General features: G+C 38.4%; 1 protein-coding gene and 2 pseudogenes across 1 annotated transcript; all 3 read left to right on the forward strand.

Annotated features, from left to right (window-relative positions):
* Positions 1-16,119: 16,119 nt before the first annotated feature.
* Positions 16,120-23,103, forward strand: LOC128577921 (transmembrane protein 242-like; annotated as a pseudogene).
* A 2-nt stretch (positions 23,104-23,105) lies between these two features.
* Positions 23,106-24,221, forward strand: LOC128577265 (L-lactate dehydrogenase A-like 6B). The gene is made up of 2 exons (XM_053579425.1): positions 23,106-23,658; positions 23,923-24,221. The coding sequence occupies exons 1-2, from the start codon at positions 23,106-23,108 to the stop codon at positions 24,219-24,221; spliced, it is 852 nt and encodes a 283-aa protein (XP_053435400.1).
* Positions 24,222-44,934: 20,713 nt separating this feature from the next.
* LOC128577268 (glucosamine 6-phosphate N-acetyltransferase-like) lies at positions 44,935-45,461 on the forward strand (annotated as a pseudogene).
* The last annotated feature ends 26,628 nt before the right edge of the window (positions 45,462-72,089 follow it).

Here is a 72,089-nt window from a genome sequence, read left to right on the forward strand (position 1 = left end):
ATGACTATAATTAACAATAAGTTAAGGTACACTTTAAAACATCTAAAAGAGTGGAGATGGAATGTTCCTAACAGAAATAAATGATATATACCTGAGCGAATGATGCCCCAATCACCTTGATTTGATTAATTCACATTATATGCCTGTATCAAAATATCACATGTACCCATAATAATTAGAGATAAAAGGTAAAAAATGAAAAAAAGAAAAAGCACAGTTTTTTTTTTTTTTTTTGAGACAGTCTTAAATTGTCGCCCTCAGTAGAGTGCCGTGGCATCATAGCTGAAAGTAACCTCCAACTCTTGGGCTCAAGCAATCCTCTTGCCTCAGTTTTTCTATTTTTTAGTAGAGACAGGGTCTCGCTTTTGCTCAGGCTGATCTCGAACTCGTGAGCTCATGCTATCCACCCACCATAGGAAAAACACAGCTTTTGAATTCATTTATTTTCTATTTTAAATTTTACTGGTCTGTGCTCTTTATTATTTCTTTTCTTTTGCTTGATTGGGTTTAACTTGCTAACTTTTTTCTTGTTTCTTGAGGTAAAGACTTAGATTATTTGAGGCCTTTTCTTTTTTTAATAGAAGAATTTAATGCCATACATTTTGATCTAAATACTCCTTTGTAGCTTCCAAATTTTATATATTGTGGTTTTGTCTTTATTCGATTAAAAATATTCCTAATTTCTGCTTTTTCTGCTATAGGCAAACATGGGAGCCAGAGCCAGAGCCATCTGATCAACAGCCTAACTAAAAAGCAGAAGCATCATCTTCGGGATTTTGGCAAGGAGCATCCCTTCTATGACAGGGTTTCTAGAAAGAAAGGAAAACCACAGATTTGTCAAGTGTCAGAGAGTTCAGATACCTCAAATTCTGAAAGTGAAACAGAGAGTGAACATGAACAAGTTTCTGGGTACCATAAACTATTTGCTGCATTAAAGAATGTTTCTGAGGAAGAAAAGGAAGATGAGGAGGAGGAAGAAGGAGAAGAGGAAGGAGACAGTGTTGTAGATAATGCAGAAATTAACTGTGAAGATAATGATGTCAGTGTGGAAGAAGAGAAGGCAGCAGAGTCTACTGAAAGGCAAGAAAATGTGGCTTTATTTGCTGACCCTGAGGGAAAAGATGGGGAAGGGCCACCTGGTAAGTCACAACAAGAATCTACTGAAGAGTTCACAGATGCTAAACATGAGTCACTGTTCAGCCTGGAAACCAATATTCTCGAAGAAGAAAGTGGAGACCACTCTTCTTTGAAAGCACCACAAGATCCATTTCTATAAAATGTGAATAAATAATTGAAAGAAAAAGAAATTCAAGCTTTTGCCACAATTCCTAAAACTACCCACCAGCTAAAATGGGCTGTTCTAGGACAGCTTGTCTTTTCATCCATGTTTCAGAAGTTGGAAACATTTAAACCCCCAAAGGATATTGACTTAAAGTCACTTCATCACCAGAAGCCTCTGGAATCCACTTGGACCAAGACCAACAGCCAGTTCCTATTTGATTCCCAGAAATCAAGTTGTCCCTTCATCCCACTCCAGAAAGAACTCTTCTTAATTATGAATTCTTTTTTTATTAAATCATAATTGTGTACATTGATGCATTTATGGGGTTCAGTATACTAATTTGATATACAATGTGAAATGCTTACATTGAACTAAGTAACACATCCATCACAATTACACTCTTTTCTTAATAGTTTTGAAATGTACCATTGCATAATGCACATTAGGTGAAGTCACCCCATATCACCTCCCTGTTTCGGCCTCCTCCTTCCCCTCCACTTTCTCTCCTCTTCCCTTCTACTTTCTGGACTATAGTTATATTTTACCATTCGTATGAATGGGCAGGTAATTATATATTGATTTCATAGTAGTATTGAGCACATTGGATACTTTTTCTTCCATTCTTTTCTTTTTTTGAGACAGAGACTCACGTTGTTGCCCTGGGTAGAGGAGTGCCGTGGTGTCACAGCTCACAGCAACTTTCAACTCTTGGGCTTAAGCAATTCTCTTGCCTCAGCCTCCCAAGTAGCTGGGACTACAGGCGCCTGCCACAATGCCCAGCTATTTTTATTGTTGCAATTGGCATTGTTGTTTTAGCTTGCCTGGGCCAAGTTCAAAGCTGCCAGCCATGGTGCTTGTGGCTGGTGCCCTACCCACTGAGCTATGGTTGCCACCTTTCTTTTTTTCTTTCTATTCTTGAGATACTTTACTAAGAAGAGTATGTTCCAGCTCCATCCACGTAAACATAAAAGACATGAAGTCTCAAAAAAAAAAAAAAAAAGATGTGAAGTCTCCATCTTTTTATGGCTGCATAGCATTCTATGGTGTACATATACCACAATTTGTTAATCCATTCATAGGTTGATGGGCACTTGGGCTGTTTCTATGTCTTGGCTATTATGAATTGGGTTGCATTAAACATTCTGGTGCAGGCGGCGCCTGTGGCTCAAGGAGTAGGGCGCCAGTCCCATATGCTGGAGGTGGCGGGTTCAAACCCAGCCCTGGCCAAAAGTAAAAAAAAACAAAAAAACAAAAAACATTCTGGTGCAAAAGTCTTTGTTGTAAAATGATTTTTGATCATCTGGGTATATACCTAGTAGAGGAACTGCAGGATGGAACAGTAGGTCTACTTTTAGTTCCTTGACTATTCTCTAAACTTCTTTCCAAAAGGTTGTATTAGCTTGCATTCCTACCAGCAGTGTGGACACGTTCCCTTCTCTCCACATCCATGCCAACATCTGTAGTTTTGGGATTTTATGATGTGGGCTACTCTTATTGGAATTAGATGATATCTCAAAGTGGTTTTGATTTTCATTTCTTTGATGGTTAAAGATGATGAGCACTTTTTCATGTGTCTGTAGGCCATGCACATGTCTTCTTCAGAGAAGCTTCTGTTCAAGGTCTCTTGCCCACAATGAAATGGGATCCCTTGTTCTTTTCTTATTAAATAGTTTGAGTTCTCTGTGGATTCTAGTTATCAGACCTTTGTCGGAAGCATCACCTGCAAAAATCTTCTCCCATTCTGAAGGTTGTCTGTTTGCTTTACTTACTGTGCTCTTGGCTGTGCAAAAGATTTCTAGTTTGATCAGATCCAAGTAATGTATTTTTGGTGTTGGTTCAATTGCGCAGGGTGAGAGGGGTCCTCCTCATACAGTATTCTCCAAGGCCAATTTCTTCAAGCATTTCCCCTGCACTCTTTTCTAGTATTTTTATGGTTTCATGTCTTAAGTTTTAATCTTTTATCCAGTGAGAATCAATTTTTGTTAATGGTGAAAGGTGGAGGTCCAATTTCAGTGTTCTACAGGTTGCCATCCAGTTTACCCAACACCATTTATTAAATAGGGAGTCTTTCCCCCACTGAATGTTTTTGATAGGCTTGTCAAAGATCAAATGATGATAAGTAGCTGGGTTCATCTCTTGATTTTCTATTCTGTTCCATAAATCTACCTCTCTGTTTTTTTGCCAGTACCATGCTGTTTTGATCACTATAGATTTATAGTATAGCCTGAAGTATGGTAATGTGATACCTCCCAATTTGTTTTTATTTCTGAGAAATGTATTGGCTATTTGAGGTTTTTTATGATTCCATATAAAATGAAGCACTATGTTTTTCAAGTTCTTTAAAGTATGACAGTGGTGCTTTAATAGGGATTGCATTAAATCTGTAGATTGCTTTGCGTAATATGGACATTTTAACAATGTTGATTCTTCCCAGCCATGAGCATGTTATGTTTTTCCTTTTGTTAACATCTGCTATTTCTTTTCTCAGAGTTTCATAGTTCTCTTTATAGAGATCTTTCATGTTCTTTGTTAGGTAAATTCCCAGATATTTCATTTCATCTTCTTTGGCACTACTGTAAAAGGAATAGTGTCCTTGACTATATTTTCAGCTTGACTATTGTTGGCATATATAAAAACTACTGATTTGTAAGTATTGATTTTGTATCCTGAGATGCTGCTGTATTCCTTAATCACTTCTAAGAGTTTTGAAGTTGAGTCCCTGGGATTTTCCAGGTATATGATCATATCATCAGTGAAGAGTGAGAGTTTGATCTCCTCTGATCCTATTTGGATACTCTTGATTGCCTTCTCTTGCCTCAATGCAATGGCTAAAACTTCCATTACAATGTGGAATAGCAGTGGAGACAAGGGACATCCTTGCCTAGTTCCTGATTTGAGTGGAAATGTTTTCAATATTACTCCATTCACTCTGACATTGGCTGTGGGTTTGCTGTAGATGGCCTCTATCACTTTAAGAAATGTCCCTTCTATGCCTATTTTTCTTTCTTTCTTTTTTTTTTATTATTAAATCATAGCTGTGTACATTAATGCAATCATGGGGCACCATACATTGGTTTTATAAACAGTGACACATTTTCCTATTTTCTTAAGTGTTCTGATCAAGAAAGGATGCTGAATATTATCAAAAGCTTTTTCTGCGTCAGTTGAATGAATCATATGGCCTCTGTTTTTTATTTTATTTATGTGATGTATTATATTTATAGATTTGCATATGTTGAACCAACCCTAGAATAAAACCAACTTGATCATGGTGTATAATTTTTTTGATGTGCTGTCAAATTCTGTTTGCTAAGATCTTATTGAATATTTTTGTATTGATATTAATTAATGATATTAGTCTATAATTTTCTTTCTTTGTTGGATCCTTTCCTTGTTTGGGGATCAGGGTGATATTTGCTTCATAGAATGTGTTAGGAAGTATTCCTTCTTCTTCCATGCTTTGGAAAAGGTTGTATTATATAGCTACTAGTTCCTCTTGAAAGGTTTGATAGAATTTGGATATAAAGCTATCTAGTCTCGGACTTTTCTTTTTTGGGAGATTTTGTATTGTTGATACTATTTCAGTGATTGATATAGGTCTATTCAAGATTTCTAATTCTTTCTGGTTGAGTCTAGGAAGGTTGTGTGCTTCCAGGTATTGGTCCGCTTCCTTCATATTTTCATATTTCTGGGAATAGAGATTTTTGTAGTAATCATTGAAGATTCTTTTGAATTTATGAGGTGTCAGTCCACACCCAGCAAGCCTCTGCTCACCAGACCCATTGGAGTCAGGGGACCATGCCCCCACCTGCCAGTCTCAGTCTGCACCTGGCAAGCCTCTGTTTGCAGGCTCTATTGGAGTCAGGGGACTACGCCCTGCCCACTGGTCTCAGTTCACACCTGACAAACCTCTGCTCCCTGGGAGAAAGAAAGAAAGAAAGAAAGAAAGAAAGAAAGAAAGAAAGAAAGAAAGAAAGAAAGAAAGAAAGAAAGAAAGAAAGAAAGAAAGAAAGAAAGAAAGAAAGAAAGAAAGAAAGAAAGAAAGAAAGAAAGAAAGAAAGAAAGAAAGAGAAAGAAAGAAAGAAAGAAAGAAAGAAAGAAAATTTTCCCATTAAATAGTACTGGGCACTTTTGTTGTAAATTAAATGACCATGTGTGAGTCTATCGTGAACTCTCTATTCTGTGGTATAAGTCCTCAGATTCTACTCATCATTCCCAAGATTATCCTTTGCATCTCTAGAAAAATTTTAATAGAATCCTGTCAATTTCCAAAAGTAAAACAGCTGGGATTTTGATTGGTATTACCTTGAAGGTATAGGTCAATTTGGGAGGATTAGCATCTTAACAGTATTAAGTTTTCTAGTCTATGAATATAGTATATATTTTCATTTATTTAGGCCTTTTAAAATTTCTCTCAGTAACATTTTGATATTTTGTAGTTTTCAGTGTAGAGATCTTCTATATATTTCATTATACATTGATTAGTAAGCATTAGAGATGGATATTGATGCTATCAAAAATGGTATCTTAGGTGGTTGAGTGTGGTGACTCATACCGGTAATCCTACTACTTTGGATGGCCAAGATAGGTGGATTGCTTGAGCACAGGAGTTCAAGACCAGCCTGAGCAAGAGCAAGGCCCTGTCTCTACTAAAAATAGGAAAAATTTGCTGGGCATTGTGGTGGGTGAATGTAGTCTCAGGTACCTGGGAGACTGAGGCAGGAGAATCACTTGAAACCAGGAGTTTGAAGTTGCTGTGAGGTATGATAACAAAACTGCATTCTAGTCAGGCACTGTAGTCTGGTGATAGAGACTCTGTGTCAAGAAAAAATTGGAATTTTAGGGCTGGGGGAAGTGGCTCATGCCTGTAATCCTAGCACTTTGGGAGGCCAAGGCAGGTGGATTGCCCTGAGCTCACAGGTTTGAGACTGGCCTGAGTACGAGCAAGACCCTGTCTCTAAAAATGGCTGGAAGTTGTGGTGGATGCCTGTAGTCCCAAGCTACTCAGGAGGCTGATGCATAAGAATTGCCTGAGCCCAAGAGTTGGAGGTTGCTGTGAGCTATGATGCCATGACACTCTACCAAGGGCAACAAAGTGAGACTCTGCCTCAAAAATAAATAAATAAATAAATAATGGCCAGTGAAAATACAATACTCCAAGGTGAGTGACACACTCTGAGGTGCAAATTCTTTTGCAAAGAATGCATGGTGTCACAGCTCACAGCAACCTGAAACTCTTGGGCTTAGCAATTCTCTCGCCTCAGCCTCCCAAGTAGCTGGGACTACAGGTGCCTGACACAACACCTGCCTGTTTCTTGGTTGTAGTTGTCATTGCTGTTTTTAGCAGGCCATGGCCAGATTCTAACCCACCATCCCTGGTGTATGTGGCTGGCACCCTAGCCACTGAACTACGGGTGCTGAGCTTTGAGGTGCAAATTCTTTATCTACAATAATAAGAACAGAGTTCAAAGGCTGGAGAAGGGAATTTGCCTAGACTTGGTTTGGGTTTGAGAAGCAATAAAGAAAGGGCTGTAGAGTAAGCAACTTGTCAGTGAGGGAGTCCAGAGAAAAGACTGGTATGGGAAGCCTACAGCTGCTTATATTCACTGGCTGGGAAGATATAGAGACCACAAGAACTCACATACACAACGACTCAAGATCTTAAGTAAAAATTTTTGCTAGCCTGGATTATGACCCTGATCTTCCCACATGTATCTCCTGCAAAGAGATGGTCTAGAGCAGGCAGACTCAAACTGTGGCCCGTGGGCCACATGAAGCGGTGTGAATTGTATTTGTTCCCATTTTGTTTTTTACTTCAAAATAAGATGTGTGCAGTGTGCATAGGAATTTGTTCACAGTTTTTATTTTTAACTATAGTTCGCCAACTGTCTGAGGGACAGTGAATTGGCCCCCTGTTTAAAAAGTTTGAGGATGCCTGGTCTAGAGTAAACTTATTGTAATTAAAGATGTTATCAAGAAAAGTAAAACAAAACACTCTACCACAGATTATATATAAAGACACTACATGAAAATGAGATGAAAGAAACATGGAAAAAAAATAGCAGATAGAGAATTCTCACCAAAGAAATGTAGTCATAAAGCAGATAAAAATTGTGACTAAACATGTCAGCATGAATTTTGTAATATTAATTAAGTAGTCCTCCCACTGAGAATATAAAGCAGGAATGCAAGAGCTCATAGAATAGATGGAAGACAAGAAAAGGAAATGAAATAGGAGCTATTTCAGAGATAAAGAAGGAAATAGACATTTACATTCCACATTTGCCCATGATCATATTGATGTACACAGCTATGATTTAATAAAAAAAAAGAAGGAAATAGAAATAAAAAATAAAACCATTACACAAACAAAGGAAAAACCAGTAGTAGCAAAAGGGAGAACAGACACCACTGAATAAACAGTAAGAAACAGAAAATAAGAAGAGATAAGCAAACAAAATGAAACGGAAATTAAAATTGGTTGCAACATCTTCCTGGTTTACTCATCAATTAATGAGTTAAATGAAATCCTTGACACACATTCATTTTATATTCTTGAGAGTCATGGTTACATCTTAAAATTATTAACTGAGAAGCCTAATGAATATACTTAACAAAACCAGGTAAATTGTGTTACTAGAGAAATGTAACACATAGACTATTTAAACTCATCTTTTCTTGTCTTTCATATTGAAACCCAAATGGCAACAGAACTTTGCTGGACCTGTTTCTTTCATTTTTTCTTTCTTTTTTATTGAATTTATGTTTTGTTTAGTTTCTGATTTGTGTATAGCCAGTAAATTATTCCCCCTCAGTAGAAGTAATGACCAGGAATGAGGTTATATGGTCTGACCATTTGGTGATCTCTGCAATTGGATTAATAGATTATCTAGTCTCTGATGGGCGAGAAACAACAGAGATTTTTTTTGTTGTTGTTGTTGTTCTATTTGTCAATTTTAAGCTTACATTAATCAGTAATTTCATGCCCACAAGGAAGGAGAATAGCACTTTGATATCTGGACTGGTGACTTTCTGTATTTACTCTTGACTTACATCTGAAATTGTAGATCTGAATCTATAACCTTTCTCAATATCTGTGTCTATTTGTCTATAATTTAAAAAAGGCTTGACTTCATATTGTGTGAGTATGAAATGTTTTCTGATCTCTGGAAGGTATTAACAAATTTGATGATAAAGGTGCTCTGTTCTAATTGGTTTATAGACACAAGGACTTACATGTATGTGTTTTTTACATTCCAAGAAAAAGTTCAAATTTCAATACTAAAATGTGATAAACTAGAAATGTTCTTACAATAATCTTTACTAACTCAGAAAAATTTCAATTATCTCAAAACGAAAATAACTCTTTGGAGAATAAGATTAATTTAATAGCTATGTCAGCCAGGCATGGTGGCTCACTCCTGTAATCCCAGAACTCTGGGAGGTTGAGGTGGGTGGATTGCCTGAGTTCACAGGTTCGAGAACAGCATGAGCCAGAGCAAGACCTTGTCTCTAAAAATAGCTGAGCATTGTGGTGGGCGCCGTTAGCCCTAGCTACTCAGGAGGCTGAGAAAGAGAATCTCTTGAGCCCAAGAGTTTGAGGTTGCTGTGAGCTATGACGCCAGAGCACTCTACCAAGGGTGACAAAGTGAAACTCTATTTCAAGAAAAAAATAGCTATGTCTTTTTTGGTGATTTATTTTTGTAAAGTATAAAACAAGGATATATTTTATTTTACTTGGGTCTGTTTTTCTGAAATATATTAAGATTTACTCATCAAATAAGATAATATTACTTATATATACTATTTAAGATTATGAAAAATGTAAGTTTGTATTCAAGTAAAATTGAATCATTATTCTGACAAAATTTTATTTCAGCAGTAAATATATTCTGTAGTATGCTGGGTTTAAGAGAGTTTCCAAGATATTTAACAACTTAAAGCATTGGACTGATATGAAATTGAGTTGGTTAATGGATTACATAATTTTTAAGTAAAATAGAATGCTTAAATATTGCTTACTAAGCATAGTTTTAAGTTTATCTACTGCTGATTCTTACTTTTATATTATACCCAGAGGCAATATTTTAGGTCATGTTAATGGTTATGGTCATTTTCTTCTTTAGGAAAAGATAGGTGTGTACACAGAAAGCTGTGCTACCTGTGTTCACATGGTTCTGCTAATCTGTTGTAAGGCTTGTGGGTGAGAGATTGTTGTCAATTGCATCTCTCACATTTTCTCCTTGAAATGGAAATTATTTTGGGTAAAAGTTACAATTAAAGCAAGTAGTTGACATTATATTGAGATCAATAGTGACAAATAGGCATACAAGATCTAACAATTAAGTTCACAAAGTTGCCACTGTGTGCTTATGTTGGCAGTACTGTACAAACAACTTGGTTAAGGTTTTATAACCTTGGTATATCAGGGTATCACTGTTGTGTCTATGTCCATGTGTAGTAGTGTCTCGTTGAGTGGCGTTCATTATTGTTGTTGCATGTTTTTGTGTGCTGTTGCAAGAATGTTGGAGCTTGAATTAGAGAAACAAACAAACATTAAATTTCTTCTTAAACTTGGTAAAAGTGGAAGTGAAATCAGGGACATGTTAGTCCAACTTTATGGGGATAATGCCATGAAGAAAGTGGCAGTGTACAAATGGATTGTTTTTCTGAGGGGAGAGAAAGCATCACTGATGAAGAGAGGTCAGGGTGGCCAGTAACAAGAAGAAATGATGAAAACATTGCAAAATTAATCAGATTGCGTTTAATAGTTATTGGATGACTGTGAGAAGTGTAGCAGACCAAGTAAACATCAATAGAGAAACAGTTGGGAAAATAGTAATTGGCCAAGAACTAATGCATCATGACAATGCACCAGCTCACAAAGCACTGCCTGTCAGGAGTTTTTAGCCAGCAAACAAATAACTCTTTTGCAACAGGCTCCCTACTTCCATGATCTGGCCTCCAGTGACTTTTTTATTTACCTAAAGATAAAGGAAATGTTGAAAGGAAGATATCTGATGACATTCAAGACATAAAGTGTAATACAATGACAGCTCTGATGGCCCTTCCAGAAAAAGAGTTCCAAAACTGCTTTGAAGAGTGGACTAGGTGCTACATCAGTGCATAGCTTCCTACAGGGAGTACTTCAAAGGTAACCACAGTGATATGCAGCAATGAAGCATGTAGCATTTTTTCTAGGATGAGTTTGCAAACTTAATTGTCAGAACTTGCATGCTCTTACTTTTAAAGGAAAAAGTAGTTTGTTCTTGAGCATTGGTTTACAAATTTCCTGTTCTCCAGACCTCCTGTACTCTGAAAACATTCATGAGAGTTTCCAAAGATGTTTTTCATATGCATGTTCTATTAATATTTACCATATTTGAAATTAAAACAAAATTTAAATGTGTATCAGGGGGTGTCCAAAAATGTATATACATTTTAAGAGATCTTGTTGGAAATAAAATCAATCATTCCCCAAAAGTGTATAAATTGCAGGTAAAATAGGTATACCTGACCAATAATAGTACTTTAAATTCAACTTTGAAAAGCAATGTATAGGTAACATCTTTTAAAATATGTATACATTTTTTGGCACCCTATATTTACTGATAGAATTGATTTGAGATGAATCTATTGCATGTTAGTATGAGCTTTATTTATTTTTTTGAGATAGGGTCTTGTTCTGTTTCCCAGGCTTGAGTGTAGTGCTGTCATCATAGCTCACTGCAACTGCAAACTCCTGGGCTCAAGTGATCATCCTGCCTCAGTCTCCCTAGTAGGTGGGACTGCAGGCAAACACCATTATGCCCAGCTAATTTTTTTTTTTTTTTTTGTAGAGATGGGGTCTTACTTTTGCTCAGGCAGAATCTTTAATAAACAATAATATTTGCTAGGCATGGTGGTTCATGCCTGTAATCCTAGCACTTGGGAAGCTGATGAGGGTGGATTGCTTGAGTTCATGGGTTTGAGACCAGCCTGAGCCAGAGCGAGACCTTGTCTCTAAAAATAGCTGGGCATTGTGGAAGGTGCCTGTAGTCCTAGCTACTTGGGAGGCTGAGGCAAGAGAATTGCTTGAGCCCAAGAGTTTGAGGTTGCTGTGAGCTATGAGCCTATGGCTCTCTACTTAGGGTGACAAAGTGAGACTCCATCTCAAAAAAAAAAAAAATATATATATTTTAAAAAATCAATAAAAAGATTGTTTCACATTTTTACAAAATTTCTTTATGCCTGATATAGAAGTAGCTAGATTCTCCTATCTGCTTCTGCATTTAATCTATTACAATATCACACATCATGTTGCCTTGTGAAAACTACATGTCTTGTTATTATGAAAATTGTTTTGACCTGGCAGATCCCCTGAAAGGTTGTCAGTTTGTTCCAGAACATAAAAGAACATAGTGAAGGACAAACTTGGAAAGTGAATTTTATTTGCCCTGTTTTAAACTTCACTCTAAAATAAAGATATGTAACGTGTTAAAATTGTAGCAAAGTTACGTCAATTTTGATGGGCTTGCTTCTTTAGTTAACTAATGCCTTCACCTATAATATAAAAGTTATTCTGTATTTTCTGTGTAATTTGCCTAGATAGCAGATTGTGTGTTTTACCAGAATAATTTTCTGAGTGTTATGTTATCTTTTTATTCTTTATTTTTGGTTATTTAATGGCAAAGAGCTAAAGCTCTTTAGAATTGTGTTACCTGCTATGTTTATATTAAAATGTTTGTCACTTTGTTTAGATAGGTAATCAAGTATTGTTTCTGAGGTATGCATGATTCCATTTTAATTAAGTGCCCAATTTGCCTTTAAGAACTTTTTTGATTTTACTTTTTGAAAAGTGTACCCCACATATAAAAAAGATAAAAATAAAATTTTCAGGATATCTTTTAAGCTTAAAACTTAGGCTTCAAAGATTTTCAGAAGGACCCCTGGAAAAATGCAAAGATTATTTTTTCTTTGAATAAAGAAAGAAATACTAAAAGTCATTAGATTAGTTTGTTGGGTTACTATTAAGAGTTGCGTGAGAAGAGTTGAAAACCAGAAGAGATGCCTAGACTTTCTTATGTTAAATTTTTATAGATAAAACATTATGAATAAAAAATTTCTAGAAATTTATACTTTATAGGCAGTTTCTGGAGATTTTTCACTATCCTCCATCTCCATATTTCTTTCCATATAGGCTGTATTAGTTTGCAATCACATCAACATTGTAAAAGTGTTTCCTTTTCTCACACCCTTGCCAGCATCTGTAGCTTTGGGATTTTATGATGAGGGCTATTCTCACTGGAGTTAGGTGATGTGTTAAAGTGGTTTTGATTTGCATTTTTCTGATAATTAGAGATGTGGATCATTTTTTAACGTGTTTATTGGCTAGAGGGGTAAATCTTCATGGCCTTGGATTTGGTAATAGAGTTCTTAAGTATAACACCAAAAGGATGAGAAACAAAATAAATGGTAGATAAAATGAACTTCATAGAAATTAAAAACTTTTGTACACCAAAGAAAATTATCAAGAAAGTGAAAGACAACATATAGAGTAGGAGAAAATATTTGCAAATCATATACCTGATAATGGTTTAATATGCTGAGTATTTAAAGAAATATAACTCAGTAACAAAAAAAGAAACAACCCAAATTTTAAAACGAGCAAAAAGACCTGAATAGATAAGTCTATTTCCCCTCAAAGATGATATATAAATGGCCAATAAGCACATGAAAAGATCTTCAACATCATTAGTCATTAGGGAAATGTAAATCAAAACCATGAGGTAATATTCCACATATTAGGGTGACTATAATAATTTTAAAATGGGCTGGGCAGGCTAGCTTATGCTGGTAATCCTAGTACTTTGGGAAGCTGAAGACAGAGGACCTCTTGAGGCCAGGAGTTCAAGACCAGCCTTAGCCAACATAGCAAGACTGTCTCTATAAAAAATTTTAAAAAATAAGCTAGGTGTGGTGGCATGTGCCTGTAGCCCCAGCTACTGGGGAAGATGAGGTGGGAGAATCATTTGGACTCTGGAGTCTGAGGTTTCAGTGAGCTATGATGATCCACTGCACTCTGGATTGGACAACAGAGTGAGACACTGAGAAAGAGAGAGAGAGAGAGAAGAAAGAAAGAACGAAAAAAAGAGAGAACCAGCAAATAACAAACGTTGGCAATGAGATAGAGAAACTGGAATACTGTACACATTTGCTGGTGGGAATGTTGAATGGTGCAGCTACTTTACAAAATAGTTTGGCAATTCCTCAAAACATTAAATGTAGAATTATTATATGACCGAGCAATTCCACTACTAGGAGAACTAAAAGCAGGGACTCAAGCAGATACTTGTACACTAATTTTCATAGTAGCCCCATTCATAATAGCCAAGAGGTGAATGAATAAATAAAATATGGCATGTGAATATCTATACAATAGAATATTATTGAGCCCTAAAATGGAAGGATATTTTGACATATGCTACAATATGCATGAACTTTGAAAACATTATGCTAAGTGAAATAAGGCAGACACAAAAGGAAAAATATTATATGATTTACTTAAAGGAAACATCTAGAATAGGCATATTCATAGATATAGAAAGCACATTTAGAAGTTACCAGGGACTGGGGGAAGGAGGAATGAGGAGTTATTCTTTAATGACTACAGAGTTTCTGTTTGGGGTGTTGGAAAAATTTTGGAAATACATAGTGGTGATGGTTTGTACAACACTGTGGATGTAACTAATGCCATTGAATTGTAATACTTAAAAATGGTTAAAATGGCAAACTTTCTTGTATATATATTTTACTATGGAAACTCTCATGAAATATTTATGTCCTACACCCCAATAGAGAATCTTACCTTCCTTCATTCTTTTTTTTTTTTTCTTTGAGATAGAGTCTCAGTCTATTGCCTTAGGCTAGAGTGCGGTAGCATCTGCCTGGCTCATGGTAACCTCAAACGCCTGGGTTCAAGCAATTCTCCTGCCTTGGCCACTCAAGTAGCTGGGACTACAGGAGCCCACCACAAGGCCCAGCTCATTTCCCCCCCTGTTTTTAGTAGAGACAGAGTCTCACTCTTTGCTCAGTCTAGTCTCAAGCTCCTGAGTTCCCAGAGTGTTAGGAATACAGGCATGAGCCACCACCTTCCTTCATTCTGATACTATTGGTTACCTTACATTAACCACAGCCATTAAATATAGAACTAATGTATAGACTTAAAAAAACCTCTGATGCTTGCATGAAGACCCTGATATAACATATAAGCCAGTGTTACTGTTTTCAAAAAGATGGTCAGTCTCAGTGCTTCTTAGAAAAGGACTATACTTGCTACTTCAAGCTACTGACATGTCAGCATAGACTCTTGGGTTCAGGTTTCTCAATTAACACTGCATAGACAAATTTCAGACCATACCAGTGGACAAAGTCAGGATTTCTAGAAATTTTTGAGTTTAGAGGCATATAGTTTTATGAAAGCAGACTGACTATTAACCCAAGATCCAGCAGAACACTAATTACATGGGACAGAATAAATTGATGAGAGAAATTTTACTGTGGTTATTTGTTTGGAATAGTGTTGATGCTGTTTTAATATTCCACTTTCTGAACCATTCCTCTTTCTTCATAATAGTAACTCAAAACAATTTAATAGATGCTGCTTCTATAAATTAAATTTTTAGAATTTAAATTTTTAGAAGTTACTACCATTTTGAAATGATATGATTCTCACTGACCACCATCCAACCCACTACACTCCTGAATTCAGAAACTCTTACTACATCTCCCTACTTTTGATGGCAATATAGTTACTTGCATTGGTTCTATAAAAATCTATCCTCTTTTCCACCAAGATATAATAGGACAAATTGATTATGTAATCAATGCCTCACCTAGAGTATCATAAATAGAAATTATGCTCAATGTAGTATGATAAGCTACTTTTAAGGGACAAGGTTGACTTTACCTCAACTTTATGGAGCAAATGCTTATAAATCCTCTTAGGGAATCTGACTTAAAGGGTCCCAATCTTAAAAATGGTAGAAGATTCACTTTCTGGCAGGGTAGAAACCTTAGTAAATTTGGAGAACCTTGAGAAGAGATCACTTTCTTCAATTTTTTAAGTTCAACAAGTGAAATCTGATAGATAGAGTTTCTTAGGGTTGGTTACCCAGCTTTGGAATAGCATTAGAAGAGGTTTTTTAAAGAATAATTTGAGATTCTCTGTAAAAATGATATCTAGACAGAAATTAAGTTTGTGAAAAGCTGTTCAACACTATATAGCTCTAGATTTGCAAAATAAATATAAGGAGGCCTATTTGGTTGATCAATACTCTTGTATCCAAGTAAATAGCTGGGCAAATCTAATGAAGCAAGTCTATTTTGCGATAGGGAAGAATATTTCTCTGAGATTATTATGATCACAGAGGAGGGTGGTGGATAGAAGAGTATCCAAGAAAAATTGTGAAAGACTTTAAAACAGGGGGAAAAAGTACTGTGTTCTATCTAGCATACCATTCAGAGTTATCTCTATCTAAATTATCTTTGAGCCATTTTCAACTCAGTAAATTGTAGAAAACTGTTAGTAATGCAAATGATTCTTGTCCATAGAAATGCAAGCAAATTGTGTTCCATGGAGATAAAATTGATTCTTTCTTTATGGATATCAACCATTCTGGAATCTACTTGTACATTTACTTCAGCATTCTTAATTGCCCATGTGTGTTGTTTTCTTCTTTTCTTTCTTTCTTTCTTTCTTTTTTTTTTTTAACATCTTACTGGTTGCTTTGCTGTATAATTCATTAAGAAAATCCTTGGGGTGGAAATTGTGAATCAGCTGTACTGACTCTGGCCACATGGGGTCTCTCCTGAGTCTCCCTCCTGCTAGAGGAGAACTTTACCTGCTGGAGTGCCTTTGTCCAGCATTTGTGCCCCTCCTGGAGATCCAGCCTCCAATACCCCTTCTGCCAACTTGGAGAGGAGCAGGCCTACCTTCAGGTGACCCCATTCTGGGAAGGCCCGGGAGGCTGATGGTGGGCCACAGGGCTCCCCACCCCATTCACAGACAAGGGATGTGGTGTTTTGAATCTGATTCAGCTATGACTTTTGGCAAAACCTGTGGACTTTTGAATCTGTTTGTGGGCAGGGTTAAAATTTTGGCTTGGACAATTTGGCAAGCCACTGACCCTCCACCCCCAATGGCGTCAAGTTTCATATCTGTTTCTACTCACATTTCAGCATAAACCACCTCTTTTTGAATCTGCTTGCGGGCAGGGCCAGTTCTTGGGCTGGAGCATTATGGTCACTAACCAGAAGGTGCCATCAGCCTAGGACTATCTTCCTAGAGGTCCTTCCCCCAGCCCTACTCAACCCAGTTTGAAGAAATTAAGGCCAGTCCTCAGGGACCCTCTAATACTGTAGCCCCAAAAGGAAGCTTTGGGAAGCTGCATGCAGGAAAGGTCACAGGTATAAGTGACTGCTCATTTGAACAGATAGTTGTGAAGGGGAGAGAAGAGCTCCATATCCTGTGGCATCTGAATCTGACTTCAGCCCGCCAATTTTAGTTTCTAAATAGATCTCCTGGGGTCTGCCTAAGGGACCCCAACTAGATCATCTCTCAATAAAAATTTAGGAACAATTTAAATTCCAGCGTTAAAAAATAATAAATATATAAATAAACTGAAAACACACATGGGGAGGAATCAGCAGAAGAAACCTAGCAACATGAAAAATCAAAGCAGATCAACTTGTCCAAGAGATTACAAGGAAGATACAGTAGAAAATATCATCCATAGAGAAATTGCTAATATTGTCAAAAATAGAATTCAGAATGTGGATGGAAAATAAGATGAATGGAATTGAGGAGAATATGGAAAAAGAAATTGAGAAAGAAGTCCAAAAGGTGTCTGAAGAAATCAGTGAAATTAAAGGCAAAATCACCAAGGATCTGGACACAATTAGGAAGGACCTAGCAGAGCTTCAGGAGTTGAAAGAGGCATTCAAGGAAATTTAAAACACAGTACTGAGTCTCAGCAATAGAGTAGAACATGGATAAGAAAGAATCTCAGAAATTGAAGAAAAGACTTTTGAACTAACCCAGTCATTCAAAGAGAAATTAAAGAGAATAAGGAGTGCAGAGCTGTTTGGTTGGTTGCTGGAAGAGCATCTTTTCTTTGCTCAGCAACTGTGGCTCTTCATTGGGCAGCAGAAGCTGTACAGCACTATGAGAAGTAAAAGACTTTGGCATTGGGTAAAAGAAAATGGCTTGAAATAAGCAGACTGCTAGTAATCCACTGGTGGGAAAGCACCCCCTGCAAACAGCTGGCCACCAAAGCTGCCAGGAAAAGTGCCCCCTCTACCAGTGGGGTAAAGAAATCTCATCCGTACGGGCCCGGCACCGTGGCACTCGGAGAGATTCATCATTACCAGAATCGACTGAGCTTCTCATCTATAAGCTGCCTTTCCAGAGGTTGGTGAAGGAGATTGCCCAGGATTTCAAAATCGACTTGAGGTTTCAGAGTGATGCGATCGGTGTACTTCAGGAGGGTAGTGAAGCATACCTGGTGGGTTTTTTTGAAGGTACTAATCTGTGTTCTATCCATGCTAAGAGTCACCACCATGCCCAAAGACATCCAGTTGGCTCGCCAGATACAGGGAGAGAAAGTTTAAGTGAAGGCAGTTTTTATGGTGTTTTGTAGTAAATCTATAAAATACTTTGGTTTCATTTGTGACTTTTTAAATAAGAAATTGTTTATAATATGTTGCATTTGTATGTCAGTCATTCCATCTTTCACTCAGGATGAATGCAAAAAGTGACTGATGTGAGCACTGTTGCTCAAGAGTGACAAATTGATAATATGCAGAAGGGATGGGTGATATTTCTTGTTTCCCATCACACATGTTTCTGTATGTTAATGACTTGTTGGGTAGCTATTAAGGTACTAGAATGGATAAATGTGTACAGGGTCCTTTTGCAATAAAACTGGTGATGACTTGATCCAAGTGTTTAACAATTGGGGCTGTTAAGTTGACCATACATCACTGTGATAGAACGTGGGCTTTTTCAAGGTTGAAGATACAAGTCTTAACCACAGTATAACTTACAGTTTCCTTTAAAAAAGGTAAACCTGGCAGCTATAGAATACACTATGTGCATTTATAATAGCTGTTTTATATATGATAGTGTGAACATTAAAAAATTTTTTAAAACATTTTTATTTTATTAATTTTTAATTTTTTATTAAATCATAGCTGTGTACAATAATGCAATCATGAGGTACAATGTGCTGGTTCCATATACAGTCTGAAATGTTTTCATCAAACTGGTTAACACAGCCTTCATGGCATTTTCTTAATTATTGTGTTCAAACCCTTATATAAACATTTTAAAATTAAATGTTTTACCTTCATAAGTGGTGGGAAGTCTCTCATTAAGGTGTGTGCAATTTAGAGTCTAGCTGGTTTTCTCCTAACTGGACTGCACTTATTTTCATAGTAGTAAAGTGCTATGTGCATTATACCTTGCATAAGTCCTCATTCTACCATGTGTTCAATAACCCTCTAGCTGATGATGCAAAAACTAATTGGGGGATTTTATTTATAAGGGCTCTAGAATAAAATACAAGTTATTCACACCAGCATCATCTGTTACTAATAGTCTGAAGAACTAGTTAGTGCAGCTTTTCATTGTGTCGCGGTTGGTCTCATAACTAGGTTGAGTTTTGCGTCTCTGCATGAGGAGATGATTCTTAAGTTCTTTTCCTTGTAGAGCTGTATTATAACCCTTAGTGTGAACTTGGGGTGGGGGAGAAGCACAAAGCTCTAGCTCAGGGGTCCTCAAATTACAGCCCGCAGGCCACATGAGGCGGTGTGATTGTATTTGTTCCTGTTTTTTTTTTTTTTTTTTTTTTTTGTAGAGACAGAGTTTCACTTTATTGCCCTCAGTAGAGTGCCATGGCGTCACACAGCTCACAGCAACCTCCAACTCCTGGGCTTAGGAGATTCTCCTGCCTCAGCCTCCCGAGTAGCTGGGACTACAGGCGCCCACCACAACGCCCAGCTATTCTTTTGTTGCAGTTTGGCTGGGGCTGGGCCTGAACCCGCCACCCTCGGTATATGGGGCCAGAGCCCTGCTCACTAAGCCACAGGCACCGCCCCCTGTTTTGTTTTTTTTCTTCAAAATAAGATATGTGCAGTGTGCATAGGAATTTGTTCATAGTTTTTTTTTTTTTTAATCTATAGTCCGGCCCTCCAATGGTCTGAGGGACAGTGAACTGGCCCCCTGCTTAAAAAGTTTGAGGACCCCTGCATCTTATTCAACCTCTGCTGGTTAAGATGGTGTTGGGTTAGGTTACATCTGGTTACTATCCTGGGAAAATCATTTACAGAGTTGGCCTTCCAAGTGGTTTTAAAATTTTATCCTTCTATTGAAGTTTTAAGGTCAATTATGTATATTGACTAAATTTACGAATGAACTTGTTTGTCAAAAAAGTAATAAAAAAAATAAAAAATAAAAAAGAGAATAAAGGCAGAGTTTCTCTGAGAAAGTTTTTAGACTACTCCAAAAGATCAAACATTTGAATCATAGAGATTGCTGAAGGAGAACAGAATTCTAATAGCATGAAAGCACTACTTCAAGACATCCTGGTGGAGAACTTCCCAAGCATTTTGAGAGACTCAGAAATCCAGATACTAGATAATTTCAGAACCCCAGCATGTCTCAATTCAAACAAAGCACCTCCTAGACACATTGTAATTAACTTGGCCAAAGTCAAGATGAAAGAGTAAATTCTTCAAACAGCCAGGGGCAAGCAACATTTTATCTACAAGGGAAAAAACATCAGGATGAAGCGGCACCTATAGCTCAGTGGGTAGGGTCCAAGCCACATACACTGGAGCTAGCAGGTTTGAACCTGGCCTGAGCCAGCTAAAATAACAATGACAACTGCAACAAAAAATAGCTGGGTGCTGTGGCAGATGCCTATAGTCCCAGCTACTTGGGAAGCTGAGGTAAGAGAATTGCTTAAGCCCAAGAGTTTGAGGTTGCTGTGAGCTGTGATGCTGTGGCATTCTATCCAGGGCAACAGCTTGAGACTTTGTCTCAAAAAAAAAAAAAAATCAGGATGAAAGTGAACTTTTCAGCTGAAACTTTTCAAGCCAGAAGAGGGTGATCATCGGCCTTTAACCTTGTTAAAGAAAACAACTTTCATCCCAGGATTCTGTATCCTGCTAAACCAAGTTTCTTATTTGGTGGAAAAATAGAATCTTTTACTCACATGCAAACATTGAGGAAATTTGCCACAACACAACCAACTTTGCAGGAAATACTCAGACCTTTTCTTCATAATGACCAGCATAATGGATCACTAGCAAAGTAAAGATGCCCAGAAATTAAATGACAAACTTAGCTTCCACAGTGGTGCAAGGGATAAAAATAAGCAACAAACCTCAACAAAATAAAATAAATAGAACTCTTCCATACTTATCAATTTGCTCTATAAATGTGAATGGCTTGAATTCCCCACTGAAGAGGCACAGGCTGGCTGGCTGTATAAAAAAGCACAAGCCAACTATATTTGTCTTCAGTAAACACATTAAACCTTGAAGAACAAAATAAGACTCAAGGTGAAGGGATTGAAAACAATATTTCAGGCAAATGAAAATCAGAAGGAGGAATCACAATCTTATTTGCAAATACAAGTAGATTTAAAACAATAAAAATAAAGACAAAAATGGATACTATATACTTGTCAAGAGAACAATACAATAAGAAGACATTTTAATCCTAAACATCTGTGCATCCAACTTAATTGCTCCCAGATATATAAAACAAACACTAACCAATCTGAAAAATATGATATCTGGCAACACCATAATTACTGGTTTTTTTAAACTTGTTTGACAGAACTTGACAGATCCTCCAAATAGAAACTAAACAAAGAAACCAGGGACTTAAACATGACCCCAGAACAATTAGGCTTAATACACATATACAGAAAATACAACCCCCAAACTATTGAGTATATGTTCTTCTTGCCAACTCATGAATCATATTCCAAAAGTGATAATATCCTAGGACACACATCAAACCCAACAAAATTATGCAGTAGAAATTATACCTTGTATATTTTCAGACCACAAGGGAATAAAGGTAGAACTTAACCCAACAAAAATCTTCATCCCTGCACAAAGTCATGCAAACTTAACAACCGTATGCTGAACAATAGCTGGGTCAAGGAGGAGATAAAGAAGGAAATCATTATATTTGTTGAATAAAATGACGGTGTATCCACAAGCTATCATAACCTATAGGATACTGCAAAGGTAGTCCTAAGAGGGCAATTTATCGCATTAAATGCCCAGATTCAAACACTGGAGGTGGGGGGTTCAAACCTGGCCCTGGCCAAAAACTGCAACAACAACAACAACAACAACAACAACAAAACAAAACAAAACAGAAAGAGCACAAATCAACAACCTATTGAACCCTCTCAATGAGTTGGAAAAGGAAGAGCAATACAATTCTTAACCTAGGAGAAGAAAAGAAATAACCAAAATTAGAACAGAGTTAAAATAAATTGAGAACATAAACATTTGGAAGATAAGCAAAACAAAAAGTTGGTTCTTCAAAAAGATTAATACAATCGATACACCCTGGGCCAGATTAACTAGAAACAGAAAAGTAAGATCTCTAATAACTTTAATCAGAAACAAAAAAGGGGAAAGAACAATAGATACTACAGAGATACAAAAGAACATCACTGACTAATACAAAAAATTCTATTACCCACAAATTTGAAAACATGGAGGAAATGGACCAAAACCCGGAATGATACCACTTCCCTAAATTCAACCATAAAGAATGAGAAATTTTTGAGAGGCTGAGGCAAGAGAATCGCTTAAGCCCAAGAGTGTGAGGTTGCTGTGAGCTGTGATGCCATGGCACTCTACCTAGTGTGACATAGTGCAACTTTTTCTCAAAAAGAAAAAAAAAAAGAGAGAGAGAACTTTTTAACAGACCAATATCAAGCGCTGATATTGCAACAACAATTGCAATTTTGCAAAAAAGAGAAGTCCTGGACCAGATCATTTTACAACACAATTCTACCAAATCTTCAAAGAGGAGCTAACACCTATATTGTGCAACCTATTCTGAAACATTTAGAAAGAATAAATCCTCTCCAATACATTCTGCAAAGTAAATATCACACTGATACCAAAATCAGGAAAGGACCCAACAAAAAAGGAAAACTACAGACCAATATCATCAATGAATATTAACAGAGAAATATTCAATAAAATCCTGGCAAACAAGATAGCTACACATTAAAAAAATTATACCTCATGATCAGGTGGGCTTCATCCCAGGGATGCAAGGTTAGTTCAACATACATGATTCACCATATAAATAGAATCACAAATGATCTTCTCAATCGACATAGACAAAGCATTTAACAAAATTCAGCATCCCCTCATAACAAGAACACTTAAGAAAACAGGCATAGAGTCTTAAACATAAGAAAGCGGGCTCTGGTGGTGGGTTATTGTCTTCTCGGCTGGAGACTTTGGGGTCTACAGACGATCGGCTTTTCATGGTCAAAGGTGGAATTTTCTTAGGTACTGTTGCTGCAGCGGGAATGCTGGCTGGATTTGTTACAACATTATCATTGGCTAAAAAGAAAAGCCCTGAATGGTTCAATAAGGGAAGTATAGCCACAGCTGCCTTACCGGAAAGTGGGTCTTCCCTTGCCCTTTGAGCTCTGGGCTGGGGCTCACTTTATGCATGGTGTGGGGTTGGTGTGATCAGCTTTGCAGTCTGGAAAGCTTTAGGTGTTCACAGTATATGAATGAAGACAAACTGAAGGGTGAGACAATGGATCTTCAGCATGGCAGCTGTTTCGTGAAAATGCCAAATATTACTAGCAGCAAAGATTACCTTATCACGGCCAATTCCAACGTAGTGATAATCACCACAGGTGCACGCCAAGAAAAGGGAGAAACGTGCCTTAATTTAGTCCCGAGAAATGGGAGCATCTTCAAATTAATGATTTCTAGTATTGCACAGTACAGCCCTCTCTGCAAACTGATTATTGTTTCCAACCCAGTGGGTATCTTAACTTATGTAGCCTGGAAGTTGAGTTCTTTTCCAAAAAACCGTGTTATGAGAAGTGGCTGTAGTCTGGATACTTCTCATTTTCGTTTTTTCATTGGGCAGAAGCTTGGCATCCACTCTGAAAGCTGTCATGGATGGGTCCTGGAAGAGCATGGGGACTCAAGTGTTCCTCTGTGGAGTAGAGTGAACATCACTGGTGTCCCTTTAAAGGATCTGAACTCTGATATAGGAACTGATAAAGATCCTGAGCAATGGGAAAATATCCACAAAGAAGTGATTGTGGGTGGCACCTGTGGCTCAGCCGGTAGGGCGCCGGCCCCATATACCGAGGGTGGCGGGTTCAAACCCGGCCCGGCCAAACTGCAACCAAAAAATAGCCGGGCGTTGTGGTGGGCGCCTGTAGTCCCAGCTACTCGGGAGGCTGAGGCAAGAGAATCGCTTAAGCCCAGGAGTTGGAGGTTGCTGTGAGCTGTGTGAGGCCACGGCATTCTACCGAGGGCCATAAAGTGAGACTCTGTCTCTACAAAAAAAAAAAAAAAAAAAGAAGTGATTGCCAGTGCCTATGAGATTATTAAAATGAAAGGTTACACCAATTGGGGGATTGGCCTATCCGTAGCTGATTTAACAGAAAGTGTTTTGAAGAATCTTAGGAGAACACATCCGGTTTCCACCATAATTAAGGGCCTCTATGGAATAGATGAAGAAGTATTCATCAGTGTTCCTTGTATCCTGGGAGCAAATGGTATTACAGACCTTATAAAGATTAAGCTGACATCTGAAGAGGAAGCCCATCTAAAGAAGAGCGCAAAAACGTTTTGGGAAATTCCGAAGGACCTTAAGCTTTAAACTATCATTCTGAAATTATTGAAGAAATAGTACATATGGGATTGTATATGTCAAACTTTTGAATGAACTTGAATCCCTAAAAGATAGAAACAGGAAAGTAGGTAGAATGACTTCCCTATTTAGCATTCAGATGTTTGATGATGCTTATCTTTTTACAATTCCAAAGTGATGTGTTAAGAAGCTGTTTTGGGTGCCCATGATGTGCCATACTTGCCTTGTATGTATATGCAATTGCCTTTGGTCCAAAGGAAAAAAGTAGGTTGTAATTTCCACAAATTCTGATTATTTTCATTAGATATATGTTAATTCTATCGCTTCCCGGCCTTTTGGCTAAGATCAAGTGATATATGTTAATTCTTTCACTGTGGCCGGCTTGTGCCTATGTTTATTTATACTCTTTAAAAAAGAATACTGTAACCTTCTCTACAACATAAAAATAAAAGTATGTATACACACACACACACACACACACACAAAGAAAACAGGCATAGATGAGACATTTTTTAAACCTATAGAGGCCATCTACAACAAACCCACAGCCAATAACATACTGAATGGAGTAAAATTGAAAGTGTTTCCACTTAGAACTGGAACTAGACAAGGATGCCCCCACTATTGCCACTGCTATTCAACCTAGCTCTGGAAGTTCTAGCCAATGCAATCAGGCAAGAGAATGATATTAAGGGTACTCAAATGGGGTCAGAGGAGGTTAAACTCTCATTCTTTGCTGATATGATATTATAGCAATAAAACCCCAGGGACTCAACCACAAGGCTCCTGAAAGTGATTGATCAAGGCATAAAGTATCTTGGGATACAAAAATCAATGTTCACAAATAAGTAGCCTTCATATATATCAATAACAGCCAAGATGAGAATCAAATCAATGACACAATCCCTTCACCATAGAGTCAAAGAAAATGAAATATGTGGGAATATACCTAATAAAGGACAAGAAGGATCTCTAAAGAGAGAACTATATAGCCCTGAGAAAAGAAATAGCAGAAGACATTAACAAATGGAAGAACATACTATGCTTGTGGCTGAGAAGAATACGCATTCTTTTTATTAAATCATAGCTGTGTACATTGATATGATCATGGGGCATCATTCACCAGCTTCACAGACTGTTTACCGAGTCTCACATATACCCTTGTAAGAAACACCACTGGTGTAATCCCACCAATACCCTTCCCTCTACCCACCTCCCCTCTCCCTCCCCTCCGTTTCCCCTTTCCCCCTATTCTTAGGTTGCAACTGGGTTATAGCTTTCATGTGAAAACCCTAAATTAGTTTCATAGTAGGGCTGAGTACATTGGGTACTTTTTCTTCCATTCTTGAGATACTTTACTAAGAAGAATATGTTCCAGCTCCATCATGTAAACATGAAAGAGGTAAAGTCTCCATCTTTCTTTAAGGCTGCATAATATTCCATGGTGTACATGTACCACAATTTATTAATCCATTCGTGGCTTGATGGGCGCTTGGGCTTCTTCCATGACTTAGCAATTATGAATTGAGCTGCAATAAACATTCTGGTACAAATATCTTTCTTATGATGTGCTTTTTGGTCTTCTGAGTATATGCCCAGTAGAGGGATTACAGGATTGAATGGCAGATCTATTTTTAGATCTCCGAGTGTTCTCCATATCTCTTTCCAAAAGGAATGTATTAATTTGCATTCCCACCAGCAGTGCAGAAGTGTTCCCTTTTCTCCACATCCATGCCAACATCTCTGGTCTTGGGATTTTGTGATATAGGCTAGTCTCACTGGAGTTAGATGGTATCTCAAAGTAGTTTCGATTTGCATTTCTCTGATGATTAAAGATGATGAGCATTTTTTCATATGTCTGAAGGCTGCGCACCTGTCCTCTTCAGAGAAGTTTCTCTTCAAATCCCTTGCACAGTCTGCGATGGGATCCCTTGTTCTATTCTTGCTAATGCGTTTGAGTTCTCTGTGGATTCTGGTTATTAAACCTTTGTCGGAGAAATAACCTGCAAATATCTTCTCCCATTCTGAGGGCTGTTTGCTTGCTTTACTTACTGTGTTCTTGGCTGTACAAAAGCTTTTTAGTTTGATCAAATCCCAGTAGTGTATTTTTGAAGCTGCTTCAATTGCCCGGGGGGTCCTCCTCATAAAATACTCACCCAGCCCAATTTCTTCAAGGGTTTCCCTGCACTCTCCTTTAGTATTTTTATAGTTTCATGTCTTAAGTTTAAATCTTTGATCCATCTTATTTAATGGTGAAAGGTGTGGGTCCAGTTTCAGTCTTCTACAGGTTTGCAGCCAGTTCACCCAGCACCATTTGTTAAATAGGGAATCTTTTCCCCACTGAATGTTTTTTAATTGGCTTGTCAAAGATGAAATAACGGAAAGTAGCTGGATTCATCTCTTGGTTCTGTATTCTGTTCCAGACATCTACTTCTCTGTTTTTGTGCCAATACCATGCTGTTTTGATCACTATTTATTTGTAGTATAGTCTGAGGTCTGGTAGCGTAATTCCTCCTGCTTTGTTTTTATTTCTGAGTAATATCTTGGCTATTCGAAGTTTTTTCTGATTCCATATAAAATGAAGTATTGTTTTTTCAAGATATTTAAAGTATGAGAGTGGAGCTTTAATAGGGATTGCATTGGAATTATATACTGCTTTCGGTAGTATAGACATTTTAACAATGTTGATTCTTCCCAGCCATGAGCATGGTATGTTTTTCCATTTGTTAATATTTTCAGCTATTTCTTTTCTTAGAGTTTCATAGTTCTCTTTATAGAGATCTTTCACATCCTTTGTTAGATAAATTCCCAAATATTTCATCTTCTTTGGCACTACAGTGAATGGGATAGAGTCCTTAACTGTTTTTTCAACTTGATTGTTGTTGGTATATATAAAGGCTACCGATTTATGAATGTTGATTTTGTAACCTGAGACGCTGCTGTATTCCTTGATCACTTCTAAGAGTTTTGTAGTAGAGTCCCTAGTGTTTTCCAGATATACTAACATATCATCCGTGAAGAGTGAAAGTTGGATCTCTTCTGACCCTATATGGATACCCTTGATCGCCTTTTCTTCCCTAATTGTGGTGGCTAAAACTTCCATTACAATGTTAAAAAGCAATGGAGACAATGGGCAGCCTTGTCTGGTTCCTGATCTGAGTGGAAATGATTCCAATTTAACTCCATTCAATATGATATTGGCTGTGGGTTTGCTGTAGATGGTCTCTATCAGTTTAAGAAATATCCCTTCTATACCGATTTTCTTAAGTGTTCTGATCATGAAGGGATGCTGGATATTATCAAAAGCTTTTTCTGCATCGATTGAGAGAATCATATGGTCTTTGTTTTTTAATTTGTTTATGTGCTGGATTACATTTATAGATTTACGTATATTGAACCAGCCTTGAGATCCTGGGATAAAACCGACTTGGTCATGATATATAATTTGTTTGATGTGTTGCTGGATTCTGTTTGTTAGGATCTTGTTGAATATTTTTGCATCTATATTCATTAGTGATATTGGTCTATAATTTTCTTTTCTTGTTGGGTCTTTTCCTGGTTTGGGGATCAGGGTGATGTTTGCTTCATAGAACGTGTTGGGTAGTCTTCCTTCTTTTTCTACCTTTTGGAACAGGTTGAGTAATATAGGTACTAATTCCTCTTTAAAGGTTTGGTAGAATTCAGACGTGAAACCATCTGGTCCGGGCTTTTCTTTTTAGGGAGGTTTTGTGTGTTTGATGCTATTTCCGAACTTGATATGGGCCTGTTCAACATTTCCACTTGATGATGGCTAAGTCTGGGAAGGTGACGTGCTTCCAAGTATTGGTCAATTTCCTTCAGATTTTCATATTTCTGAGAATAAAGTTTCTTGTAATATTCATTAAGGATTTTTTTGATTTCTGAGGAGTCTGTTGTTATTTTGTCTTTGTTGTTTCTGATTGATGAGATTAGAGATTTTACTCCTTTTTTCCTGATTAGGTTGGCTAAAGGTTTATCTATTTTATTGACCTTTTCAAAAAACCAGCTTTTTGATTTATTGATCTGTTGTATTATTCTTTTGTTTTCAATTTCATTTAATTCTGCTCTAATTTTGATTATTTCTTTTCTTCTACGGGCTTTGGGGTTGGAATGTTCTTCCTTTTCCAGTTGCTTGAGAAGTCCCATTAAGTTGTTAACTCCCTCTCTTTCCGTTCTCTTGAGAAAGGCTTGCAGTGTTACAAATTTCCCTCTTAGAACTGCCTTTGCAGTGTCCCAGAGGTTCTGATAGTTCGTGTCTTCATTGTTGTTTTGTTCCTAAAAATTGGCAATTTCTTTCTTAATCTCATCTCTGACCCAGCTATCATTCAGCATAAGGTTATTTAACTTCCATGTTTTTGTATGAGTATGCAGATTCCTGTTGTTACTCAGCTCATGTTTTATTCCATGGTGGTCCGAGAAGATGCATGGAATAATTTCCATTCCTTTAAATTACTGAGGTTAGACTTGTGACCTAAGATGTGATCGATTTTGGAGTAAGTTCCATGGGCTGACGAGAAGTATGTGTATTCGGTTTTGTTGGGATGAAATGTTCTGTAGATGTCTGCTAAATCCAGATGTTGGATGGTTAGGTTTAAATCTAAGATTTCTTTGCTCAGCTTCTTGTTGGAGGATCGATCCAACACTGCCAAGGGAGTGTTGAAATCTCTGACTATTATGGACCTGGAGGAAATCAAGTTGCTCATGTCCTTTAGAGTTTCTCTTATAGATTGAGGTGCATTCTGGTTGGGTGCATAGATATTAATAATTGAGATCTCATCATATTGAGTATTACCCTTAACAAATATGAAGTGACCATTCTTGTCCTTAACAAATATGAAGTGACAAACCTTTTGTTGGTTTAAAGCCTATTGTATCTGCAAATAAAATCACAACACCTGCTTTTTTCTGATTACCATTTGCCTGAAATATGGACGATCATCCTTTCACCCTGAGTCTGTATTTGTCTTTTAAGTTAAGATGTGACTCTTGGATGCAACAAATATCTGGCCTGAGTTTTTGTATCCAATCTGCTAACCTATGCCTCTTTAGAGGACAGTTTAAGCTGTTCACATTAATGAAGAATATTGATAAGTCTGGTGAAGTTTTGGGTATCAAGTTTTTCAAAAGTCCAGTGGGCATTTTTAATCCTTTCGCCAGTGAGGAAATTGGAGTTTGATCCAAAGCTTCTGAGTGAGTTTACTTTTGTGGTATATTATTGGGTTGGTCGTTATGGAGGATAGGTCTGAGTATATCCTGAAGAGCTGGTTTGGTTATGGCAAATTTCTTCAACATATGAATGTCATAAAAGTATTTAATTTCTACATCATAAATGAAACTCAGTTTAGCTGGATACAAGATCCGGGGTTGAAAGTTATTTTGCTTTAGGAGATTAAAAGTTGGTGACCACCCTCTTCTGGCTTGAAAATTTTCAGCAGAGAGATCTGCAGTCATTCTAATATTCTTCCCTTTGAAGGTAATGGTTTTCTTTCTCCTGGCCGCTTTGAGGATTTTCTCCTTCATATTAACTTTAGTGAAGGTAATTATGATATGCCTTGTGGATGTCTTATTGGGGTTGAGTTGTGCTGGGGTTCTGAAGCTGTCTGCTATCTGAATTTCAGAATCTCTAGGCATGTCTGGAAAATTCTCTTTCATAATTTCATGCAGAAGGGCCTCTGTGCCCAGCGAGGCCACTTCATCTGTTTCTGGAACTCCAATGATTCGGATATTCGCCTTCTTCAAATTATCCTAGAGCTCTCTGAGAGAATGACCCGTTTTTGCTCTCCATTTCTCTTCCTCTTTGAGAGTTTGGGAGCGTTCAAAGGCTTTATCTTCGATGTCAGAAATCCTTTCTTCTGCTTGCTCCATTCTGTTGCTGAGGGATTCCACTGTATTTTTCATATCTTTGAGGGCTTCAAATTCTTGCTTCAGTGTGTCTAAGTCTTTGGTGGTTTTGTCTTTAAATTCGTTAAATTCTTGAGACAACTTTTGAATTTCTCTTCGAATTCCTAATTCCACTTTGTTAATCTTGTCTGCAATCCAAATTCTGAATTTGATTTCTGACATCTCAGCCAGTTGTTTATGAATGGGATCTTCAATTACATCTGCCATATCTTCCTTGGGGGAGTTGATCTATTCTGGTTATTCATGTTACCAGAGTTTTTCCACTGATTCCACCCCATGGTTGTTTTACTCCCTTTGATTTTTTGCCCTGTGGCTTTGTCAAGGGCCTGTACAGTGTTGTGTCCTGAGAAACTGGGGCCCTGTCTGGTGTGGTGGGGCTAAGTGGTTCTGTCTTGTTTTCAGCTGGTTTCTGTTCCACCCTAGTGAAACAGATACTTTGGATTGAAGTCTCAGCTGTGGAGAAATATCAGCAATTAAGTCACCCCTCCCCCCACCGGCAAACAATTGGAAAAGAAAAATCAAACCTTCCTACCACCGTGCACCCAGGGCACCACCTGATTTGTCCTCAGGCGATTGGTTCAGTTCAATAGGTCCAAATCAATTGTCTCAGTCTGCACCTGTCTCAGGTGAGAGAGTTTAAGAGGTCTCTGGGAACTGGATCACAGGGGTCTGGTGACTACTCTGGTGTGGCTTTCTCCAGTGCTACGTGGAGTCAGGAGAAGCCACCCTGCCAATAGATCAGTCTGGAAAGGTTGCTGCCTCCTTCCCCACCTTGCACCACTTCACACCCAGTCACTGATAGCCCTGCAGTTGGCTGACCCAGTTGCCTGTAGTGAATCGGTACTCCAGGAGTTTACACCTGCCTGAATCACAAGGAAGTCTGCCAGGCTGCTGCGCTCTGCCTCTCTCCAGCAGGAGGAGGTGAGGCCTGACAACCTCGGGCGCTTGATGAAGGTTGAGGGGTTTTTACTCAGGTCCAGTCTCGCCCCTGATTAATGTTACTGACAGAACAGAACAGAACAACTCTGCGGTTCCCCTGCAGAAGAGAAGCTGAATTGAGTTCCAAATCAGCTTGTCTTTGCTCTTGTATTGTCTATAGGCTGACAATCCCCTGAGGGCCAAGTGCGTCTTAGGTTTAGTAAAGCGGACCTCTGGGTCAGCCCCACCCTTGGAGTTTCCCTGGTTTGCAAGTTGGAGTTGCCTCAGGCAAACTCAGAGTCTCTGGTTGCCCAGGGAGATAGTGGGTGTGGCTTCAGAATATTCGGTAGTGAGCCTTTTTGCTAGCAAAAGAGGGCTGCTGCTTTAAGGCTTAGGCAATCGCTGCTCCCGTGTAGCTCCGTTCCGGCCAACCGTCCTCTCTCTGCTCCCATACCCCAGAGTCTGCACCGACCGGCTGCAGCCCAGCACTGTCTACACCCCTCGAGCAATCGCCCAAAAGTCTGGACCCCTGGGGGACAGGCCTCCAGACCCTGGAGTGAGAGCAGAGGGGAGTGCGGGGAGCACTGGGAGCCTGGGGTTTTGGGCAGAGAACACACAGCTTTACACAGTTTTATGCCTGGCCGTATTGTCACTAAAAGACGGCTGTCGCACTGTGCCTCAGGGAACTGCCACTCCGGTGCAGTCCCCTCTCCGCCGACCGACGGACTGGGACTGGCCTCCAGACCTCAGTGTGAGCGAAGGGGAGCACTGGGAGCTCAGAATTCCAGGCAGAGACTATATACAGTTTATACAGTTTTATGCCTGGCAGGAGGATGCTGTGGCACCCTAGTAGGGGAGGTAGGTCCATTTTTTAGAGGGTCTCTCCCGTGGAGTGTAGTGGGATGACCTTTGAACTCTGCCCAGTTGTTTGTGGGGCACTCTGAGCCATTCTCATGGGGGAGGGGACTCCCATCCGCTTGGTGATGGATTTTGTACCTTTTGTTTGTAACCTTGTGGTCACAGCTCGCCTCAGCAGGGTTGATGTGCATTCTACAACCTTCTCTCTTAGTGCAGCTCAAATCCACCAGGTTACTTGCTGAATTTTTGTCCTTTAACTCTCCTTCTGGACAGGAGCCTCTGTGGAAACCTGGCTTCAGTCAGCCATCTTGTCTCCTCCCCCCAGAATACACATTGTTAAAATATTCATACTACCCAAAGTGATCTACAGATTTAATATAATCTCCAACAAAGCACCAATGTCATACTTTGAAGAACTTGAAAAAATAAAACTGAATTTTATGTGGAATAAGAAAAACCCCAAATTAGCCAATGCAATTTTAGGAAATTAAAATAGGGCAGCACCTGTGGCTCAGTTGGTAAGGTGCTTGCCCCATATACCGAGGGTGGTGGATTCAAACCTGGCCCCAGCTGAACTGCAATAAAAAAATAACTGGGCATTGTAGAGGGTGCCTGTAGTCCCAGCTACTTTGGAGGCTGAGGCAAGAGAATCACTTAAGCCCAGGAGTTGGAGGTTGATGTGAGCTGTGTGATGTCACAGCACACTACCGGGGGCCATAAAGTGAGACTCTGTCTCTACAAAAATAATAATAATAAATAAAGAAGGAAAGAAAGAAATTAAAATAAATCTTGAGGCATCACATTACCAGATTTCAGGATATACTACCTACAAGTCAACAGTGATAAAACAAAATAGTACTGGTACAAAAATAGAGATGTGTACCTATGCAATAGAATAGAACACCTAGTGATGAAACAAGCCACCTATTGTCATCTGATCTTTGATAAACCTAACAAAAACATACACTGGGGAATAGAATCCCTATTTAAAAAGTGGTGCTGGGAGAATTGGTTAGCCACACGAAGAAGACTAAAATTGGACCTGCTTCTCTTACCACTGACAAAAATTGATTCACAAAGGATAGAAGATTTAAATTGAAGACATAAAACAATATAAATTCTAGAAGAATGTGTAGGAAAAACTCTTGATAAAATCAGCCTGGGAAAAGGATTTATGAAGAAGACCCCCTTGGCAATTTCAGAAACACTAAAAATAAATAAATGGGACATGATCAAGCTAAAAAGCTTTTGCACAGCTGAGGCTGCCACAACTAAATCAAACAAGACAGCATTCAGAATGGGAGAAGAAGTTTGCATGCTAGTAATATGACAAAGGGCTAATAACTAGAATCTAAGCAAACAATCCTATTCATAAATTCCATGTGACTTGAACAGAAATTTCTGTGAGGAAGACAAACAAATGACTAACAAACACATGAGAAAATGTTCATCATCCTTAATCATCAGAAAAATGCAAATCAAAACCACTGTGAGATGTCACCTAACCTCAGTGAGAATAGTCCACATGACAAAATCCCAAAGCTGCAGATGCTAGCATGGATGTGGATAGAAGTCTGCAGTGGGACTGCAAACTAATACAGCCTCTATGAAAAGAAGTATGGCAAATCCTCAAAGAGCTAAAAGTAAACCTTCAATTTGATTTCACAATGTCATTACTAGGTATTTACCCAGAAGAAAAAACATCATTTAATCATAAGGACATTTGCACTAGAATGTTTATTGCAGCTCAATATACACTCTCCAAAACATGGAATCAATCCAAGTGCCCATCAACACATAACTGGATTAATAAAATGTGGTATATGTATACCATGGAATACTATTCAGCCATAATAAAAAATGGAGACTTAACATTTTTTGCATTTACTTGGATAAAGTTGAAACACTTTCTTCTCAGTTAAGTATTACAAGAATGCAAAAAGCAAGTATCTAATGTACTCAATACTAATAGGAAACCAATAGATAAACAACTACATGGCCACATGACAGAAAAACACAATTAAATTCAAATGTGGGGGGAGGGATGGGAAGATGAGGGAGAAATGGAGGAGAGAAGGAGATTGGTAAGCTCTCACCTACTAGGCACAATGTAAGGCTATACAGCACACCCCCCTGGGTGAAGGGCTCAACTTCAACTTGAACTTTCCCTAGAAATGCAAATAATATAACCTAATCATTTGTATCCTTATATTAATCTGAAATAAATAATAATAATAAACTAAAATATCATTTAGTGTTTGCTAAAGGAGTTATAAATAAAATAAGAAATAAGAAACTCCTTGACATGTGTTTAGAAAAAGAAATAGAAATCAAAACTTTAAAATTAGAGATGTGGAAGACAAAACAATAGGCATGAAAGACTAGCAAAGGAAATCCAGAGCAAGCATACAGTCTCCAAAGGAAAAAATTAAAACAATGGAATAAAAAAAATGTTCAAAAATATAATTATAGAAAAATTTCCAGAAATAGATACTGGAAGCTATGTGTTGGAAAAACACACTATGTTCTAGAAAAAATGCATACAGAATATTCAACAGTAACCCATTTCCTAGTAGGGTCTGTTTTGTTACCAAATGTGTATATATGTATTTTTTAATTAATAGATTTTAGTTTTAAAAGCAGTTTTGAATTCACAGCAAAACTGAGCAGAAAGTACATAGAGTTACTATATCCCCCACCTCCAGCATTCCCTATCAATATCCCATATTGATTTGGTACAATTAGTTACAACTGATGAACAAACATTGGTTCATCATTTTCAAAGTCCATAGTTTGCATTAGGGTTCACTCTATTTTTTGTACATGTTACAGGTTTTGACAATTGTATAAAGAAATGTGTCCAACGTTCTAGTATCATACAAAATAGCTTCCCTGCCCTAAAAATTCCCTGTGCTACACCTACTCATCCTTTTCTTACATCCCCCAAGCTACTGGCCAACCCCTGACTTTTTTACTGTTTCCACAGTTTTGCCTTTTCCAGAATATCAAATAGTTGGAACCCTACAATATGCAGATTATTCCACATTGGCTTCTTTCACTTGTGCATTTAAGATTTCTCCATGCATTCTTGTGGCTTGATAGTGCTGAATAATATTCTATTGCATGGCTGTACCACATTTTTAAAAAATCCATTCACCTATTAAAGGACATCTTTGTTGCACCCAAGTTTTGGCAATTGTGAATAAAGCTGCTATAAACATCTCATGCAGGTTTTTCTTGGTGGTTATAGTTTTTCAAACCCTTTGGTTAAATACCAAAAGGAATGTGATTGTTGGATTATGTGGTTAGAATGTTAATTTTGTAACAAATTGCCAAACTTTCTTCCAAAGTGCTGTACCATTTTTCATTCCTACCAGCAATGAATGAGAGCTCCTTTTGCTCTATATCTTCACCAGTATTTGGTGTTGTCAGTGTTTTGGATTTGGTCATTGTGATAGATGGGTAGTGGTATTTTATTATGGTTTTAATTTGAAATTCCCTAATGACTGTGTGTGTGTGTGTACATATACATACACACACCTACCTAAACTCTCTCTATATGTGTATATATATACATACACACACATACAGATAAATATTTTTATTGCTATGTATATCTCTGTATCTATAGCTAGTCTAGTATACATATACACACACAGCTAGACTAGGTATATATATATCTTTATCTCTATATCTATCTATAGTCTAGATAGAATAAAAAATTAATTAATTTATTTTGAGACAGGTCTCACTATGTTGCCCTTGGTAGAGTGTCGTGGTGTGATAGCTCACAGTAACCTCAAACTCTTGGGTTTAAGTGATTCTCTTGCCTCAACTTCCCAAGTAGCTGGACTACAGGTGCCCACCACAATGCCCGGCTACTTTGTTGTTGTTGTTGTCATTGTTATTTAGCAGGCTCAGGCCAGGTTCAAACCCACCAGCCCTGGTGCATGTGACTGGCACCCTAACCACTGAGCCATGGGCACTAAGCCCCCCCGCCAAAAAATAACATTGACATTTTTAGTAGACATTTTTAGCATTCTGATATAGTTTGTTAATAAAAGTCATTAAGTCTATGAATTTTGCTCTGAGCACTGCTTTAGCACACTAGAGTCTGGTATGAAGTATTTCAATTATCATTTTCTAGGCATTATGTAGTTTTGGTTTTTGAAAATGTCAAGGTAGTAGGGTGTTTTGTTTGTTTGTTTGTTTTACACAGAGTCTCATTTTATTGGCCTTGGTAGAGTTCTGTGGTGTCGCAGCTCACAGCAACCTCAAACTCTTGGGCTCAAGTGATTCTCTTGCCTCAGCTTCCCAAGTAACTGGGACTACAGGTGCCCACCAAAACACCTGGCTGTCTTTCTTATTTTTCTTTCTTCCTTTTTTTTTTAAGAGACAAGGTCTCTTTCTTGCTCAGGCTGGTCTCAAACTCCTGAGCCCCAGCCATCCCCCCACCTTGGCCTCTCAGAGCGCTAGGATTACAGGTGTGAGCCACAATACCTGGCCAGAGTGCTTTCCATGATGTCATTATTAATCTCTAATTTTCACATTGTGATCAGATAATATCTATTTTATTTATGTGTCTTGGAATTTATTGAGATTTTCCTTGCTATAAGTTTTGTAAATACTCAAAGAGCCCATAAAAAGATGTATTTCCTGTTCTCAGGATTTAGAGTGTACTTTTAGGCTGTGGAATATATTTCCATTAAATCTTCTAAAGTAAGTATTTTATTATGGTTTTCTCTATGTTTTATTTTTGTTGTTTTTATTCATTTAACTGTCATAGGTTGAGAGAGGTAAATAAAATTTTATATGTCCGTGTTCCTACTTATAATTCCTATAATTTGATACCAAAGTCTGTCAAAGATGACACATGAACAAAAAGAAAATGACCAAAAATTTTTAAATGTTAGGAAGCATATTAAAGTAATAACACACTATCATGAAATAGGGTTTATTGCAAGATGTAATAAAATCTATTATAATTCAATATTTAATAGTCTAAAGGAGAAAAATCATAACATTATCTCCGTAAAGTCTGAAAAGGCATACAATTCAATTCAATAGCCACTGATTTTAACAAATTCTAAAAGAGGAACAGACACTATAAAAATGTCTGTATAAACCTAAAAGCCAATATCACCTTTAATGAGGAACAGTATCAAGCTATTATGTAATTTCAAAAGGTTGACTACTATTTAGATAACTTTATAAGAAAACATTAGCAGTATCTGATATCTTAATTGTAATTTGAAAGATTATAGCCTATATTTAGTCAGCTTGATTAAATTAGACATTAAAGCATCCTAAGAGCAATCATGACATGATGACCAATAAAATATTTAATATTATACTGTCATAGAAAGAAAAGTTAAAAATATCTTTACTCTAAGTGGTGTGTTATGGAGTCAAAATACTAACATACAGTGGGGGAAAATCAGTTCTTAAACAATCAGTTATGTGGTGACAAAAGACTTGATTATTCACATTCTAAACTCCCTTCTTAACTGTGTTAACAAATGTCCAGTTTTCACTGTACCTGTTTGTTTCAGGAGATTCCAGATTTTGTTGCATTTATGGATTTGCTCAAGTGCACAATTTAGTAACCTTGCCTATTTGGCAAAAATGCAGAGAAATAATTAGTCTCAACAAAAAAAGAACTTTAAAGAAATTAATATCATCTCATATCATTTTCATTAAAAACAATTATAAATAAAATAATAGAAAATCGATAGTTTAAGCTTAACATTTTGGTATTTATATAGAAATATTAGCCTCTATATGCATTTTTCCTTATTTCAATCCCCAAATGAGGATTAAATAGAAAATCTTGATTGTTGTCAATTTCTTTAATAATCTAGAATAGAAGTACTTTCAGGAAGGTGACATGAGGAGCTTCAAGGACACTCTCCTTAGCAAAACAGTCATCACTGGTAAGAATTATAAAACAATCATGTAAAGGCTCAGGAAATTGCCCTGAGGGCCTAGAGAAAATGGAGAAACATTTATTCCAGGAAATTTACTAACACTCGGTAAGTACAATGACAGGCTGTGACATTTAAACCATGACCCACTCACTATTCCCAAGCTCTGTGTGATGTAAACAGTACTTTAGGTGGGTATGGACAAGGATATGGGACTCTGTCTATTCATCCCTAGCTTCTGGATTAGGGATTCTCAGAAGGCCATACTTACCACATTTCTCATCCTCCCTGGTCTATATCGTAGAAGCTCTTTTAGAGAGAAGCATAGCTAAGAGTCCTGGAACTGTATTTTTCTAACCATCTCCCATTTATAAGGGCAAAAGCTACCATAGGCATGGAAATTTCAGAGTACTGGGTCTCAGTTGCTCTCATCTCAGCTTGCTTATAATATAATTTCATGCTGGGAGAGGCAAACAAGGAACTACACCTCTTACCCAGTACTCCACTCATAGAGCCAGACTATTACTCTGACAGAAGTGGGCCATTATCCCTGCCCCTAGCTCCAAAACAGTGGTTCAGAGTTTCTGCCCAGTATGAGAGGCATATCTTCAGGAGAGTGAACTCTGTAGTGCTCCCTAAGGAAATGACTTTTTTTTTTTTTTTTTTTTTTGAGACAGAGTCTCATTTTGTTGCCCTAGGTAGAGTGCCATGGCGACATAGCTCATAGCAACCTCTAACTCTTCGGCGTAAGTGATTCTCTTGCTTCAGCCTCTCAAGTAACTGGCAGTACAGGCGCCTGCCACAATGCCCGGCTATTTTTAGAGGTGGGGTCTTGCTCTGGCTCAGGCTGGTCTCAAATCTGTGAGCTCAGGCAATCCAGCCACATCGGCCTCCCAGAGTGCTGGGATTATAGGTGTGAGCCACTGCTGGCCCAGAAATGACTTTAATTGGAACAGATCCTGGGGAAATTCAAGCCTAAAAACACAATAAAAAAATCACAGGGTTTTGGGCAACCAGCCAATTTTTTTTAAATTATTAAATCATAGCTGTGTACATTAATGTGATCATGGGGCACCATACACTGGTTTTATAGACCATATGACACATTTTCATCACACTGGTTAACATAGCCTTCCTGGCATTTTCTTAGTTATTGTGTTTAGACATTTACATTCTACATTTACTAAGTTTCACATGTACCCTGGTAAGATGCACCGCAGGTGTAATCCCACCAATCACCCTCCCTCCGCCCATCCTCCTCCTTCCCTCCCCTCCTTCTCTCCCTTCCCCTTATTCTTAGGTTAACTGGGTTATAGTTTTCATGTGAAAGCCATAAATTAGTTTCATAGTGGGGCTGAGTACATTGGATACTTTTTCTTCCATTCTTGAGATACTTTAATAAGAAGAATATGTTCCACCTCCATCCATGTAAACATGAAAGAGGTAAAGTCTCCATCTTTCTTTAAGGCTGCATAATATTCCATGGTGTACATATACCATAATTTATTAATCCATTGTGGATCAATGAGCACTTGGGCTTTTTTCATGAATTAGCAATTATGAATTGGGCAGCAATAAACATTCTGGTACAAATATCTTTGTTATAATGTGATTTTTGGTCTTCTGGGTATATACCTATTAGAGGAATTATAGGATTGAATGGCAGATCTATTTTTAGATCTCTAAGTGTTCTCCAAACATCTTTCCAAAAGGAATGTATTAATTTGCATTTCCACCAGCAGTGTAGAAGTGTTTCCTTTTCTCCACATCCACGCCAACATCTCTGGTCTTGGGATTTTGTGATATGGGCTAATCTTACACAACCAGCCAATTCTGTGGAAGCCTATAGCTCAATAGTATCAACAAACAAAAGGCAGCTAGAAGTTCACAGAATGAACCCAGTGAAGAGATAACTAAGAAGATCCCTATTCAAAGTGGACTTATTTTAATTGAATCAGGTTGCAATTTATGCTCAAGAATATATTTTTTAAAACACACACACACACACCAATCATCTAGCAATTAGTTAAGACTAACAGTTGGATGTGATACCAATATAAGACCAGCTAGAGCTTATGAAGAAGATCAGAGAAAGAGATAGTAAAAAAGAACCCTGCTAAAAACCATTGCCATCCCCTGCTGAGGGAGGGTCAGGGTGACTGCACAGGTAAAGATGGTACCTTCTGAAGAGTGACATTAGAGACTTTGTATTATGGGAGAAATAGACTTCACTGAATGAACCCAGCCAATTCACTAACAAATAAAGAAACAAACATTGAGAGTAACAAGCCCAATAGAGAGGTAAGTACCCAAAGATGCTATAATATATTATCTAAAATGTCCAATCTTCAACAAAAAAAATACAAGATATACAAAGAAGCAGGAAAATGTGACCTATACACAGGAAAAAAAAAGCAGGTAATAGGAGCTGACTTTGAAAAGGCCCAGGTGTTAAACTTGTTGGACATAGAATTCAAAGCAGGTATTTTAAATTTGTTCAAATAATTAAAGAAAAAAGGTATGGATGAGTATAGTGGCTCATCCCTGTAATCCTAGCACTTTGGGAGGCCAAGGGAGAAGGACTACATGAGGCCAATAATTTAACACCAGCCTGAGCAACATAGTCAGACCCTATCTGTACAAAAAACCCCAACCAAACAAACAAACAAAAAGATGAGCTGAGCATGGTGGTAAAGACCTATTGTCCCAGCTACTCAGGAGGCTGAAGCAGGAGGATTGCTTGAGCCCAGGAGTTGGCTGTTGCAGTGAGTTCTGATTTTACTTACTACCACACTCTAGCTGAGGCAATAGAGCAAGACCCTGTCTTAGAAAAATAAAGAAAAGAAGGGAGGTATGACAACAATTTTATCATATGTAGAATCACAATAAAGAAGTAGAAATTATAAAAAAACAAGTGGAAATTCTTGGATTTAGAACTATAATAACTGAAATAAAAAATTCACTGGAGGGTCTCAACATTAGGTTTGAGTTAGCAAAAGAAGTAATTAGCAAATACAGGATGTCTTTAAAGTTCATGTGCAATTTAAAATAGTTTGCAAATTAAAATTGCACACAAACTTTCTGATGCCCTGTGTAAAGATAAGTCAATAGAGATTATGAAACATGAAAAGAAAAAGGAAAAAGAAGAAAAATAAACCCCAAATGTGGAATACCATTAGGTATACCAACATATACACAATGGTATTACCAAAAGAGTAGAAAAGAGGAGATAAAAGTATTTAAAAAATGGTTTGAAAATTCCCTAATTTTGATTAAAAATATTAATCTACATATCTAAGAAGCCCCCAAAACTATACGCAGTATCAACAAACATAGAGCTCCAATCCAGATGCATTACAGTCAAAATAATAAATGAAAAAGGCAAAGAGAAAAATTTGAAAGTAGTAAGAGAAAAATTCACATATAAGTGAGTCTCATTTAAGATCAACAACTGATTTATCATTAAAAATAATAGAGGCCAGAAGGCAGTAGGATAACATATCCAAAGTGATCAAAGAAAAATAACAGTCCACTAATAATCAAATACTCAGAAAAACTATTCTTCAGAACTTGAAGTGAAATAAAGACATTCCCAGATAAACAAGAGCTGAAGAATTTGTTGCTAAAAGAATATCTGTCAGGCTGAAAGCAAATGACACCAGGTAATAATTCCAATTCAAATGAGAAAAATAAAAAGCACCAATAAAAGTAACTATGTAATTATGGAAGCTAGTATAAATGCATATTTCTTCTTCTCTTAACTGTTTTAAAAAGCAATTACATTATATACATATATGTGTATTGTATACATGTATGTAAATATACATATATACATGTGTGTGTACATATATGTATTGCTGGGCCTCTAACATATAGAAATGTAATATATTTGATAATAACAGCGTAAAAAAGGCAAGTAGGAAGAAAGCTGTTTTGGAAAAAGGAAATGAGACCATATGGCAACTCTAATCTACAGGAAAAAAATGAAGAGAAGAAGAAAATGCTAAATAAGATGTTAATATAAAAAGGCATAATATATACCTGCTGTGTTTGAAATATATATATAAAGAGAGAGAGAGATGAAATATATATAACAAAGTAGCACACAAAAAAAAGAGGAGATAAAAGCTAGTAGGAATAACATTTCTAAGTTTCATTGGAATTAGATTCATAATCTGCTAAATTAAGATCTATACTATAAGCTGAGGTTGGTGATGCATGATTGTAGTCCCAACAACTCTGGAGGCTGAGGCAGGAGGACTGCTTGAGGCAGGAGTCTGAGACCAGCCTAGGCAACATAGAACAACTCTATTTTTTTTCATTTTTATATTTTTAGAGACAAAATCTTGCTCTGTTTCTCAAGCTGGAGTGCAGTGTTGCAATCATAACACTGCAGTCTTGAACTCCTGGGCATAAGTGATTCTCCTGCAGTCTCTGAAATAGGTGGGACTATAAGCATGTGCCACCATACTTGGATAACAGTTAAAATGTTTTTAGAGACAGAATCACCTAGGCTGGTCTTAAACTCCAGGCCTTTAAGTGATCCTCCCATCTCTGCTTCCTGAGCCACTACACCTGTGAAACTCCATCTCTTAAGAAGAAAAAAATAATAATCTCTGTTGTAAGCCCTAGCATGACCACTAAGAAAATAACTCAAAAATATTGTGTAAAAAATCATTAAAGGAGCTAAAATGTTACATTATAAAACATTCACAAGGCTCGGTGCCCATAGCTCAGTGAGTAGGGCACCAGACACATACACCGAAGCTGGCAAGTTCAAGCCTGGCCTGGGCCTGCTAAACAATAATGACAACTGCAACCACCCCCACCCCCCCAAAAAAAATAGCCTGGCATTGTGGCGGGTGCCTGTAGTTCCATCAACTCGGGAGGTTGAGGCAAGAGAATTGCTTAAGCCCAAGCCCAAGAGTTTGAAATTGTTGTGAGCTGTGATGCCACAGCACTCTACCGAGGGCAACATAGTAAGACTCTGTCTAAAAAAAAAAAAAGAAAAGAAAACATAACATTCACAAAAGGAGTTAAGTAAAAAAATAGGAACAAAAAATACATGAGACATATAGAAACCAGAAAGTAAAATGGCAGAGGTAAATTCAATCATAAAAATAATAACAATAAATGTGACTTGAGCAAACAATATATTCTGTCTGCAGGAGATATGCATTACATTCAAAGATATAAATAGCTCGGTTAAAAAACAGAAAAACTATGCCAGTTAGTAACAATACTAACACAAGACATAAGTAGACTTAAACAAAAAAAAAGTACCAGGGACAAAAAGGGAAATTTTACAAGGCTAAAAGGGCCAATCCATTAGGAATATAGCAATTATAAAAGCATATGCACCTAACAAGAGAGCCTGAGAAGTAAAAGTGGACAGAATTGAAGGGAGAGATAGATAATTCAACAATAAAAGTTCAAGACTTTAATACCCCCACTTTATTTATTTATTTATTTTTGAGACATGGTCTCACTCTATAACTTGGGCTAGAGTGCAGTGGCATCATCATAAGTCATTGCAATCTCAAATTCTTCAGCTTCCCACATAGCTAGGACTACAGGCATGTACTACCAAGTTTGGCTAGTTTTTCCATTTTTTATAGAGGTGGGGTCTTGCTCTTGCTTAGACTGGTGTCAAACTCCTGGCCTTAAGCAATCCTTCTGGCTGAGCCTCCAAAAGTGCTAGGATTGACTAAAGGCATGAGCCACCATGTCCTGCCAATGATATTGCACTTTTGTTTTGTTTTAGAGACAGGGTCTTGCTCTGTTGCCCACGCCAGGGTGCAGAAGTATTGTCATAGTTCACTGCAACTTCAAACTCCTGGGCTCAAGCAGTCCTCCTGTCTCAGCCTTCCAAGTACCTGGGTCTAGAGGCATGGACCACTGCACCTGGCCAGTACTCTGCCTTAAATAATGAATAGAATAGGCAGAAAATCATCAAGGTTATAGAAGAGTTGACCAACACTATAAACCTACCAGCCTTAATAGACATCCATAAAACATTCCACCAACCCAAGGAGAATAAGTATTCTTCTCAAGCTCACATAGCACTTTCTCCAGGATAGCCCATATGCTAGACCATAACAAAAGCTTTAAATAAATTTAAAATAACTGAAGTCATACAAACTATGTATTCCGATCACAGCAGAATAAAAATTAGAAATCAATAAAAGAAAAATATTTGGGAAATTCACAAATATATGGATATTAAACCGTAGGTTCCTTAATAACCAATGGGTCAAATAAGAGAAATCACAATGAAAATGAGAAAATACTTTGAGATGAATGAAAAGAAAAATACAACATGCTATAGTATACAGATAATGCAGTTCTCAGAGGGAAATTTATAGCTGTAAAAGTTCTTAAAAAAAAAGCAATATCTCAAATTGATAATCTATAGGTCTACTTTAACAAACTGGGGAAAACAGAAAATTAAACTTTAAGTAAGCAGAGGAAAGAAAATAATTAAGATTAGTTAGAGTGGAAATTAGTAATTTTCACTCTAATCTTAATTATTTTCTAGAAACATAATAGAAAAAAAAAAGAAATCAGAAGTTGGCCCTTGAAAAAGATCAACAAAATTGATAACCCTTTGTCTTATTGACCAAGAAAAAAGAGACACAAATAACTAAAATTAGGAGTTAAAGAGGAGGCATCAGAACATAAAAAGGAAATACATAAATAAAACATATAGAAATAAAAAAGGATTATAAGGGAATACTATGAACAACCGTAGGCCAACAAATTAGATAACTTAGATGTAATAGATAAATTTCTAGAAAAACAAACTACTGAAACTGACTCAAGAGGAAATAGAAAATCTGAATGGATTACAAAAAGTAAAGTGAAAAATCTATAATCTGAAAATTGTGAAACATTGTTGAAAGAAATTAAAACCTAAATAAATGGAAAGATAGCTCATATTAATGGATTAGGGGGCTTAATATTATTAAGATTACAATACTCCCCAAACTGACCAACAGTTTCAAAATAACTCCTATCGGGATCCGGATCCAGATCTGGTGCCATGCTCCGTGGTGGTGGGGAGTCTGACGTGCCCTGAGAGGAGTGCAGACTGCGGGGCCTGTGTGGACCCTCCTGGAAAGATGAAACTTGATGAAACTCCTATGTTTGACCCAAGTCTACTCAAAGAAGTGGACTGGAGTCAGAATACAGCTAAGTTTTCTCCAGTCATTTCCCCAACCCACCCGGGAGAAGGCTTGGTTTTGAGGCCTCTCTGTACTGCTGACTTAAATAGAGGTTTTTTTTTAAGGTACTAGGGCAGCTGACAGAGACTGGAGTCATCAACCCTGAAAAATTCATGAAATCTTTTGAGCATATGAAGAAATCAGGGGATTATTATGTTACAGTTGTGGAAGATGTGACTCTAGGACAGATTGTTGCTACGGCAACTCTGATAATAGAACACAAATTTAATCATTCCTGTGCTAAGAAAGGAAGAGTAGATGTTGTTAGTGATGAATGCAGAGGAAAGCAGCTTGGCAAACTGTTATTAACAACCCTTACTTTGCTAAGCAAGAAACTGAACTGTTACAAGATTACTCTTGAATGCCTACCACAAAATGTTGGTTTCTATAAAAAGTTTGGATATACATTTTCTTCCATCCTTGAGATACTTTGCTAAGAAGAATATGTTCCAGCTCCATCCATGTAAGCATGAAAGAGGTACTATGAAGCTAATTTATAGCTTTCATATGAAGGCTATAACCCAACTATAGCACAAGAATATGGGGAAAGGGCCAAGGGAGGGGAAGGGAGGGGGGAAGTCAAGGTGGAGGGAGGGTAATGGGTGGGGCCACACCTACAGTGCATCTTAGAATGGGTACAGGCGAAACCTACTAAATGCAGAATACAAATGTCTACATAACAATAACTAAGAAAATGCCATGAAGGCTACGTTGAACAGTTTGATGAGAATATTTCAGATTGTATATGAAACCAGCACATTGTACCCCTTGATTGCACAAATGTACACAGCTATGATTTAACAATAAAAAATAAATTAATTAAAAAAAAGTTGGGATATACAGTATCTGAAGAAAACTACATATGTCGGAGATTTCTAAAGCAAAAATATTTCAAGAAAGAGAACTATCAAAGGAACTAATGGTACAAAGCTATCCTCTTCCTAGAGTTAAAATACTATGTTGCTGTGACCCAGTAACCTCCATAAATACCAGACTGAAAAAAAACATTGTAATACTGCAAGTATGACATTGAGAAGATTACTTTGGGCTTGTGGGACATTCTGTGAGTTCAGATCACAAATGATTATTATAAAAGGGAGTGATTTTTAACCAAAAGAATATATTTTTAACTTGAATCTTTTCTTGCATTGTATTTTTCTAAAGTCTGTCCTCATTTCTTGGTAGTCAAGAATTTGGGTAGTAAGGAATCATACACCTGCTATCAGTACTGCTTATTCAAAAAATATACATCGAATAAGACTGTTTCTTATCACATGCATACAATGTAATTGTTTCAAAGAAACTGACATATACACTTGGGGGGCATATCATTTCCTCTCTAACAAATCAAGTTGGATAAATTAGTCACAACTAAATATGTTAACTTATGTTACAAAATTCATAGTAAAATAATTTAAATGTCTTACTGTTTATATAGTTCTATGTAGACAAAGTACCATCTGTCTTATCTGAAAAATATAATAATTACCATTTGTTAAAAATAGCTACCTAAGAGCAATTATAATGGGACATCTAAGGTACTTTTAAATAGTGAATTAATAAATCTTAGCATAGGTAGAAATGCCTGCATTTCTCTTTTCATGCATACCTGAAGCCTGTTTTCTGAGTAATATCTTTATGAAATGGAGTATTCTAAAGTTAAGTGGAATACAATGTTCAAAAATGTATCATACTGTTATTTGTCACATTCTCAAAATGGTGATGGAAGCTTTTCTTTTAAATGTGATTATGAATCACACCCTCTCCCTAGACTCAGCCAGGAAGAAATAGAGCTCCTGAACAGACCAATTTCAAGCACTGAGATCAAAGAAACAACAAAAAAGCTTCCAACCAAAAAATGCCCTGGTCCAGATGGCTTCACTCCAGAATTCTATCAAACCTTCAAGGAAGAGCTTATTCCTGTACTGCAGAAATTATTCCAAAAAATTGAGGAAGAAGGAATCTTCCCCAACACATTCTATGAAGCAAACATCACCCTGATACCAAAACCAGGAAAAGACCCAAACAAAAAGGAGAATTTCAGACCAATCTCACTCATGAATATAGATGCAAAAATTCTCAACAAAACCCTAGCCTATAGATTACAGCTTATCATAAAAAAAGTCATTCATCATGATCAAGTAGGCTTCATCCCAGGGATGCAAGGCTGGTTTAACATACGCAAGTCCATAAACGTTATCCACCATATTAACAGAGGCAAAAATAAAGATCACATGATCCTCTCAATAGATGCAGAAAAAGCATTTGATAAAATCCAGCATCCTTTTCTAATTAGAACACTGAAGAGTATAGGCATAGGTGGCACATTTCTAAAACTGACTGAAGCTATCTATGACAAACCCACAGCCAATATTTGACTGAATGGAGTAAAACTGAAAGCTTTTCCTCTTAGAACTGGAACCAGACAAGGTTGTCCTCTGTCACCTTTACTATTCAACGTAGTGCTGGAAGTTCTAGCCAATACAATTAGGCAAGACAAGGAAATAAAAGGAATCCAAATGGGAGCAGAGGAGGTCAAACTCTCCCTCTTTGCTGACGACATGATCTTATACTTAGAGAACCCCAAAGATTCAACCACAAGACTCCTAGAAGTCATCAAAAAATACAGTAATGTTTCAGGATATAAAATCAATGTCCACAAGTCAGTACCCTTTGTATACACCAATAACAGTCAAGATGAGAAGCTAATTAAGGACACAACTCCCTTCACCATAGTTTCAAAGAAAATGAAATACCTAGGAATATACCTAACAAAGGAGGTGAAGGACCTCTATAAAGAAAACTATGAAATCCTCAGAAAGGAAATAGCAGAGGATATTAACAAATGGAAGAACATACCATGCTCATGGAAGGGAAGAATCAACATTGTAAAAATGTCTATACTTCCCAAAGCAATCTACCTATTCAATGCCATTCCTATCAAAATACCAACATGGTACTTTCAAGATTTGGAAAAAATGATTCTGCGTTTTGTATGGAACTGGAAAAACCCACGTATAGCAAAGGCAGTTCTTTTTTTAATTAAACCATAGCTGTGTACATTAGTATGATCGTGGGGCACCATACACTTGGTTCATAGATCGTTTGACACATTTTCATCACATTAGGTAACATAGCTTTTGTAGCATTTTCTTAGTTATTTTGCTAAGACCTTTACATTCCACATTTACTAGGATTCACATATACCCTTGTAAGATGCACCGCAGGTATAATCACATTAGTCCCCCTCCTTCCCCCTCCTTCCCCCTCCCTCCCCTCCCTTTCCCCTTTCTCCCTATTCTTAGGTTATAACTGGGATATAGCTTTCATGTGAAGGTCCTACATTAGTTTCATAATAAGGGTGAGTACATTGGGTACTTTTTCTTCCATTCTTGAGACACTTAACTAAGAAGAATATGTTCCAGCTCCATCCATGTAAACATGAAAGAGGTAAAGTCTCCATCTTTCTTTAAGGCTGCATAATATTCCATGGTGTACATATACCACAATTTATTGATCCATTCGTGGATCAAAGGGCACTTGTGCTTTTTCCATGACTTAGCAATTATGAATAGGGCTGCAATAAATATTCTGATACAAATATCTTTGTTATGGTGTGATTTTTGGTCTTCTGGGTATATGCCCAGTAGGGGGATTACAGGATTGAATGGCAGATCTATTTTTAGATCTCTAAGTGTTCTCCATATCTCTTTCCAAAAGGAATGTATTAATTTGCATTCCCACCAGCAGTGCAAAAGTGTTCCCTTTTCTCCACATCCATGCCAACATCTCTGGTCTTGGGATTTTGTGATATAGGCTAGTCTCACTGGAGTTAGATGATATCTCAAAGTAGTTTTGATTTGCTTTTCTCTGATGATTAAAGATGATGAGCATTTTTTCATATGTCTGAAGGCCATGCGCCTGTCTTCTTCAGAGAAGTTTCTCTTCAAGTCCCTTGCCCAGCCTGCAATGGAATCCCTTGTTCTTTTCTTGCTAATGCGTTTGAGTTCTCTGTGGATTCTGGTTATTAAACCTTTGTCGGAGACATAACCTGCAAATATCTTCTCCCATTCTGAGGGCTGTTTGCTTGCTTTACTTACTGTGTTCTTGGCTGTGCAGAAGCTTTTTAGTTTGATCAAGTCCCAATAGTGTATTTTTGAAGCAGCTTCAATTGCCCACGGAGGTCCTTCTCATAAAAAACTCGTCTAACCCAATTTCTTCAAGGGTTTTCCCTACACTCTCTTCTAGTATTTTTATAGTTTCATGTCTTAGGTTTAAATCTTTAATCCAGTGAGAGTCTATCTTGGTTAATGGTGAGAGGTGTGGGTCCAGTTTCAGTCTTCTACAGGTTGCCAGCCAGTTCACCCAGCACCATTTGTAAAATAGGGAATCTTTTCCCCACTGAATGTTTTTAATTGGCTTGTCAAAGATTAAATAACGGTAATTAGCTGGATTCATCTCTTGGTTCTCTATTCTGTTCCAGACATCTACTTCTCTTTTTTTGTGCCAGTACCATGCTGTTTTGATCACTATCGATTTGTAGTATAGTCTGAGGTCTGGTAGCGTGATTCCTCCTGCTTTGTTTTTATTTTTGAGTAATGTCTTGGCTATTCGATGTTTTTTCTGATTCCATATTAAACAAAGAATTATTTTTTTCAAGATCTTTAAAGTATGACAGTGGAGCTTTAATGGGGATTGCGTTGAAATTATATATTGCTCTGGGTAGTATGGACATTTTAACAATGTTGATTCTTCCCAACCATGAGCATGGTATATTTTTCCATTTGTTAACATTCTCAGCTATCTCTTTTCTTAGAGTTTCATAGTTCTCTTTATATAGATCTTTCACGTCCTTTGTTAGATAAACTCCCAAGTATTTCATCTTCTGTGGCACTACTGTGAATGGGATAGAGTCCTTAATTGTTTTTTCAACTTGACTATTGTAGGTATATATAAAGGCTACCGATTTATGAATGTTGATTTTGTAACCTGAGACACTGCTGTATTCCTTAATCACTTCTAAGAGTTTTGTAGTAGAGTCCCTAGTATTTTCCAGATATACAATCATATCATCTGTGAAGAGCGAAAGTTTGATCTCTTCTGACCCTATGTGGATACCCTTGATCACCTTTTCTTCCCTAATTGCGGTGGCTAAAACTTCCATTACAATGTTAAAGAGCAATGGAGACAATGGGCAGCCTTCTCTGGTTCCAGATCTAAGTGGAAATGATTCCAATTTAACTCCATTCAATATGATATTGGCTGTGGGTTTGCTGTAGATGGCCTCTATCAGTTTAAGAAATGTCCCTTCTATACCAATTTTCTTAAGTGTTCTAATCATGAATGGATGTTGGATGTTATCAAAAGCTTTTTCTGCATCGATTGAGAGAATCATATGGTCTTTTTTTTTTTTTTGTAGAGACAGAGTCTCACTTTACGGCCCTCAGTAGAGTGCCATGGCCTCACACAGCTCACAGCAACCTCCAACTCCTGGGCTTAAGCGATTCTCTTGCCTCAGCCTCCCGAGTAGCTGGGACTACAGGTGCCTGCCACAAAGCACGGCTTTTTTTGGTTGCAGTTTGGCCAGGGCCGGGTTTGAACCCGCCACCCTCGGTATATGGGGCCGGCGCCTTACCGACTGAGCCACAGGCGGCGCCGGTCTTTGTTTTTTAATTTGTTTATGTGCTGTATTACATTTATAGATTTACGTATATTGAACCAGCCTTGAGACCCTGGGATAAAACCGACTTGGTCGTGATGTATGATTTGTTTGATATGTTGCTGGATTCTGTTTGTTAGAATCTTGTTGAATATTTTTGCATCTATATTCATTAGTGATATTGGTCTATAATTTTCTTTTCTTTTTGGGTCTTTTCCTGGTTTGGGGATCAGGGTAATGTTTACTTCATAGAATGTGTTGGGTAGTCTTCCTTTTTCTACCTTTTGGAACAGGTTGAGTAGTATAGGTACTAATTCCTCTTTAAAGGTTTGGTAGAATTCAGACGTGAAACCATCTGGTCCGGGCTTTTCTTTTTGGGGAGATTTTGTATGGTTGATGATATTTCTGAACTTGATATGGGCCTGTTCAACATTTCCACTTGTTTTTGATTAAGTCTTGGAAGGTGACGTGTTTCCAAGTAATGGTCGATTTCCTTCAGATTTTCGTATTTCTGAGAGTATAGTTTCTTGTAATATTCATTAAGGATTTTTTGGATTTCTGAGGAGTCTGTTGTTATTTCATCTTTGTTATTTCTGATTTATGAGATTAGAAATTTTACTCTTTTTTTCCTGATTAGGTTGGCCAAAGGTTTATCTATTTTGTTGACCTTTTCAAAAAACCAGCTTTTTGATATATTGATCTGTTGTATTATTCTTTTGTTTTCAATTTCATTTAGTTCTGCTCTGATTTTGGTTATTTTTTTTCTTTTACTGGATTTGGGGTTGGATTGTTCTTCCATTTCCAGTCTCTTGAGATGTCCCATTAAGTTGCTTACTTCCTCTTTTTCTGTTCTCCTGAGGAAGGCTTGCAGTGCTATAAATTTCCCTCTTCGAACTGCCTTTGCGGTGTCCCAGAGGTTCTGATAGTTCGTGTCTTCATTGTCGTTTTGTTCCAGAAATTAGGCAATTTCCTTCTGATCTCATCTCTGACCCAGCTATCATTCAGCATAAAGTTATTTAACTTCCATGTTTTTGTATGTGTATGCAGATTCCTGTTGTTACTCATCTCAAGTTTTATTCCATGATGGTCCAAGAAGATGCATGGAATAATTTCTATTCCTTTAAATTTGCTGAAATTAGACTTGTGACCTAAGATGTGATCGATTCTGGAGTAAGTTCCATGGGCTGATGAGAAGTATGTGTATTCAGTTTTGTTGGGATGAAATGTTCTGTAGATGTCAGCTAAATCTAAATGCTGGATGGTTAGATTTAAATCTAGAATTTCTTTACTCAGCTTTTTGTTGGAGGATCAATCCATCACTGCCAAAGGAGTGTTAAAATCTCCAACTATTATAGAGTTGGAGGAAATCAAGTTGCTCATGTCTGTTAGAGTTTCTCTTATAAATTGAGGTGCATTCTGGTTGGGTGCATAGATATTAATAATTGAAATCTCATCATATTGAGTCTTACCCTTAACAAATATGAAGTGACCATTTTTGTCCTTCCTTACTTTTGTTGATTTTTTTTTTTTTTTTTTTTTTAATTTTTTTATTAAATCATAAGTGTATACAATGATATGATTATGGGGCATCATACACTCACTTCATAAACCATTTGACACATTTTTATCCCAGTGGTTAACATAGCCTTTCCGGCGTTATCTCAGTTACTGTGCCAAAACATTTATATTCTACATTTACCAAGTTTCGCAAATACCCCTGTAATATGCACCACAGGTGTGATCCCACCGATTCCCCTCCCTCCACCCACCCCCCCCTTTCCCACTTCCCCCTATTGTTAAGTTGTAGTTGGGTTATAGCTTTCATGTGAGAGTCCCAAATTAGTTTCATAGTAGGGCTGTGTACATTGGATATTTTTTCTTCCATTCTTGGGATACTTTACTAAGAAGAATATGTTCCAGCTCCATCCATGTAAACATGAAAGAGGTAAAGTCTCCATCTTTCTTTAAGGCTGCATAGTATTCCATGGTATACATATACCACAATTTATTAATCCATTCGTGGATCGATGGGCACTTCGGCTTTTTCCATGACTTAGCAATTATGAATTGGGCTGCAATAAACATTCTGGTACAAATATCTTTGTTATGTTGTGATTTTTGGTCTTCTGGGTATATGCCCAGCAGAGGAATTACAGGATTGAATGGCAGATCTATTTTTAGATCTCTGAGTGTTCTCCATATATCCCTCCAAAAGGAATGTATTAATTTGCATTCCCACCAGCAGTGCAGAAGTGTTCCCTTTTCTCCGCATCCACGCCAACATCTCTGGTCTTGAGATTTTGTGATATAGGCTAGTCTCATTGGAGTTAGATGATATCTCAAAGTAGTTTTGATTTGCATTTCTCTGATGATTAAAGATGATGAGCATTTTTTCATATGTCTGAAGGCCGTGCGCCTGTCTTCTTCAGAGAAGTTTCTCTTCAAATCCCTTGCCCAGCCTGCGATGGGATCCCTTGTTTTTTTCTTGCTGATGCGTTTGAGTTCTCTGTGGATTCTGGTTATTAAACCTTTGTCAGAGTTATACCCTGCAAATATTTTCTCCCATTCTGAGGGCTGTCTGCTTGCTCTGCTTACTGTGTTCTTAGCTGTGCAGAAGCTTTTTAGTTTGATCAAGTCCCAGTAGTGTATTTTTGAAGCTGCTTCAATTGCCCGGGGGGTTCTCCTCATGAAATACTCACCCAGACCAATTTCTTCAAGGGTTTTCCCTGCATTCTCCTCTAGTATTTTTATAGTTTCATGTCTTAAGTTTAAATCTTTAATCCAATGAGAGTCTATCTTAGTTAATGGTGAAAGGTGTGGGTCTAATTTCAGTCTTCTGCAGGTTGCCAGCCAGTTCACCCAGCACCATTTGTTAAATAGGGAATCTTTTCCCCACTGAATGTTTTTAATTGGCTTGTCAAAAATCAAATAGCGGTAAGTAGCTGGATTCATCTCTTGGTTCTCTATTCTATTCCAGATATCTACTTCTCTGTTTTTGTGCCAATACCATGCTGTTTTGATCACTATCGATTTGTAGTAAAGTCTGAGGTCTGGTAGTGTGATTCCTCCTGTTTTGTTTTTATTTCTGAGTAATGTCTTGGCTATTCGAGGTTTTTTCTGATTCCATATAAAACGAAGTAATGTTTTTTCAAGATCTTTAAAATATGACAGTGGAGCTTTAATAGGGAGTGCGTTGTAAGTATATATTGCTTTGGGTAGTATGGACATTTTGATAATGTTGATTCTTCCTAGCCATGAGCATGGTATGTTTTTCCATTTGTTAACATTTTCAGCTATTTCTTTTCTTAGAGTTTCATAGTTCTCTTTATAGAGATCTTTCACGTCTTTTGTTAGGTAAATTCCCAAATATTTCATCTTCTTTGGCACTACTGTGAATGGGATAGAGTCCTTAACTGCTTTTTAAATTTGACTGTTGTTGGTGTATATAAAGGCTACCGATTTATGAATGTTGATTTTGTAACCTGAGACGCTGCTGTATTCCTTGATCACTTCTAGGAGTTTTGTAGTAGAGTCCCTAGTGTTTTCCAGATACACAATCATATCATCTGCGAAGAGCGAGAGTTTGATCTCTTCTGACCCTATATGGATACCCTTGATCGCCTTTTCTTCCCTAATTGCGGTGGCTAAAACTTCCATTACAATGTTGAAAAGCAATGGAGACAATGGGCAGCCTTGTCTGGTTCCTGATCTGAGTGGAAATGATTCCAATTTAACTCCATTCAATATGATATTGGCTGTGGGTTTGCTGTAGATAGCCTCTATCAGTTTAAGAAAAGTCCCTTCTAGACCAATTTTCTTGAGTGTTCTGATCATGAAGGGATGCTGGATATTATCAAAAGCTTTTTCTGCATCAATTGAGAGAATCATATGGTCTTTGTTTTTTAATTTGTTTATGTGCTGAATTACATTTATAGATTTACGTATATTGAACCAGCCTTGAGACCCTGGGATAAAACCAACTTGGTCATGATGTATAATTTGTTTGATGTGTTGCTGGATTCTGTTTGTTAGGATCTTGTTGAATATTTTTGCATCTATATTCATTAGTGATATTGGTCTATAATTTTCTTTTCTTGTTGGGTCTTTTCCTGGTTTGGGGATCAGGGTGATATTTGCTTCATAGAACGTGTTGGGTAGTCTTCCTTCTTTTTCTACATTTTGGAACAGGTTGAGTAATATAGGTACTAATTCCTCTTTAAAGGTTTGGTAGAATTCTGACGTGAAACCATCTGGTCCCGGGCTTTTCTTTTTAGGGAGGTTTTGTATAGTTGATGCTATTTCTGAACTTGTTATGGGTCTGTTCAACATTTCCACTTGATTCTGGTTAAGTCTTGGAAGGTGGCGTGCTTCCAAGTACCGGTCTATTTCCTTCAGATTTTCATATTTCTGAGAATAAAGTTTCTTGTAATATTCATTAAGGATTTTTTGGATTTCTGATGAGTCTGTGGTTATTTTGTCTTTGTTGTTTCTGATTGATGATATTAGAGATTTTACTCTTTTTTTCCTGATTAGGTTGGCCAGAGGTTTATCTATTTTATTGACCTTTTCAAAAAACCAGCTTTTTGATTTATTGATCTGTTGTATTATTCTTTTGTTTTCAATTTCATTTAATTCTGCTCTAATTTTGGTTATTTCTTTTCTTCTACTGGGTTTGGGGTTGGAATGTTCTTCCTTTTCCAGTTGCGTGAGATGTCCCATTAAGTTGTTAACTTCCTCTCTTTCCGTTCTCTTGAGGAAGGCTTGCAGTGCTATAAATTTCCCTCTTAGAACTGCCTTTGCAGTGTCCCAGAGGTTCTGATAGCTTGTGTCTTCATTGTCATTTTGTTCCAAAAAATTGGTGATTTCTTTCTTAATCTCATCTCTGACCCAGCTATCATTCAGCATAAGGTTATTTAACTTCCATGTTTTTGTATGGGTATGCAGATTCCTGTTGTTACTCAATTCAAGTTTTATTCCATGATGGTCCGAGAAGATGCATGGAATAATTTCTATTCCTTTAAATTTACTGAGGTTAGACTTGTGACCTAAAATGTGATCAATTTTGGAGTAAGTTCCGTGGGCTGATGAGAAGTATGTGTATTCAGTTTTGTTGGGATGAAATGTTCTGTAGATGTCTGCTAAATCTAAATACTGGATGGTTAGGTTTAAATCTAAGATTTCTTTGCTCAGCTTCTTTCTGGAGGATCGATCCAACACTGCCAAGGGAGTGTTGAAATCTCCAACGATTATGGAGCTGGAGGAAATCAAGTTACTCATGTCTGTTAGAGTTTCTCTTATAAATTGAGGTGCATTCTGGTTGGGTGCATAGATATTAATAATTGAGATCTCGTCATATTGAGTATTACCCTTAACAAATATGAAGTGACCATTCTTGTCCTTCCTTACTTTTGATGGTTTAAAGCCTACTGTATCTGCAAATAAAATTGCAACACCTGCTTTTTTCTGATTACCATTTGCCTGAAATATGGATGACCATCCTTTCACCCTGAGTCTGTATTTGTCTTTTAAGTTGAGATGTGACTCTTGTATGCAACAAATATCTGGCTTAAGTTTTTGTATCCAGTCAGCTAACCTATGCCTCTTTAGAGGACAGTTTAAGCCATTCACATTGATGGAGAGTAAGGATAAGTCTGGTGGAATTTTGGGTATCGAGTTTTTCAAAGGTCCAGTGGACATTTTTAATCCTTTCGCCAGTGTGGAAGTTGGAGTTTGATCCGAAGTTTCTGAGTGAGTTTACTTTTGTGGTATAGGATTGGGTTGGTCATTGTGGAGGATAGGTCTGAGAACATCCTGAAGAGCTGGTTTACTTATGGCAAATTTTTTCAACATATGAATGTCATTGAAGTATTTAATTTCTCCATCATAGATGAAACTCAGTTTAGCTGGATACAAGATCCTGGGTTGAAAGTTTTTTTGCTTTAGGAGATTAAAAGTTGATGACCAGCCTCTTCTTGCTTGAAAAGTTTCAGCAGAGAGATCTGCAGTTATTCTAATATTCTTACCTTTGTACGTTATAGTTTTCTTTCGCCGGGCTGCTTTGAGAATCTTCTCTTTCATGTTAACTTTAGTGAAGCTAATTATGATATGTCTGGGAGATGGCTTTTTGGGGTTGAATCGTGCTGGGGTTCTGAAGCTGTCTGCTATCTGAATTTCAGATTCTCTAGGCATGTCTGGAAAATTTTCTTTCATAATTTCATGTAGAAGGGCCTCTGTGCCCTTGGCTGCCACATCATCAGCCTCCGAAATTCCTATAACCCTTATGTTATGTTTTTTCGAATTATCTGAGAGCTCTCTGAGTGAGTGATCCGTTTTTGCTCTCCATTTCTCTTCCTCTTTGAGAGATTGGGAGCGTTCGAAGACTTTATCTTCAATGTCAGAAATCCTTTCTTCTGCTTGCTCCATTCTGTTACTGAGGGATTCTACTGTATTTTTCATATCTTTGAGGGCTGTAAGTTCTTGTTTCAGTGTGTCTAAGTCTTTGGTGGTTTTGTCTTTAAATTCGTTAAATTCTTGAGACAACTTTTGAATTTCTCCTCGAATTCCTAATTCCATTTTATTAATCTTGTCTACAAACCAAATTCTGAATTCGACTTCTGACATCTCAGCCAGTTGTTTATGAATGGGATCTTCAATCACATCTGCCGTATCTTTTCTTGGGGGGGTTGATCTATTCTGGTTATTCATGTTACCAGAGTTTTTCCGCTGATTCCGCCCCATGGTTTACTCCCTTTGGTTTTTCCCCTGGGGTTTTATCGAGGGCCCGTACAGTGTTGTGGCCTGAGAAACTGGGGCCCTGTCTGGTGTGGTGGAGCAAAGTGGTTCTGTCTTGTTTTCAGCTGGTTTCTGTTCGATCCTATTGCAACTTCTACTCTGGCTTGAAGTCTCAGCTGTGTGAAAAAATCAGCAATTAAGTCACCCCGCCTGCCCACCTCTGGCCCCAGTTGGAAAAGGAGAATCAAACCTTCCTACAATCGCACACCCAGGGCACCACCTGAAAAGTCCTCAGTCTATTAGCCCAGTTCAAAAGGTCCGAATCAACTGTCTCAATCGGCACTTGTCTCAGGTGGAAGGGTTCAAGAGGTCTCTGGGAACTGGATCACAGGGGCCTGGTGACTCCTCTGAGACAGCTCACCCCAGTGCAGCGTGGAATCAGGAGGAGCCACCCCGCAAACAGAGCAGTCTGGGAAGGTTGACGTCTCCTTCCCCACTTTGCCCCTCCGTCGGACCCAGTCACTGGTATCTCTGCAGATGGCTAACCCAGTTGCCTGCAGTGAACAGACACTCCAGGGGTTTGCACCTGCCTGAATCGCGAGGAAGTCTGCCAGGCCCCCGCAGACTGCCGCTATCTAGCAGGAGGAGATGGGGCCTGACATCTTTGAGTGTTTGATGCAGGTGATGGGAAGGAGGTGTTCACTCAGGCTTAGCCCCGTCCCTGATGGATGCTGCTAACAGAACAGAACAGAACAGACAACTTTGTGAGGTTCTGTCTCTGTTCCTGTCATCGCCTACAGGAGACGGGCTGTTTTGAGTTCAAACGTCTTTGCTGCTGGAGAATTGCGTCTGAACACCTCTCTGGGTCGGCCCCGCCCTGGAGGCTTCTGGGTTTGTGAGCCACCGGTGGCCTCCTCTGGTTGCCCAGGGAGACAGGGGGTGTGGCCTCAGAATATCCAGAAGTGAGCGTTCTGCCGTTAAAGAAAAAACGGCTGTTGATCTACCTCCAGGGAACTGCTGCTCTGGTGTGGGCACTCAGGCGACCCTTTTCTCCTCTGTCCCGCGCCCCAGAGTCAGCACTGAGCGGCTGCAGTTTGTGCTGGGTCCACACCCCTTAAGAGATCCCCCAAGAATCAGAACTCTTGGGGGATGGGCCCCCAGACCCGGATTGGGAGTGGGGCGGGGGGAAGCTAGAGTTTCATTCAGTTTCACGCAATACTACGGTCCGGGGAGGGCTCCTGCACTGCACCGCAGGGAAGTGCCGCCAAGGCTTGATTTCCCCTCAGCGGAGTGCCCTCTCCTTGCTCACGTGTCCCAGAGTCAGCGCTGACCTGACGCAGCTCAGGCACTGTGCACTCCCCTCGAGAAATCACCCAAGGAGCCGAACTCCGGAGGGATAGGCCCTCAGACCCCGAGTGAGAGTAGGGGCTCTCAGCTCTCAGCGGGGAGGCCAGAGTCTTATTCAGTCTTGTGCCCGGGGAGAGCTCCTGCACTGCACCGCAGGGAAGTGCCGCCAAGGCTTGATTTCCCCTCAGCGGAGTGCCCTCTCCTCGCTCACGTATCCCAGAGTCAGCGCTGACCTGACGCAGCTCAGGCACTGTGCACTCCCCTCGAGAAATCACCCAAGGAGCCGAACTCCTGGGGGATAGGCCCTCAGACCCCGAGTGAGAGTAGGGGTTCTCAGCTCTCAGCGGGGAGGCCAGAGTCTTATTCAGTCTTGGGCCCCGTATGCCCGGGGAGAGTTGGTGCACTGCACCGCAGGGAAGTGCCGCGAGGCGTGACTCCCCCTCAGCCCGGTGCCCTCTCCTCACTCGCGGGCCTCAGAGTCAATGCTACCAGTCGCAACTCGGGGACTGTCCACTCCCCTTGAGAAATCACCCAAGGATCCGAAGTCCTGGGGGACAGGCCTCCAGACCTCAGTGGGCGGGAGGGGAGCGCCGGGGATTCAGGGTTGCCGGCAAAGGATTCCCAAAGTTTTATTCAGCCCTATGTCCGGCAGGAGAACGCCACGGCACCCCAGTAGGGGAGGTAGGTCCAGTTTTTAGAAGGTCTTTCCCGTGGAGTGTAGTGGGAGGGCCTTTAATTTCTGCCCGCTTGTTAAATTGTGGGGCTCCAGAGCCGGTCTCATGGGGGAGGGGGACTCCCGTCCGCTTGGTGGTGGATTTTGTACCTTTTGTTTGCGTCCTTGTGATCACAACTTGCCTCAGCGGTGTTGATGTGCGTTCTTCAGCCTTCTCTCTTGGTGAGGCTCAAGTCCACCAGGATACTTACTAAATTCCTGTCCCTTAACTCTCCTTCTGGACGGGAGCCTTTGTTGAAAGCTGGCTTCAGTCCGCCATCTTGTCTCCCTCCTCTACTTTTGTTGATTTAAAGCCTATTGTGTCCGCAAATAAAATCACAACTCCTGCTTTTTTCTGGATACCATTTGCCTGAAATATGGATGACCATCCTTTCACCCTGAGTCTGTATTTGTCTTTTAAGTTAAGATGTGACTCTTGTATGCAACAAATGTCTGGCCTGAGTTTTTTTATCCAGTCAGCTAACCTATGTCTCTTTAGAGGGCAGTTTAAGCCATTCACATTAATGGAGAGCATTGATAAGTTTCGTGAAATTTGGGGTATTGAGTTTTTTGAAAGTCCAGTGGGCATTTTTAATCCTTTTGCCATTGTGGAAGTTGGAGTTTGATCAGAAGTTTCTGAGTGAGTTTACTTTTGTAGTAGAGGATTGGGTTGGTTATTATGGAGGATAGGTCTGAGAATATCCTGAAGAGCTGATTTAGTTATGGCAAATTTCTTTAGCATATGTATGTCATTAACGTATTTAATTTCTCCATCGTAAATGAAACTCAGTTTAGCTGGGTACAAGATCCAGGGTAGAAAGTTATTTTGCTTGAGGAGATTAAACATTGATGACCACCCTCTTCTGGCTTGAAAAGTTTCAGCAGAGAGATCTGCAGTCATTCTAATGTTCTTCCCTTTGAAGGTAATAGATTTCTTTCTCCTGGCAGCTTTGAGAATTTTCTCCTTCATATTAACTTTAGTGAAGTTAACTATGATATGCCTGGGGGATGTCTTATTGGGGTTGAGTCGTGCTGGGGTTCTGAAGCTATCTGCTATCTGAATTTCAGGTTCTCTAGGCATGTCTGGAAAATTCTCTTTCATAATTTCATGCAGAAGGGCCTCTGCACCCAGTGAGGCCACTTCATCTGTTTCAGGAATTCCTATGAGACGGACATTTGCCTTCTTCAAGTTATCCCAGAGCTCTCTGAGTGAGTGATCCATTTTTGCTCTCAATTTCTCTTCCTCTTTGAGAGTTTGGGAGCATTCAAATGCTTTATCTTCAATGTCGGAGATCCTTTCTTCTGCTTGGTCCATTCTGTTGCTAAGGGATTCTACTGTATTTTTCATATCTTTGAGGGCTGCAAATTCTTGTTTCAGTGTGTCTAAGTCCTTGGTGGTTTTGTCTTTAAATTCGTTAAATTCTTGAGACAGCTTTTGAATTTCTCCACGAATTCCTAATTCCATTTTGTTAATCTTGTTTGCCATCCGAATTCTGAATTCGATTTCTGACATCTCAGGCAGTTGTTTGTGAATGGGATCTTCAATTACATCTGCTGTATCTTTCCTTCGGGGGGGTTGATCTATTCTGGTTATTCATGTTACCAGAGTTTTTCCACTGATTCCGCCCCATGATTGTTTTACTCCCTTTGATTTTCCTCTGGTGTTTTGTCGAGGACCCGTACAGTGCTGTGGCCTGAGAAACTGGGGCCCTGTTTGGTGTAGAAGGGCTAAGTGGTTTTGACTTGTTTTCAGCTGGTTTCTATGTGACCCTAGTGAAACAGTTACTCTGGGTTGAAGTCTCAGCTGTCGAGAAATACCAGCAATTAAATCACCCCACCCACCACAGGCAACACATGGAAAAGGAAAATCAAACTTTCCTACAACCACACACCCAGGGCACCACCTGGATAGTCCCCAGGTGAGTGACTCAGTTCAAAAGGTCCAAGTCAATTGTCTCAGTCAGCAGCTGCCTCGGGTGGGAGAGTTCAAGAAGTCCCTGGGAACTGAGTCACAGGGGTCTGGTGATTGCTCTAAAATGGCTTGCTACAGTGCTGCGTGGAGTCAGGAAGAGCTACCAGTATATAGATCAGTCTGGGAAGAATGATGCCTCCTTCCCCACCTTGCAGCTCTGTCACACCCAGTCTCTGCTAGCCCCACAGGGCTGTGACCCAGTCAGTTGTCTGCAGTAAGCAGATACTCCAGGGGTTTGCACCTGCCTAAGTCACAGGGTAGTCTGTGTCTGCTCGACTAGGCCGCTATTCTCTGTCTTCATCCAGTAGGGAGTGGTGTGGACTGTCAACCTCGGGCACTTGATGGAGGCTGGAGGTGTTCACTCAGTTCCAGCCCCACTCTTAGTTTATGTTACTGGGTGAAGGGAACAACCCTGTGGGAGTTTGTTTCTGACCTTGCCAGATTCCTCTGCAGAGGAGAGGCTGATTTGAGTTCCCAGAACCTGTGTCTCAGGCCCTGTCTTTAGTCCTGCGGGTTTGTATTCGCAGCACGATCAGTTGTTGGCTGTAGCCTCTTGGCCTCCTTTGTCTATAGGCTGGTGATCCCCTAAGGGCCAGGTGCATCTTAGGCTCAGTAGAGTGGTTCTCTGGATCAGCCCCACCCTAGGAGTTTCCCGGCTCTGCGGGTGTGTTTTCTAGTCCCCGTGTTCCACCCAGGTCGGTACCGTCTCAGGAAAACCCTTTACTCACGGGGCCTGTGTTTCAGTCCCAGGTCTGTTCCATGGTGGTTGCCATCTGAGAAGATGCTTGGCCTCATCTGGTTGCCCAGGAAGACAGGAGGAGAGGCTATGGGATATCTGGGGCTGGGCCTTGTTATTGCTGAGGATGGCTGTTGCTCTGTACCTCGGGGCACCACTGCTCCAGTGTAATTCCCTCTCAGCCAACTGTCGTCTTCTCACTCCTTTGCTACAGAGTCAGCACTGGCCAGCTACAGTCCAGGTCCTGTTTATACCTCTTGAGATTTCAGCCAAGAATCTAGACTCCTGAGGGAGCAGGTCTCCAGATCACGGAGTGAGAGTGGAGGGGGGTGTTAGGAGCTCAGGGTTACAGGTTGTAACACCAAGCTCATTGAGTCCAAATGAACAAATAAACAGATACAAAGGTTACCAGGCACATGGGCCCATAGATACAGAGATAGATGGAAACACATAAACATACAAGCAATAGCCACGACAACAGCAATATAAGAACAACTGCAATAAAAATAGTGATAATCGTAAAAAAATTGAAAGAAAGGGAAAAAGAAGAGAAAAAAGTGGTGTTAGAAGGAATGTTAAGTGAGAAGAAAGAAGAAATTAAAATTAGAAGACATAGAAATAAAAAATATATCTATATAAAATGTAATAATAAAAAATTATCGAAATCTCCTCTAAGAAAATGGTGAGGAAAAATCAGACAAAAAGAAAACAACAGCAAAGAAAAAACAAAAAAACCCACGAAAACCAAAACAAAACAAAACAAAACAAAACGAAAAAAAAAAGGCACCAACTGCAAAAATATTCTTGTGGTAGAAATATACGTATAAATGTCTATATGTCTGCTGTAGGGATCAACTTTCGTAGGAATATATTCATACTGCAATATACTTTCTGGACACCAGGTGGCGCTGTGAGTGGTTTTTGAGACTCATACTTGGTTTACAGTTTATACCGTTACCACGGTAACCACCTTCCATGGCTGATCGCCATTTTGGAGTTTCTGTAAAAGTTTGTCGCCTAAGAATTGTGCAACCTCGGCTGTTCTCCTCCAGACAGCACTTGCTACCGACCCTCCCACTCAGTGCAGGTGTCCACACTTCCAAAGTCCCTCCACTCTGCTCCCAGGTTCCCCTGCAAACTGGCAACTGCAATCGGCCATAAGGGGAGTGGTGCTGAGTTCGCACGGTATCTCCTGTAGCTGGTTCCCGGGGCTTCAGCAGCCAAAGCCGGTCCACGGCTTCAGTTGCTCCGCGGCCCCAGAAGCCAAAGCTGGGTCCTAGGCTTCAAGCCGTTCCATGGTTGGAGCGCTCGTGGGATTTATTCTGAGTTTTATGGTTCAGAGTTTTGGATGGGCGTCCGCCAGTTCGCTGCGCAGTCTGAACTGCCAGCCCCCTCCAACACCTGGGGGAAAGGTGCCCGCCCTTTTGGGTAGTTCAAAATGTCTTTTTCCCGGGAAGGATCCCTTCCCTTCAATTGTCCAACAGTTTGCCCAGCTCCCTGTGGTTTTGAGTGGCTCTCCTTTCGGATGCCTCCCTCAGTTCAGGATTAATTACTTGTCAATTGGATTTTGTCAGCATTTACAAGCTGTTGACCTCCATGGGGGAGGGGCCTGCTGGCCGGCACAGCCGAGCAGGGATGAATCTCTACAACAAAGTCTGTGATTTTTAAATTACCCCTCATATATAGCAAACCGCCAGTTCGCTGGGCATCTCCAGCTGTCTGTCCACTCCAATAATCCACACACAGGGAAGGTCCAAACCGCCTTTCCTCTCACCTGGTGGCTTGGGAGAGGTGGGCTACACATCCGTCCTGTCCGCCATCATGCTCCGCCTCCTAAGGCAGTTCTTTGTAACAAAAATAAAGCTGGGGGAATCAGCATACCAGATTTTAGTCTGTACTACAAAGCCATAGTGGTCAAGACAGCATGATACTGGCACAAAAACAGAGACATAGACACTTGGAATCGAATTGAAAACCAAGAAATGAAACTAACATCTTACAACCACCTAATCTTTGATAAACCAAACAAGCACATACCTTGGGGGAAAGACTCCCTATTCAATAAATGGTGTTGGGAGAACTGGATGTCTACATGTAAAAGACTGAAACTGGACCCACACCTTTCCCCACTCACAAAAATTGACTCAAGATGGATAAAGGACTTAAATTTAAGGCATGAAACAATAAAAATCCTCCAAGAAAGCATAGGAAAAACACTGGAAGATATTGGCCTGGGGAAAGACTTCATGAAGAAGACTGCCATGGCTATTGCAACAACAACGAAAATAAACAAATGGGACTTCATTAAACTGAAAACTTCTTTACAGCTAAGGAGACAATAACCAAAGCAAAGAGACAACCTACACAATGGGAAAGGATATTTGCATATTTTCAATCAGACAAAAGCTTGATAACTAGGATCTATAGAGAACTCAAATTAATCCACATGAAAAAAGCCAACAATCCCATATATCAATGGGCAAGAGACATGAATAGAACCTTCTCTAAAGATGACAGACGAATGGCTAACAAACACATGAAAAAATGTTCATCATCTCTATATATTAGAGAAATGCAAATCAAAACAACCCTGAGATATCATCTAACCCCAGTGAGAATGGCCCACATCACAAAATCTCAAAACTGCAGATGCTGGTGTGGATGTGGAGAGAAGGGGACACTTTTACACTGCTGGTGGGACTGCAAACTAGTACAACCTTTCTGGAAGGAAGTATGGAGAAACCTCAAAGCACTCAAGCTAGACCTCCCATTCGATCCTGCAATCCCATTACTGGGCATCTACCCAGAAGGAAAAAAATCCTTTTATCATAAGGACACTTGTACTAGACTGTTTATTGCAGCTCAATTTACAATCGCCAAAATGTGGAAACAGCCTAAATGCCCACCAACCCAGGAATGGATTAACAAGCTGTGGTATATGTATACCATGGAATACTATTCAGCTATTTAAAAAAATGGAGACTTTACATCCTTCGTATTAACCTGGATGGAAGTGGAAGTCATTATTCTCAGTAAAGCATCACAAGAATGGAGAAGCATGAATCCTAAGTACTCAATTTTGATATGAGGACAATTAATCACAATTAAGGTTATGGGGGGGGAAGCAGAAAGAGGGACGGAGGGAGGTCGGTGGGGCCTTGGTGTGTGTCACACTTTATGGGGGAAGACATGATTGCAAGAGGGACTTTACCTAACAATTGCAATCAGTGTAACCTGGCTTATTGTACCCTCAATGAATCCCCAACAATAAAAAAAAAATGTGATTATAATGGTACTATTATTCTGGTCATTATCCTGTTTTGATTTTATTTATTTTAATTATTTTTTAAAGTTGAAGAATTGACAATTCAGTAGTTCTAAGCTATTGCATTCCATGTTATAATAAACCTGTTCATATGAAAAAACCAGAAACAGAAACAAACCAAAATAACTCCTATCAAAATTACAGCTAGCTTTGGTGAAGAAATCAATAAGTTGATTCTAATGCTCACATGGAAATTCAAGAGACCCACAATAGCCAAACAATTTGAAAAAGAACAAAGGCAGAGGACTAACACTTCCTTATTTCAAAATTTACTACAAAACTATGAAAATTAAAGCAGTGTGGTATTAGCATAAGGATAGACATATACATCAATGGAATCAAATTGAAATTCTAGAATAAACCTCATTTATGATTAATTGATTTTTAACAGTGGTGCTGAGACAATTCAATGGGGAAAAAAGTCATCTTCAACAATAGCCCCAGGACAAATGGATATCCAAATGTAAAAGAAAAAGTTGGGGGAGGGCATGGTGGGTTATGCCTTTAATCCTAGCACTCTGGGGGGTGGTTTGCTTGAGTTCATAAGCTCGAGACCAGCCTGAGCAACAAGCGAGAGCCCATCTCTACTAAATTACAGAAAAACTGAGGCAAGAGGATCACTTCAGCTAAAGTTGGAGGTTACTGTGAGGTATGATGCCACGGCACTCTAGCCAGGGTGACAGCTTGAGGCTCTGTCTCAAAATAAATAAATAAATAAATAAGTGGGACTCCTATTCCATACCACACACAAAAGTAAGTCAAATGGATCATAAAACTAACTGTAAGACCTGAAAATATAAAACTCTTAGAAGAAAATATAGAGGTAAATTTTTATGACTTTGGAGTAGGAAATAGTCTTAGACATGATACAAAAAGCACAAGCAATAATGACTAAATGAATATCACCACCATTAAAAAATGTGTTTCAAACTGCGAAAATGTGTTTCAAAATGTGTTTCAAACAAGAAAGGGAAAAAGACAACCCACAGAATGGGAGAAAATAATTGCAAATTATGTATTTGATGAGTTTAGTATCAAGAACACATGTCTATGAAGAATTATTATAACTCATTTTAAAAAGACAAATAACCCAATTAAAAATGAGCAAAAAATTTCAATAGCACTTTCCAAGCAAGATATACAAATAGTCAAGAAAGACATAAAAAGATGCTAAATTTCATTTATCATCAGGGAAATGCAAATCAAAAATACAATGAGATATCACTTTATACTCACTAGGAGGGCTATAATCCAAAAAAACTTAACAAGTGACCCTCAGTGGATGAATGGATAAACAAAATGAAGTATATCCATACAATGAAATATTTTTCAGCCATAAAAAGAAATGAAATACTGACGCATACTAAAACACTAAGAACCTTGCAAACATAATCTAAAGATTTATTTAAAAAGCCAGTCAGAAAGACTACAAATTTTATTTATATGAAATATTAAGGATAGGCAAACCTATAGAGACAGAAAACAGATTAGTGGTTGCCTAGTGGAGGGATGAGAAGTGACTACTAAAGGGGTTTCTTTTTATGTTGATAAAAATGTTCTAAAATTGGATTGCACTGTTAGTTGTACAATTCAGTGAATATTCTAAAACCATTAAATTGTGCATTTAAATGGTGAATTGTAAGATGTGTGAATTATACCTCAGTAAGTCTGTTAAAAAATAATCTAGGACAGGGATCAGGACACTTTTTCTATAAAAGGCTAGACAGTAAATATTTTAGGCTTTTCCAGTTGCATATACTTTTTTTGCACATATTTTCATCTTCAATTACAGCCCTTTACAAATGTAAAAAATGTAAACAACCATTCTTAGATCTCAGGCGATACAAAAACAGGCCCTGGGCCTGATCTGGCCAGTTGGCAGTAGTTTACCCAGTCCTGTTCCAGGAAAAATATATGGTTCCTTGAAAAATTACAATTACTATATCCTTTTAAAAGTATTCCTTACTTCCTCCTGACTCACAGAAGGGTAGAGACGATGTTGTTAGGATTATGCAGGGTATCTATATCCTTTCATCACCTATTTACTTGGAAATATCCCAGTTTATGAGGGTTTAGAGAACAGAGAGCAGATGTATATAAGAGAATTTGAAAAGTATTCTTTAGAGAGACCATGGTATAATCCATGCTTCCTCAAACTGCGGACCACGGGCCACATGAAGCGGTGTGAATTGTTTTTTTTTTTTTTTTTTTTTTTTTATTGCTGGGGATTCATTGAGGGTACAATAAGCCAGGTTACACTGATTGCAATTGTTAGGTAAAGTCCCTCTTGCAGGTATATTCCTAGGTATTTCATTTTCTTTGAAACTATGGTGAAGGGAGTTGTGTCCTTAATTAGCTTCTCATCTTCACTGTTATTGGTGTATACAAAAGCTACTGACTTGTGGACATTGATTTTATATTCTGAAACATTACTGTATTTTTTGATGACTTCTAGGGGTCTTGTGGTTGAGTCTTTGGGGTTCTCTAAGTATAAGATCATGTCGTCAGCAAAGAGGGAGAGTTTGACCTCCTCTGCTCCCATTTGGATTCCTTTTATTTCCTTGTCTTGCCTAATTGTATTGGCTAGAACTTCCAGCACTACGTTGAATAGTAAAGGTGACAGAGGACAACCTTGTCTGGTTCCAGTTCTAAGAGGAAAAGCTTTCAGTTTTGCTCCATTCAGTAAAATATTAGCTGTGGGTTTGTCATAGATAGCTTCAATCAGTTTTAGAAATGTGCCACCTATGCCTATACTCTTCAGTGTTCTAATTAGAAAAGGATGCTGGATTTTATCAAATGCTTTTTCTGCATCTATTGAGAGGATCATGTGATCTTTATTTTTGCCTCTGTTAATATGGTGGATAATGTTTATGGACTTGCGTAAGTTAAACCAGCCTTGCATCCCTGGGATGAAGCCTACTTGATCATGATGAATGACTTTTTTTATGATAAGCTGTAATCTATAGGCTAGGATTTTGTTGAGAATTTTTGCATCTATATTCATGAGTGAGTTTGGTCTGAAATTCTCCTTTTTGGTTGGGTCTTTTCCTGGTTTTGGTATCAGGGTGATGTTTGCTTCATAGAATGTGTTGGGGAAGAGTCCTTCTTCCTCAATTTTTGGGAATAATTTCTGCAGGACAGGAATAAGCTCTTCCTTGAAGGTTTGATAGAATTCTGGAGTGAAGCCATCTGGACCAGGGGATTTATTGGTTGGAAGATTTTTTTATCGTTTCTTTGATCTCAGTGCTTGAAATTGGTCTGTTCAGGAGCTCTATTTCTTCCTGGCTAAGTCTAGGGAGAGGGTGTGATTCCAAATATTGATCCATTTCCTTCAGATTGTCAAATTTCTGGGCGTAGAGTTTCTGGTAGTATTCAGAGATGATCTCTTGTATCTCTGTGGGATCAGTTGTTATTTCCCCTTTATCATTTCTGATTGAGGTTACTAGAGATTTTACTTTTCTATTTCTCATTAGTCTGGCCAATGGTTTATCTATTTTATTTATTTTTTCAAAAAACCAACTCCTTGTTTCATTAATTTTCTGAATGATTGTTTTGTTTTCAATTTCATTGATCTCTGATTAGATTTTGGATATTTGTTTCCTTCTACTGAGTTTAGGCTTAGATTGTTGTTCTTTTTCCAATTCCATAATATGGCTTGTGAGATTATTTATGCACTCTCTTTCTGTTTTTCAAATGTAGGCATCTAAAGCGATGAATTTTCCTCTCAAAACTGCTTTTGCAGTATCCCACATGTTTTGGTAGCTTGTGTCTTCATTGTTGTTATGCTCAAGGAAGTTAAGGATTTCCTGTTTTATTTCTTCCCACACCCATCTGTTATTCAACAGAAGATTGTTCAATTTCCATGCTTTTGTGTGGGGTCGAGCATTTTTGTTAGAGTTGAGTTCCACCTTTAGTGCCTTATGGTCTGAGAAGATACAAGGTAAAATTTCAATTCTTTTGATTCTGTTGATATTTGTTTTGTGTCCCAGGATATGATCAATTTTGGAGAATGTTCCATGGGGTGATGAGAAGAATGTATATTCTTTACCTTTGGGATGGAGTGTCCTATATGCGTCTATCAGTGTCTATCAAGCACAGTTGTTCTAGGGTCTCATTTAAATCTCTTATATCTTTGTTTAATTTCTGTTTAGAGGATCTGTCCAGCTCTGTAAGAGGAGTGTTAAAGTCTCCTGTTTTTATGGTATTATCAGATATCATATTGCTCAGACTGAGTAAGGTCTGTTTCAAGAATCTGGGAGCATTTAAATTGGGTGCATAAATATTTAGAATTGAAACATCTTCTTGTTGTATTTTTCCCTTGACCAATAAAAAGTGACCACCTTTGTCTTTTTTTACTTTAGTTGCTTTAAATCCACATGTATCTGAAAATAAGATTGCAACTCCTCTTTTCTTCTGAATTCCATTTGTCTGAAAAATTGTCTTCCAACCCTTGACTCGGAGCTTTAATTTGTCTTTTGAAGACAGGTGTATTTCTTGTAGACAGCAAATGGATGGCTTGTGTTTTTTAATGCAGTCAATCAATCTGTGTCTCTTCAGTGGGGAATTCAAGCCATTAACATTTATTGAGATAATTGATAAGTGTGGTAGTATTCTATTCGTCTTATTTTGTGAGAGTCCATTGCTTAGTTTTATCTTTTGCATCAGTGTGGAGGTTAGGTTCTGTCGTTTAATTTCTGAGTTCTTACTTTGCTGCTGATCCATTTTGGTGGTCAATGTGCAGAACAGGTTGAAGTATTTCCTGTAGAGCTGGTCTTGTTGTGGTGAATTTCCTCAATGTTTGTATATCTGTAAATGATTTGATTTCTCCATCAATTTTTAAGCTTAGCTTAGCAGGGTACAGAATTCTGGGCTGGAAATTGTTCTGTTTAAGTAGATTAAAGGTAGATGACCATTGTCTTCTTGCTTAGAAAGTTTCATTAGAGAAGTCTGCAGTCACTCTGATGGATTTGCCCATATAGGTCAACTGGTGCTTACTCCTGGCAGCTTGCAGAATCTTTTCTTTTGTCTTGACTTTGGACAAGTTCATCATAATGTGTCTTGGAGAAGCTCGGTTAGAGTTGAGGCGACCTGGGGTCCAATATCCCTCTGAAAGCAGTGTGTCAGAATCTTTGATGATATTTGGGAAATTTTCTTTTATAGTATTCTCTAGTATTGCTTCCATTCCTCTGGGGCATTCTTCTTCCCCTTCTGGTATTCCTGTAACTCATAAAGTCCTATAATTCTGACAGTGAATGTTTTGCGTTCTCTCTCTTCTTTTCTGCCTCTTTTACTATCTGAGTTATCTCAAGAACTTTGTCTTCTACCTCTGAAATGCTTTCTTCTGCATGGTCTAACCTGTTGCTGATACTTTCCATCGCATCTTTAAGTTCCCTAATTGACTGTTTCAGTTCCTTCAGCTCTGCTATATCCTTTTTATATTCTTCATATCATTCATATCTTATTTGATTCTGTTTTTGGATTTTGTTTTGGTTATTTTCCACTTTATTAGTAGTTTCCTTCATTGTTTCCATCATTTCTTTCATTGTTTTCAACATGTGTATTCTAAATTTCCTTTCTGTCATTCCTAACATTTCTTTATAGGTGGAATCCTCTGCAGTAGCTACCTCATGGTCCCTTGGCGGGGTTGTTCTGGACTGTTTCTTCATGTTGCCTGGTGTTTTCTGCTGATTCTTCCTCATGAGTGTTTTCTTTTATCTGTTTCCTTGCCCTAATTTTCCTTTCACTTCCTCTTGCTGTTTAAGTTCTCATGCCTGTATACTAAGGGTTAGATGAGTCCTTTTGGTACAGGACCAGAAGGGTGAGAAGGTTGAAGTGCAAGAAAGGGATGAAAGAAAGGAGGACCGAGTGAAAAGAAAAAAAATAGAGAAAGGAGAGGGGGTGGGTAAAAGGAATACTGACAAAAGAAGAGAGGCACAGAAAGAGGGAGACAGAGCAATATAGTTGTATAGTAGGGTACTTTGACACAACCGTAAAAAAAAAAAAACACCTTCTGGGGGTGCCCAATTGGGTGGTTCCCTTGAGGTCAGCAGCTCTTTCCTAACCTGATCAGACACAGTACCCCACCTCCACCAAGTAGAGAGGAAAGACAAAAATGCTATAAATCAAACCAAAACAAGCAAACAGAAAACTTTACGTGATAAAATTGGGTGGAAAACCAAATAATAGCTTTAGAAACAGTATCAAAAATGAAGTTCTAGTTATTGAAAAAGGCAACAATGGGAAATTATAATTAAACTAGAAAAATTGAGAAAGAGAAAAGATCTGTATGGAAAAGGTTGAAATTAAAAAACAAAACAACATCAACAACATTGAAATAAACAAAAAAACAACCAAACCAAAAAAAGACAAAAACAAAAACAAAACATAACCAAAAACAAAGTAGTATGTATATGTTGTTGAATATTGTCTGGGCAACATGTGGTCTTCTGGGGTATGAGATGTTAATCACAGTTCTGATACGACTGGAGGCTGCTGATTTCTCAAACCCCAGCAGGTAGACACCCTAAATCTCTCTTCATCCCAGTTAAAAGG

The sequence above is a fragment of the Nycticebus coucang genome, chromosome X (assembly GCF_027406575.1).
Source record: "Nycticebus coucang isolate mNycCou1 chromosome X, mNycCou1.pri, whole genome shotgun sequence".
Classification (NCBI taxonomy): domain Eukaryota; kingdom Metazoa; phylum Chordata; class Mammalia; order Primates; family Lorisidae; genus Nycticebus; species Nycticebus coucang.

What these genes read in the sequence shown, in the direction of transcription:
- LOC128577265 (XM_053579425.1), top strand. Translation starts at nt 23,106, where the DNA reads ATGAATGAAGACAAACTGAAGGGTGAGACAATGGATCTTCAGCATGGC. An exon ending in CCACAAAGAAGTGATTGTGG is followed by an intron (nt 23,659 to 23,922) that starts GTGGCACCTGTG and finishes AAAAAAAAGAAG; the next exon opens with TGATTGCCAGTGCCTATGAG.